Below are 72,089 nucleotides of genomic sequence, written 5' to 3'. Positions count from 1 at the left end.
CTTACGAGGTGTTCCTCTCACAAAGCCTCCACTGTCAATATCATGGAGATGATCACTAGCAGAGCACTATTAACCTTTCCAGTGACCCTTCTTCTTTACTCTTATTAGGCTTGCCCTCTTCTCTGTGCACATACAGTACACAAGTTTCTCGCTACAACACCCCTAGATTCCCTTCCCTACACCTGAATGCTCAAATTCCTTAACTGGCACACAATCATCTCAAAGGGATCTACCCCAATCTACGCAATCTTTGTCAGAGGCAGTCCTTGCTAACTAGCCCCTCTATCTCTTTCTCCTAGAGTGACCTCACTACTAGACACTTACGACTTCTGAAGGAAACATCCTCCCACCTGGTCTGGCCACACCAGTCTTCAGTTCTGTCTGCTTGATGTTCCTAGGCCAAGGAGGAAGTGCACCGCTCCTGCACTTCTTTATATAAGCTCCTGTACTGGAATTCCCCCAACACATGAATTTTGTTGTGTAGTTTGGCAGATTTCTGTCTGACATGTACGTTCATGTTAAACTTACCATAGACGCAGGGGCGCTCCGCCAATGAGGCGAGTTGAGGCACTCGCCTCAGGCGGGAGCGCCCCCCTGGTTGCCAGGGGCTGGCAAAAATGCTGCTCCTGGTAACTAAGAGCCGAATTTCTGTTTTTCCACCTGGAAATTCAGCTCTTCTAATGCAGAGAGCACAATTGCACTCTCTGCACTAGCTATATGAACCCCCCTGACCCTCGTCCAGTGCTGAAGGTGAGTGCAGTGGGGGAGACGGCAAAAACAAAGGCCAAATTGGGCAGGATCGCCCCTGCATAGACGTTAAGATTTCTCTATCCTGAACGACTGATTTCGGTGCAATCCGACAAATCCATCAAATTATTGTGAGGTTAGTGAACACCGAATGATCGTGCAGCTAATGATTTTTCATCCGACATTGGTCAGAAAATCTGGCAGGTTGGAAAATTGTATCCATTGTCCAATTGTTTGCAGGGCCACACAGGCAGTTACCCAGAGTTTCCTAGCTTCAACTAGACTATATCACTTGAAATTGTATTTTTACTTGATGGACAAATGGTACATTTACACAATCATTTCAAGATAAGCTTGGTCTTATGATAATTAAAAGATCTTTTAAAAATCTTAACATCTATGGCCATCTTTAAGGTGCAGATTTGACATGGGCTGCTTACTCAGAATACATGCATATTAGCCATGTATAATCACAAAGCTGATGTTTTAGCTTAATAATAATTGCATGATTGATCTCACACAATAGATATGCAGATATAACATGATTCTTCGCTGTGCTCTTTCCTTTTGATATGGCTTTAAGCAACGTTATTTTTTACTGTTGCTTTTTATTACTCATCTTATATTCAGGCCCTCTTCTTTTATTTTTCTCTTATCCAAACTGTATCCTGGTTGCTAGGCTAAAACTGCATCCTAGCAACTGGATAGCTGCTAAAAACCTAAACTCGAGAAATGCATAAAATATAAAATATAAGGGCAAATTAATCAACTTTTCAGTTTCAAAGGAGAGGAAAGTCGTTTACCACTTGGAGGTGCCAAATGTTAGGTACCCCCAAGTGAATGTATTTACTTACCTGAAACCTTCCAGTGAGCACCACGGACGGAGTGATCCTCTTCCATCTTCCTCTTTCTTCTTGCAGCTGCGTTAACTAAAAAATTGGCTTTTTCATTCTACTGCGCATGTGTCTGCCCCGGGAAATTTGAAGAAAGAAGAGGATCACTCCGTGGTGCTCACCGGTATAACCCTAGGCTGGTGCAGTTTTCTGTTGATAAGAGCACCGGCCCGGGGTTTCAGGTAAGTAAATACATTCACTAGGGGGTGCCTAAAATTTGGCACCCCCAAGTGGTAAACAACTTTCCTTCTCCTTTAATAAACCATTTTTTAAACTTCATCTTTTTAAAATTCTCTAACGTTTCTAAATGAATCAAGTTAATCTTCAGTATCCCCTCTCAACACTTTCCACCTGTAGGAGTCTGGTGTAGTGATGGGCGAATTTGTCTCGTTTTGCGAAATTCGTGAAATGGCGAAAAGTTTGCGAAACTTAAATTTTGACACCCGTGACTGTTTTGACACCCGCGTCTATTTGATCCAAATGCATTAAAGCCAATGGGCGTCAGAATAATTTAGATGAGTGTCAGAATAGTCGCGGGCATAACATTTTTTGACGCATCTAATTTTCGCCGCAGTTATGCGCATTTATTCACCATCGGCGAAACACGGCAAAGTCACCGCAAATTCACACCTGGCGAATTTATTCGCCCATCACTAGTCGGATGCTCTTTTTGCATAGACATTAGTGCAAATGTGAAATGAATGCAGATTTATCAAATTTCCCTTTTAACTTTCCTCCAATAGCATACATGGCATATTCCCTTTGGCATTTAGTTTAGAATCATCTGAATCCCACCATACCGCCTCTCATTTATGTTAATGGAAACTGCTGGTAACATTCAGATTTTGGCTTAAAACCTCTCATGCTGACAGAGGAGAATACACTGCATATACCATCAGACTTAAAATAGCTTGTGCTCCTGTATCTGAATAACATCCTGTTATCTCTTTTGTCTATTCTCTGTTCATGCATTTGCCGCTATTTTTCTCCTATCTCTCTCTGTTTTTTGAGTTTTGTTAACACCAAGTGCCCCAAACAATAATTAGGAAAAGAAAGAGCTAGTAAATCTAGTACAGGTATGGGATCCATTATCCAGAAACCCATTATCCAGAAAGCTCAGAATAATGGAAAGGCCATCTCCCATAGACTCCATTATAATCAATTAGTCCAAAGTTCTAAAAATGATTTCCTTTTTCTTTGTAATAATAAAACAGTACCTTGTACCCAACTAAGATATAAATAATCCTTATTGAAATAAAATTCATGTTTACATGATTTTCTAGTAGAAGATCCTAGAATGAAGATCCAAATTACAAAAAACATCTGTTATCTGGAAAACCCCAGGTCCTGAGCATTCTGGATAACAGATCCTATACCTGTACTGCTATTGCACTTCATTCATATATTGTCACATTATGCTTATATGGGCAGACTGATATCTCTGGGAGACCTGCCCAAGAGATGAACACTGCTGTTAAAACCACTTTCCTCCTTCTGATCTTGGGGCCACACTTGATGGAAGTGTTTTTAACAGCATCCACCACTTCATATCTACTATTAGTTACACTGAAAATGAAGGATCAACAATGGCGGGAATCAGTTAATTTTTTAACTGTAGATCCAAGGTTAAGGAAGAATACATTTTTTCTTCCTTAGAGGCAAATAAATTCCCAATTAGACAAAAATCTGAGGGTGAACACTAATTTTCTGCCCCAGATATTTTTCAGACTATGACTGAATGACTGAAACAGTGCTGCATATGACTGTAACCATGTAATGAGGTACGGCAGTCCCCACTCAAAGTTTCCGTCTCAAACGGTGGCTTGACCCAGATATATTGAATTATGTGACTGCTGTGTGATTTGGCCTGTGGAGATATGACATATCCATTCTTCAGCCTTCCAAGAAGCTTGAAAAATCATGTATATATTTCCTCTCTAGTAAACAAAGACCTAGTGCTGATACAGATTCCTGGTAGGACTTCCAGTACTATCCTATGTCTTGTCTGACTGATAGGGAAGTTTTAGCATATTGACAAATTCATCAAATGTGAGTTGCCTTTGATTTTAGATTAGCCTTAGGGGCAAATTCACTAAAGCGCAAAGTGGCTAACGCTAGCACAAATTCGCCAGCGTGACGTCATTTCGTTACTTCGCCGATTTACTAACGGGCGCTGGCGTAAATTCACTAGCGAAGTGGACCTACTCTAGCGCTACTTTGCACCCTTACGCCAGGCGAAGTTGCGCTATGGCGAAAGGACGTAACTACGCTAATTCACTAACTTGCGGATTTTCATGAACGTTAACTCTTGCGCCAGACTTGCCTTCGCCAACTGAGACCAGGCGAAGTGCAATAGAGTAGATAGGGATTGCTTCAAAAAAAGTTTAAATTTTTTCTAAGTCCCAAAAAACGCTGGCGTCTTTTCCTTTTTTAAGGGTGATAGGCTGAAAAAGACCGTACATTTTTGGGGGTACCCTCCTTCCCCCCTACATTTCCTAACATATGGCACCTAAACTATACAGTGGGCACATGTGTAGGGCAAAATAACAACTCTATTTTATTTTATGAAGCTTTCCCAGGCTTTTGTAGTGTGATGTATTTGCTGCTACATATACGTCCATTCAACTTTAACTTGGCACCGTATGCAAATTAGGCTTCGCTAGAGTAACTTTGCTTTGCTTGATGAATTAACGCTAGCTCAAATTCGCTACCGTTCGCCTCCCTGAGCGCAACTTTGGATTTTAGTGAATTAGCGGTGCCCTGGTGAAGTGCGGCGAAGGCGTCGCTAGCGCATTTTCGCTGCTTAGTGAATTTGCCCCTTAGTGTTTGCATTCCCTCTGTTTTATTGATACAACTCTACAGCATATTTTATGATATGTAAGTACCTGGTTAATGTAATAAAAGGTGCAAAGATTGCTCCAGGTCTAATTGCTTAACAGCAGGTATCATTTACTGGTCACCTGTTTAAAAGTTGTTGGTTATTGCACCTGGGCAAACCAAGTGCCTCTTATATCATATGGTGAAACTGATATAATATGGTGAGTGTGTATATATTCAGATAACATTAACATGCTTTTCTGCTGTGCTAAAAAGCCTTTTTTACAAACAGGAGCACAACATTTGGAGAGGAAATAGAAAGTGAACAGGATCAATGTTCAGAAAGATGACTTGAATTTGGCTCAGAATTTTCAGTTGGTTGAAAATAAAAACATTAGTTATGTATGGCATTATATCTGACTAATGGATGTGTACAGCGGCATGCATACTGTACTATATCTGCATAATAAGCATTTATTTTTTGGATTACTTTTCTGGTACAGAAACATACATTTGCTATAAGAAATACTAAAACCTTTCTAGTTCTTCCACCTCCATCTAAAATTTGATCTGTTTTTCTTTCATATTACAATTAAACACAGTCCTTTTTATACTTCTGTACTTTTTACCCAGTCATAAATATTTTCACTCGCTGGGTGAGATTAAATATAGTTGCTACATTTCTGGAAAACTTCCAAATCAGACCACAGGCTATTGCCAGAATAATGCAAGTTCTCCTTTTTAGAACAATATAAGAGGAACAGTGAAACGCAGCACCTTCCGGTTCTCCAGACTATGAGTAACTTATACATTTCAACTTCTCAATGTCATGCCGCAGCTTACCTTAAGATGTATAGACCCAACACTTGTCTACATTCTCATGCAAATGTTTCTAAAAGGACAACACTTCAAAATTAATTCATTTCTTATCCCCTTTTTTTTTATTTTACTGCGAGGTATCACATTGATAAGCTGGGGTTCTGAACTCCAGTACTTAGCAAGACACGGATACTTATTCTGCAGTTGTGGAGCAGGCCAGTCAGAGGTAATATGGGCCCCATTGAACTCCCAGTGTCTGGACTGGAGGACTGAAGGTTTTTCTACAGAAGCAGTAGATAGGTTTGTATCCACTCTGATACAGATACATACAACCAATGGAAAATTCAGTCATTTAATACTTGCATTGTGGTTTATACTGATACTTTATTTTCCCCTAACTCTGAGCTAAAGCACTCTTGCTGGTTTAAGACTCCAATGATGTGATCCATTGCATATTTGTGAGTAAAACCATTAGAATTATAGCAGGTACATGGACCTGCAAGCCAGTTGATACCACTAGTCAAGTTTGCCCATCCTTCCTGCCATTACTGAGCTGGTCTCTGTCAACTACTTGTATAAAACAGGTGGCAAAATGTTCATTTTTTGAATATGAGCTAAAAGTACATGATTATATAGTCTTGTGTGTTTTTTTTCCAACAATCCTGATACATTTGCATTCATTTGATTTAAAGGAATACATCCCCTTTAAATAAATGCTTTTTATATTTCCCTTTTCTTTGAATCAGTCACTCTGATAGTAATTCCTGGGGTTTCTAGGTTTCAAATCACCCTATTTTTTTATTTTGTAAGATGTCCCATGGGCAGGGCTACATAGTTATTAGTCCATGAGTCAACTAGACCCCTGGCCAATGAAAATAAAGTGTGCATGGTCATGTCCTGATGCACCCCAGGCATGTCCATTTGTGAATCTCCACCTATTATCTACCAAACCCAGCTGCTTATTGCCTCACCCCTTCACAATCAATGACTTGCTCCTTTGTATACCCTGGGACACCCTCTGCCACAAGGCCCTGACTGGGGTACCCCCCTTTACCCCCTGTCTCTGCCATTGGTTCTGTCCTTGAATGAAGGGCCAAGGGCTGCATTTCACTTTGAATTTGGCACTGACTGCATTTGGTAGAGAAGGTTGGTTGTGGGTGGCATGTGGATGTCCCTTTGGCTACCTCCTATCATAAGCATCATTCTAATGTGCAGGCTAGGGGGTGACAGGGGCTACACAATGCAGAAGAGCCCTGTTTATGGCAGTCATTAAGTACAGGACTTCCAAATAACTAACTCGTAGGCTTGTACATCATTGCATGCACAGACCATTGCCATAGTAGCAAATGCTTGCCCCTAAAGGGGTACATATTGCACCATTACAGCTCATGCGCTTACACCTGGGATAATGGTAAATTAATCTTAATATGTTTTACATTAGGATGTTTTGTGATACTTTGTTACACTTTAGGGTTTATGTACAATGCCCCATGCAGTGGGCAAAGTGCAAAATTATAAATAGCATGTAAAGAGAAAGTTATGATAAATGAAAAAAAGCTTTAACATCTGGTATCTGTATTTCTTTAAAGCAGTTACTATGTTATCATAGTATCATTTATTTGATACAAATATACCAGTTATTCTTAACATCTGGGTCAGGCTGTTGGCAGCTGTCCTCCTAATTGTATAAATAAAGTGAAAATGTCTTCCTTCAACAGTCAATCATTTAAAAATGGGGTTTAGTTAATTCTGAACCAATTCTTTGGCCATGAATCTGAATCCTTAGGCTTCCTCAAAAAGACAGTTTTAGAAACCTTGTAGCGGCTGCTGCAATACGTTTCACAGTGATAATGGATAATTAACTTCATTGACAGCTGTTGCCTCTTTTTTCATGGAAAATGTCTTGGTGATTTTGGTTCTAAATGTCTTAGAAAAGTAAAAGTAGAGTATTGGGTCAAAACACAAGTTAGAAACTGAAAGCAAGAGAGTAGATTCCTTTGCATGGAAAAGCACTTGCTTCAGGCCACAGTCCATTATAATGTTGCTTTGGCTCAAAGTGTATGGGATGCGAACAATATGATATGGGACAAAACAGATCACATATCCAGCTGTCACAAGCAGGATCTGTACCAAAGCTTGTTTGATGTTGTGAAATTCCTCACAATCCTTGTTCCTGTAAAGTCGTTTTATGGTGAGAAAATTTGAGATTAAAACAATGCAGGAGCAGTTAAAAAATATTGCAAGGCTTATGAAGTTTGAAAGAACATGCCAGTGCTTTCCGATTTCTTGTTTAAAGTCAATGCAGCCAACAATCTCCCTTTCCGGGATGTCTTTAATAGGTATCAGCATATTTGGTAACATTATAAAAAGTACTAGTGTCCAAACAACTGCAGATATCATCTTGGCGAACCCCCTCTTTTGCACTTGGTACAGCTTAGAACTGTTAATTGTTTGTAGGCATCGGTCCATACTTACAAATCCCAGGAAGATAATAGATAGGTACATATTGATGTAGATGATAACCGCTGTGACCTGGCAGTGAAATATTTTCAGTTTCCATGTTGCAATGCCCAGGTCTACAACAATCTTAAATGGCAAGGCAAGGGTCAGCAAGAAGTCTGCTATGAGTAGGTTGATGAGGTATATGCTTGTGCACTTCTGACTGCTTTCACTTCTAGTGAAGGCCCACAATGCAAAGCAGCTTCCAAAAAATCCAACCATGAACACCAGGTAATAGAAGTAGGTAAATGGGTGCATATCTCTGTACACATCACAGTCCATATTAGAGCTATTGGACTCTCCTGCCATTATATATAACGTATAGATGTACTTTCACCACCTTCAATGGCCTGAAAGAAGGCAACAAAAATAAATGTGATTTAGAAGTGGCTACACACTGCAGTTATGTGAAGGTATGGCCTATATCTCCTGTACATTTGCAATATACATATTAACTATGCCATTAAATAAAACAAAGCTTTGCATAACATTTCCTGTTAGTAGGAAAATAGTGTTAAGTGTGTTGAAAAAATGGAGATCAGACCCAACCCTAACTGGTCTGAATTACAACCAGTGCTCAGACTCACCATCAGCAAGTAGCCATTTTGTCCTAGACCATATGATAAGCCAGTAGTAATGGCACAGTAAAGAGGAAAAAGTAATTTATGCTATGGTCCTTAAGCACTTTGTTGACCATTTCTCCTGATAATTTGATCACAAGAGCCTCTGTTTAGTTGGACTAGAGGTGTGTTTTAGGGGATAGCTTTGATGAAAAACTGAATACTATTTATTCTAACTAAAACTAATAAATAATTAATCATCATTGTATTTTATGTTGGGATCTAGAGAAGACTGTATGATCATCATCAGGCAAAGGTATATACTTGGAAAATATTGCATATAGTACCCTAATGTGTTTCTTTCAAATGTGCACTAAAGACACCTACCATATGAAATAATGATGGGTAACCATGCCAGGCAGTATTCAGCTGCTGTGCTGGGAGCTGTACATTTTTTTGCATTTGCATGGCAGAAATATATGAAAATATGAAGGGGAAAAGCTAAGCCAGACTCACAGTTGATCACACATTACCAATCATTGCCTGTTTACATTGCTGCAATATACAACTTCTGCATTTTACACTTTTTATACCTCCCTATTTATCTTAGTGCATCTTTTCCTTGCCAATGTCAGCATGAACACAAGCATTTCTTGTAGTTCCAGTTATTGTAACTGTGAATTTTATTAATATTATCAGCCTGTGATCATACAGTGTGAAAACATGCTGATGTAAGTGTGACTCTGTGGTCATAATATCACTTATTCCATTGTGTAAGCTGATTGTTGGATGACTTTATATAACTTTCTCAAATGTTTAGCATTCTAATTTACGTGTAACCATACGTTAAAGATACCTCCCCATGTCCTGAAGTTTTTGTTTAAATGTAGACTGTGACCGTTTATAGTTGTTGTTTTTTTGTCTTTGTGGGTTTTTTTTAAAATTTATTTCCTCTCTATCTGGTTGCTGGGGTTATTAACCAACCAGGAAACAGGTGCAACCCAAATCTAATGACTGGTCTTTGTATTTACTTTTTCCTACTCATTTTCCATGTCAAAGTCTGGTAGCAATGAGATGTAAATAAAATAAATTTTAATTGAAAAACCACCAAAAAAAAAAAAAAAAAAGATAGTTAGAACTTGCAAATCGTCTTAGAATCTTAGAAACTTTGTAAGGTGCGCAGGTGTAATATTGCCAGATCACTTGGAGAATCTTGGGCATATTTCCGAAGTGCAAGTTATTAGGCTATGCGTTTATAACTACTAATACACAATATTGTCCTGACAATTCTGCAGTTGAATAAATTATTCATAGGTGTGATCTTTAGTTTGGTATTTTACCCCTTTCTGTAATTCATTGCTTGTTTTCCTGCTCTTGGATTCACTTTGACAACCTAATTAGATATATATCCACTGCTTACTACTTTTTTCTTTTCCTTATCATAACTATGAATAGACATTCATATGTGGATTTTATTTTCAAGCATGGGCAGATGAACCAAGTGAAGACTCCAATGTTATGGAAATGTTCTGTTAGGACTATGGTCATATTGGAAGCTCAGGATGATTGTTCATTGTACTGCAGCTGAGCAAGTGGGGAGCTATCACTTTTGGGTTCCATTCAACTTCATAATGACTTATAATACACAAAAGCCATGAATATCCTGTAAATTATATCCTTATAAACGGTGAGTTCTGATGTCATCAGTTATAAACGGTGAGTTCTGATGTCATTTCTGTCACATGACTCACTGAAATTTGTGTATTATAATAAATAAAGTACCCCCAGTTGCAAAATATGAGGATATTAGAAGTAACCTCGGAGTTCCATGACCTGTATAAAAACACTCGGCCTCGTGTTTTTATATGGTCATGAAACTCCTCAGTAACTTATAATATCCTTATATTTTACAAAAGGGAGTACTTTATTCACTATATTATAAGGGGGTTATTTATCAAAGTCCAAATTTATCTCAATATTTTCTGTTACAAACAGTTTTTTTGCTCATTTTAAAAACTTTGCAGAAAAAATCACATTTTCACAATTTTTTCATCGGATTTCCAAGACTTTCGCATTTTTTTCCAGAATTTTCACACGAAAACTTCGGGGTATTGAACGAAACCCAGCTCACATCAAAAAATCATTGGGACTTCTCCCAATGCTGGATTTTCAGATTCTGAGTTTTCCATCCTCTGCGTATAATAAATTCCAAAAAATTCATGATTTTTTAAAAGATGGTTTTATAAAAAAAAAAAATCTAAATTTTTTTGTGATTTTTGCATTCGGAGTTTAGTAAATAACCCCCTTTAATAAAAATTACAACCACTGGCCTACAAAAATGTAGGTTTTGTGCCTTACTTGGCAGAGGAGCTCCTTGGACAGCCACTTTTTATTAAACATTTTTATAATTTTTATACATTCTTCTAGCATAGCATTTTTTGACGGCCGCTGTTTTCTGTGGGAAGACTGTGGTGGCTAAAATGCCCTTGCCTTTTCGACAGTTGGTTCCAATTTATTCAATGTACTCAATGTTTAAAGGAGAACTAAACCCTAAAAATAGGGATAAAAATACCATGTTATATTTCCTGAACTTATTGCACCAGCCTAAAATTTCAGCTTGTCAATGATCCAGGACTTCAAACTTGTCACAGGGGGTCACCATCTTGGAAAGTGTCTGTGACACTCACATGCTCAGTGTCTCTGAGCAGCTGTTGAAAAGCTAAGCTTAGGGGTCGTCACAAATTATCCAGCAGAAAATGAGGTTGGTCTGTAATATAAGCTGATGTTACTGGGCTGATTATTAAATTCTGATGCTAGTTGCACTGGTTTCTGTGCTGCCATGTAGTAATTATCTGTATTAATTACTTATCAGCCTTATATTGTGACATTTCTATTCTATGTGTACTGTATATTGTGAGTGGGTCCCTAAGCTCAGTAAGTGACAGCAGCACAGAGCATGTGCAGTGAATCAGCAGAAAAGAAGATGGGGAGCTACTGGAGCATTTTTGGAGACACAGATCTTTACTGCTAAAGGACTGTGGTTGCCTTGGGCTGGTACAGAAGCACAAAACAAAATGTACAGCATTTCTAGTTCAGTTTAATTTTCCTTGTCCTTTTAAATGTTGTTTTTCCTAAGATGATTGTGATGATCAAAGCGTGTGCCATAAGGTTTAAGGCAGAGACACATGCTGTAACTCGGGAAGATTATTCGTCCGGCGACTCCTCTTCTTCGGGGGCGACTAATCTCCCAGAACTGCCTTCCTTGCCTTAAATGGCTAAAATGAAAATCGCTGGCACTCAGAGCGATTTGTTTTCCGAAGTTGCCCGAAGTTTCCTAGTAAACACTTAGAGTGCCATCCTGCTGGTGATTTTCATTATAGGTGGCAGGAATGCACAGGCGACTAATCTCCCTGAATTGCAGCGTGTGTCTCTACCCTAAAACACTACAATATGCTCTGTGTCCACCGTCACTGATAAAAATTATTTTACAATAATTTTATATGAATGGTATCAGTAAACAACTGCAGAGTAAAATAATATTGCATTATAATGGACATAAGTTAACAATATGTCTAAACAGCTATTCTAGTTTGCTTATTAAGGCTTGGATTAAACATTACTATGGATCAAGATCAAAGCAGACAAAAACAGATATTGTAGATAGGTAGATAATGTAGATAGACATGGGTCGATGCTGTAAATAGAGAAGGTGAGATAACAGAGAAGTGGATAATAAGGGGAATGGACAAAGAAAGATATTGTAGACAGTAAAGTCTTTTTTTTGTAAAGATTAAAAAACTGTATTTGATTTTTTACACCTTTCTGGTGGTGGTGTATACCTGTACAGATAGATACACAGATAAAAATAGACAGAATAGAAAGTTATTTAAATAAAGAATGATACTATAGATAGCAGCATAAAGATAGACACGAGGGGATGAAAAGCTGTTTTTTCCCCCTAAATTCAGCTTGTGATGGAATATTTTACTCTGTTTTAATGTTAATTCCCACAATCACTGTTAGTAGCACAAATAATGTAATATGTCAAATGTTATTTTCAAGCTCTAGAATAACCAAAACCAAAATGTCCTTAGGTCTTTTTTTATGGCCTTCTATTTTTGTTGGCTGCTCCATCTACTCAGTCTTTTTAATTAGGCTAGGAGGCACAGAGAGGGGCCAAGCACTTGTCCTCCATGTAAACAAGCTATATAAGGAGCACTGTGACTTCCATCCAGTTCTCATTAAAGATCACACACAGTGTTGGTGTCCAGCTGCAGGTCAATAGGACACACAGCCATTCATTTGTGTGGTCCCAGCCTACCTCTGCCAAGATATATTTATATAAAACTGCCATTTTAAAACAATTTGACCCATGGATATGTGATAGGTTGCACAATTCGCTGTGTTGGATAGCACAAGAATAGATCTGTCTGTAGTTGATTTAGGTATATATTTACATCAGTTCACATTTTGCCAATTTTCAGAGGTTTACCCAGCCCAGATGATTTTTAAAACTGACTTTATCTAACATGAAATCAAAATGAAAATTTTTAAATCATCACAAATGATCACAGTACATCAGCTTTATACCAAATGTAAGCAGACACAGAAATGAAGTCAGATGAGGACACTACAACTGTTGGATAATCAAAAATCCTATAGCTGAAATAGGCTTCTAGAGGTAAAGCATAATTATACCAGATACACCCCTGCTGTTATATGTGCAGTGTCAATCATAATAATTTAGAACAGAGTAGACTGTACCTTCTTTATTGTCTTCTATGGGCTTCTCTAAACATTACATTGAAGCTGTCATGCTGCAGTTAGAGCTTCAGATGAAATGCTGCTTCGTTTCTTTCTTGGAAGCAAACATCTCTGTGGTGTTTGAGGTTTTCATTCACGTCATGTGACGTAGCTGAAACCAAAACTTTTTTTGAACCTTTATTTCCTTTTTGCTCAGTTTTGCCTACGAAGATTTACATATTATCTCTCAGTAAAATTTCAAAGGGACCATTTTTCCTAAACGTCACCTGTTTTAGACCTGAACTCTAAAGAGGCATCTTACTGACAAGGCAAATCATTTGCAGGGTTTTCCACCTAAAGTGACCATAAACCATCAGTCTTCTGTTGCCAGTTTCAGTGTAATGTCACTTACAATACAGTTTTTATTAGCAAATCAGCACTTTAAAACTTCACAATTACTGTACTTGGCAAAGCTCTGGGGCAGTGGTCCCTAAAGGGGGGCTTGGAACAGTTACAGGGAGGCTAAGCATGAAAACCATCTAGGGTCAGAATTGGGGTGAGTGCCTATTTGCAATCCTACATACACTTTGACGTCTAGCTTTATAAGAGATATTAGTTGAAAACATTTGCTGTCTTGGATATCCTTGGAACTATAGCTGAACGACTGATACACAATTGTTTTTCTATATCTGTAATCTTGATATAAGCTGGCGAGGTGCACAAAAAATACTATTACTTGATAAAAAAAATGTCTGCCAGCCTTTATGGTTTGAAACATTTTATTTGGTTTTCACAATAAACCATAAAAATCAATATGATAACAAATAGCATGCAGAATAAGAAGATTAATACAATGACATATTATACAGAATGTATAATGTACAATGAAGTAATATGTAAAATAAAATAGAAACTAACAAGAACTAACTATCAATAACTAAGCCAGTGGACGCATAGACATTCTTAAAAGAAAAAGAAGAAAGAAAAAGCCCATTGTCTTGGGAATGTCAGATAACCCCCCCCCCCCCCCCTATGAACATTTTACAACTGAAGAAACTGAGATATTTGACTTCTGGTATTGGAGTCACAGAACTCAAAGTAAGGAGACCATATAAGTCTAAAGGATTCTTTGGAATTATTTCCTTTAGTTTTTACTAATAAAGCTTCCTGCCATATAAGTCATTGTGTCTGTCAATGAGGGAGACTCATTTTGTAGCCAACAGATAAATAAAGCCTTTCTGGAGGCAGCCAAAAATAAAATTGTCAATATTTTATTCTATATTAAAATTTGAAGAGAGCCTACTATCGTCTAGAAGCAGCAAAGCAAAACCTGGAGATAATTAAATTTTTATTTTCAGATTAATGTTTAGAAAACTGGTAACTTCCTTCCAAAATATACTGATCTTTGGACAAGTCCATAGATAGTGAAAAGTCTGCCAGCCTTGACTATTCTTGGGACTTTGATTTGTAAAGAGGAAGCAGGCTTTAATACTGCAATAAGTTGAACAGCAAGAGCATTTATGTTGGACGAAGCGCCTAACGCTAGTGTTAATTCACTAGTGTAGCGCATTTTTGTTAATTCGCAGATTCACTAACGGACACTGGCGTAAATTCGCTAGTGTTACTTCGCACCCTTACGCCTGGCGAAATTGCGCAACGGACGTAACTACGCAAATTCACTGACGCGCGCATTTTTCTGAACGCTACCTTTTACGCCAGACTTCCTTCGCCACCTCAGACCAGGCGAAGTGCAATAGAGTAGATAGGGATTGCTTCAAAAAAAGTTAAAAAAGTTAAAAAAATTTCTAAGTCCCAAAAAACGCTGGCGTTTTTCTTTTTTTATGGGTGATAGGCTGAAAAAGATCGAAAAAATTTTTGGGGCTACCCTCCTTCCCCCCCTACATTTCCTAACTCATGGCACCTTAACTATACAGTGAGCACATGTGTAGGGCAAAATAAAAATTTTATTTGCTGTTTTGAAGGTTTCCCAGGCTTGTGTAGTGATGCTACATATACCTCCATTGTAACTTCAATTTGGCGCCGTATGCAAATTAAGCATCGCTAGCGTAACTTCGCTTTGCTTGGCAAATTAATGCTAGCGCAACTTCGCAACCTTATGCTTCCCCTGAGCGCAACTTCGGATTTTAGTGAATTTGTGTAGCGCTGGCGAAAATATGTCTGGCGAAGTGCGGCGAAGCGGACGCTGGCGCAACTATGAATCTTAGTGAATTTCCCCCAAAGAGAGCCCACTATTATAAGGGCAATGGCAGTGTAATGCTTCACTGTAAATACAGGTATTGGGTCCTTTATCCGGAAACCTGTTATCCAGAAAGCTCCGAATTATGGAATGGCCGTCTCCCATAGACTCCATTTTATCCAAATAATCCAAATAACTGTACCTTGTACTTGATCTCAACTAAGATATAATTAATCCTTATTGGAAGCAAAACCAGCCAATTGGGTTTATTTGATGTTTACATGATTTTCTAGTAGACTTAAGGTATGACAATGCAAATTACGGAAAGATCATTTATCCAGAAAAACCCAGGTCCCGAGGATTAGGTCCCATACCTGTATGCAGAAAGTCTTTATTTGTCACCTTCCCCCTAAACTGTATATTTACTAGGGATGTAGCGAACGTCGGAAAAAAAGTTCGCGAACATATTCGCGAACTTGCGCAAAAATGCGAGCGGTTCGCGAACGGTTCGCGAACCCCATAGACTTCAATGGGAAGGCGAACTTTAACATCTAGAAAAGACATTTCTGGCCAGAAAAATGATTTTAAAGTTGTTTAAAGGGTGCAACGACCTGGACAGTGGCATGCCAGAGGGGGATCAAGGGCAAAAATGTATCTGAAAAATCTGCCTGTGTGTGCTTGGAAGAGATAGTGTAGGGGGAGAGCTGTTAGTGATTTCAGGGACAGATGATAGTAAGTTTGCTGGCTAGTAATCTGCTTGATACTGCTCTGTATTGGAGGGACAGAAGTCTGCAGGGATTTGAGGGACATTTTAGCTTAGGTAGCTTTGCTGGCTAGTAATCTACTGTTCTCTTTAAACAACTGCCATACGTTGACCTTGTAGGCATTGTTTGCCCAGTTTTTTTGGACGCAGCCACTGAAGCACAGTTGCCAGAAAAAATATGCCACATAAATGCTGAAAATAGTCATTTTTTTGGTCGCAGCCACTGAAGCACAGTTGCCAGAAAAATTATGCCATATAAATGCTGAAAATATAAATTTTTTTGGTTGCAGCCACTGAAGCACAGAGGCCAGAAAAATTATGCCATATAAATGCAGAAAATATGCATTTTTTTGGTCGCAGCCACTGAAGCACAGTTGACAGAAAAATTATGCCATATAAATGCTGAAAATATAAATTTTTTTGGTTGCAGCCACTGAAGCACAGAGGCCAGAAAAATTATGCCATATAAATGCAGAAAATATGCATTTTTTTGGTCGCAGCCACTGAAGCACAGTTGCCAGAAAAATTATGCCATATAAATGCTGAAAATAGTCATTTTTTTGGTTGCAGCCACTGAAGCACAGAGGCCAGAAAAATTATGCCATATAAATGCTGAAAATATGCATTTGTTTGGTCGCAGCCACTGAAGCACAGTTGACAGAAAAATTATGCCATATAAATGCTGAAAATATGCATTTTTTTGGTTGCAGCCACTGAAGCACAGAGGCCAGAAAAATTATGTCATATAAATGCAGAAAATAGGCATTTTTTTGGTCGCAGCCACTGAAGCACAGAGGCCAGAAAAAATTAAACCAGTAGGGTTTGCACCCTAGTTTGTAACGGTGGCGGAGGGAGGAGGAGGACGCTAAAGGACAGCTGTGTGTGGAGTCATGAGGCTTGAAGAGAAGGACAGCTGCATAGAAGTCAGAACAAGTCTTCCGGCGTGCAGTAACCCTCCGAGATCCACCCCTCATTCATTTTAATAAAGGTCAGGTAATCGACACTTTTGTGACCTAGGCGAGTTCTCTTCTCAGTTACAATCCCTCCTGCTGCACTGAAGGTCCTTTCTGAGAGCACACTTGAGGCTGGGCAAGACAAGAGGTTCATGGCAAATTGTGACAGCTCTGGCCACAGATCAAGCCTGCGCACCCAGTAGTCCAGGGGTTCATCGCTCCTCAGAGTGTCGATATCTGCAGTTAATGCCAGGTAGTCCGCTACCTGCCGGTCGAGGCGTTCTTTGAGGGTGGATCCAGAAGGGTTGTGGCGCTGCCTTGGACAGAAAAACATTTGCATGTCTGACGTTACAGACTGGCCAAAGGGCTTTGTCCTTGCAGGTGTGCTCGTGGCAGGATTACTGGCACCTCTGCCCCTGGAATGTTGATGAGTTCCTGAAGTGACATCACCCTTAAAAGCATTGTACAACATGTTTTGCAGGCTGGTTTGTAAATGCCGCATCTTTTCGGACTTGTGGTATGTTGGTAACATTTCTGACACTTTATGCTTGTACCGAGGGTCTAGTAGCGTTGCGACCCAGTACAGGTCCTTCTCCTTAAGCCTCTTGATACGGGGGTCCTTCAACAGGCATGACAGCATGAAAGACCCCATTCTCACAAGGTTGGATGCAGAGCTATCCATCTCCGCTTCCTCATTATCAAGGACTGCATCATCCACGGTCTCCTCCCCCCAGCCACGTACAAGACCAGGGGTCCCCAAAAGGTCACCACTAGCCCCCTGGGAAGCCTGCTCCTGTTGGTCCTCCTCCTCCTCCTCCACAAAGCCACCTTCCTCCTCTGACTCCACTTCTGGCACCTCTCCCTGCGTTGCAGCAGGTGCCTGGGTTCGTTCTGGTGATTCCGACCAGAAATCGTGCGCTTCCAGCTCCTCGTCACGCTGGTCTACAGCCTCATCTGTCACTCGTCGCACGGCACGCTCCAGGAAGAAAGCGAAGGGTATTAGGTCGCTGATGGTGCCTTCGGTGCGACTGACCATATTTGTCACCTCTTCAAAAGGTCGCATGAGCCTGCAGGCATCGCGCATAAGCACCCAGTAACGGGGGAAAAAAATCCCCAGCTGTGCAGATCCAGTCCTACCACCCAGTTCAAAAAGGTACTCGTTGACGGCCCTTTGTTGTTGCAGCAGACGTTCCAACATAAGGAGCGTTGAATTCCAGCGAGTCTGGCTGTCAGAAATCAAACGCCTGACTGGCATGTTGTAGCGCTGCTGAATGTCAGCAAGGCGTGCCATGGCTGTGTAGGAACGTCTGAAATGGGCCGACACCTTTCTGGACTGGGTGAGAACGTCCTGGAATCCTGGGTACTTGGAGACAAAACGTTGGACTATTAAATTTAACACATGTGCCATGCAGGGCACATGTGTTAAATTGCCTAGTCTCAACGCTGCCAACAGATTGCTTCCATTGTCACACACCACTTTTCCGATCTGCAGTTGGTGTGGGGTCAGCCACCGATCGGCCTGTGACTGCAGAGATGACAGGAGTACAGATCCGGTATGGTTTTTGCTTTCCAGGCACGTCATCCCCAAGACAGCGTGATAACGGCGTACCTGGCACGTCGAATAGCCTAGGGGGAGCTGGGGGTGCACAGGTGTGGAGGAGGAGAAGGAGGACCCAGCAGCAGAGTAAGAAGAAGAAGAAGACGAGGTAGAGAGCGATGGAGGAGTAGAGGTGGTGGCAGAACCGCGTGCAATCCGTGGCGGTGACACCAACTCCACTGTTGTTGTTGAGCTACCCATTCCCTGCTTCCCAGCCATTACCAAGTTCACCCAGTGGGCAGTGTAGGTGACATACCTGCCCTGACCATGCTTGGAGGACCATGCGTCAGTAGTCATATGGACCTTTGGCCCAACACTAAGTGACAGAGATGCGGTAACTTGGCTCTGCACATGTTGGTACAGGTGTGGTATTCCCTTTTTAGAAAAAAAATTCCACTGCGGTGTCCCAATTGCTACAAATTTGCGGAAGGCCTCAGAGTCCACCAGCTGGTATGGTAAAAGCTGGCGGGCTAAGAGTGCAGACAAGCCAGCTGTCAGACGCCGGGCAAGGGGGTGACAGTCAGACATTGGCTTCTTACGCTCAAACATGGCCTTCACAGAAACTTGGCTGGTGGCAGATGACTGGGAATGGGAACAGGTGGTCAAGGTGGAAGGCGGAGTGGAGGGTGGTTCAGACGGGTCAAGGAGAGCAGAGGTAGAGCAGTAAGATGCTGGACCAGAAGGAGTGTGGCTTTTAGTTTGCCTGTTGCCTTTGAGGTGTTGCTCCCAAAGTGCTTTGTGCTTGCCGCTCATGTGCCTTCGCATAGAAGTTGTACCTATGTGGCTGTTGGGCTTACCAAGGCTCAGTTTCTGACTGCACTCATTGCAAATTACAATGCTTTTGTCAGAGGCACACACATTAAAAAAATCCCACACTGCTGACTTTTTGGAAGTGTGCGATCTGGCGGTAACAGTAGAAGTTGGCGGAGTTGGCGGTATTGGCGGCAATGGCGGGTGCGTTGGCCGGCTGAACACAGGTGCCGATACATGTTGTTGCCCTACTGATCCCTGCGGGCTGTCCTCCCTGCTTCTTCTAAGTCTTATTCTCCTACTGCCTCTCTGACTCTCCGTCTCTCCATCTGAACTACCCTCCTCTTGCTCTCTTCTACTAGGCACCCACAAAACATCAATCTCCTCATCATCATTCTCCTCAGATGCATCAATTTCTTCTGACACATCACAGAAGGAAGCAGCAGCGGGGACCTCCTCCTCATCACTCATTATGTCCATCTCTATCGTGTTCTCTGCCAGAATTAAATCTGGTGTAAGGTCCTCATCTCCTTCATCTTCTTCTGGCAATAATGGTTGCGCATTACTCAGTTCAAGAAACTCATTGGAAAATAACTCCTCTGACCCCAGTGAAGAAGGGGCACCGGTGGTGGAGGAAGTGTTACGTGGGGTGGCCATAGCAGTGGAGGATGAGGAGGATGTTGTGGTAAAGTTAGAAACGGTAGAGGATGGGGTGTGCTGTGTAAGCCAGTCAACTACCTCTTCAGCATTTTGGGAGTTCAGGGTCATTGGCTTTTTAAAACTGGGCAATTTGCTAGGGCCACAGGATTGCATAGCAGCACGGCCCCTAGCACGGCCTCTGCGTGGCGGCCTGCCTTTGCCTGGCATTATTTTTAAAAAAACAACAACAACAACAAAAACTCAGTTGGTTTTTCTGGAAACGATAATACACACAGCTAGATGGCGGGTTGAAGAAAACACTGTGCAAATAATGCCTACAAAGTCAACGTATACACTACTACAGCGGTGGATACGGATTACGTAAAATATATGAATGCTGCTTGAAAAAAAGTAACTCAAGTGGTTTTTCTAGAGACGATAATATTATCAATATTTAGACAAAATGTGAACAAGGTCACACAGCTCGATGGCGGGTTGAAGAAAACAGTGTGCAAATAATGCCTACAAGGTCAACGTATACACTACTACAGCGGTGGATACGGATTACGTAAAATATATGAATGCTGCTTGAAAAAAAGTAACTCAAGTGGTTTTTCTAGAGACGATAATATTATCAATATTTAGACAAAATGTGAACAAGGTCACACAGCTCGATGGCGGGTTGAAGAAAACAGTGTGCAAATAATGCCTACAAGGCCAACGTATACACTACTACAGCGGTGGATACGGATTACGTAAAATATATTATGGCTGCTTGAAAAAAGTGACTCCGGTGTTTTTTCTGGAGACGGTAATATTATGGATATTTAGACAGAATGGGAACAAGGTCACACAGCTCGATGGCGGGTTGAAGAAAACAGTGTGCAAATAATGCCTACAAGGCCAACGTATACACTACTACAGCGGTGGATACGGATTACGTAAAATATATTATGGCTGCTTGAAAAAAGTGACTCCGGTGTTTTTTCTGGAGACGGTAATATTATGGATATTTAGACAGAATGGGAACAAGGTCACACAGCTCGATGGCGGGTTGAAGAAAACAGTGTGCAAATAATGCCTACAAGGCCAACGTATACACTACTACAGCGGTGGATACGGATTACGTAAAATATATGAATGCTGCTTGAAAAAAGTGACTCCGGTGTTTTTTCTGGAGACGGTAATATTATGGATATTTAGACAGAATGGGAACAAGGTCACACAGCTCGATGGCGGGTTGAAGAAAACAGTGTGCAAATAATGCCTACAAGGCCAACGTATACACTACTACAGCGGTGGATACGGATTACGTAAAATATATGAATGCTGCTTGAAAAAAGTGACTCCGGTGTTTTTTCTGGAGACGGTAATATTATGGATATTTAGACAGAATGGGAACAAGGTCACACAGCTCGATGGCGGGTTGAAGAAAACAGTGTGCAAATAATGCCTACAAGGCCAACGTATACACTACTACAGCGGTGGATACGGATTACGTAAAATATATGAATGCTGCTTGAAAAAAGTGACTCCGGTGTTTTTTCTGGAGACGGTAATATTATGGATATTTAGACAGAATGGGAACAAGGTCACACAGCTCGATGGCGGGTTGAAGAAAACAGTGTGCAAATAATGCCTACAAGGCCAACGTATACACTACTACAGCGGTGGATACGGATTACGTAAAATATATTATGGCTGCTTGAAAAAAGTGACTCCGGTGTTTTTTCTGGAGACGGTAATATTATGGATATTTAGACAGAATGTGAACAAGGTCACACAGCTCGATGGCGGGTTGAAGAAAACAGTGTGCAAATAATGCCTACAGGGCAAATAATGCCTAAAAGGTCAACTTATACACTACTACAGCGGTAGTAAAATAAAAAAAAGTAAAAAAAAAAAAAAATGAATATTAAAAAAAAAAAATTAAAGTTGGTGCTGCTGAACTACTAGGAGCAGCAGATTAGCACACCAGTCCCACTCCCCAACACTGCTAGACTAATAGCACTGGGCTCTTATAGTAGTAGTAGTAGTAGTAGTAGTAAAACAACAAAAAAATAAATAAAAGCAGTCCTTACAAGGACTACTGTTATTGCAGCAGTCAGCAGATGAGATCAGAAGCAGGACAGCTGCCCACTGCAGCTACATACAGAGCACTGCAGTAGAAGGTAGATTACTAGCCAGCAAAGCTACCTAAGCTAAAATGTCCCTCAAACCCCTGCAGACTTCTGTCCCTCCAATAACAGAGCAGTATCAAAACGATTACTAGCCAGCAAACTTTCAACTGTCCCTGAAATCACTAACAGGCAGCAGCTCTCTCCCTACACTATCTCTTCAGCACACACAGGCAGAGTGAAAAAACGCTGCAGGGCTTCGGTTTTTATAGGGAAGGGGAGTGGTCCAGGGGAGAGCTTCCTGATTGGCTGCCATGTACCTGCTGGTCTGGGGTGAGAGGGCAAAAAAAAGCGCCAACAATGGCGAACCCAAAATGGCGAACGTCGCGCGACGTTCGCGAACTTCCGGCGAGCGCGAACACCCGATGTTCGCGCGAACAAGTTCGCCGGCGAACAGTTCGCGACATCTCTAATATTTACTTGTGCCCTATGCTGCACAAGAATTCCTCTATAATTTGGTACAAATAAATTCCTGCTTGACTTGACATGACTTTTAGTATCCCTCCTTTTAATTTAATACTGTATCCCCTGGTTCTACACTTTTTCATTCTTGAACTATGCCAATTTCCTTGCTATGTTTAGGCATTTGTTCAGGCATAATGCCCCTTGTTTTAGAATGAGGCAAGGGGAGAACCTTTTATTAGGTGGCACTTTACCAGGGTCAGCAGACATCCAAACTTGAGTTCCCTTGTTTTAGCTAAAAAACTCTTTTTTCAGAGCGACGCACAACTGTATGTACTCAGTTAAATGCTTTGTCTCAGGGGGAAGACAAACAGGGGAATGTATTAAAAGTCGATAACGGAAAAATATTTGCAATGCGAAAAGTTATGCCTTTGCGTGAACAAATTTTACTTTGCATGAATTTAATATAACTTTTGCGAACCCGAAAATTGTTTAGTGACCACTTCCTACAGTGGAAGACCGTTTGCAAATTTTATAGTTGCGCCAATGTAAATGTAATAAAATGTAATAAAACTTCTTGCTGAAAAAGTTATGTTTGCTCCAAAAGATTACGACACCTTCAAGCACTTCTTAAGAGTGCGCAATTAAAATTCGCAATGCACAATTAAAATTCGCAATGCAATAACAGCTTAAGGAACAATATTACATTGCGAGATGTGGATTTTTATTCTTTTTGGTGTAAATTGTTTTGCTCTTTGCGACTTTTATTACATTCCCCCTTATAGTGCATTAAGTAATGGTGCAAAATGCAACAAAGTGGAGCTTTGAACCTTTTTTTGGAACTATGCACCTTAAACCATTTTTGGTAAATGAGCCCTAATATATTCAACATAAGAATGAGGAAAAAAATATAATGCACCCAATAAAGTAGTGTTAACTAATTAACTAATAAGCATGCCAATAATGAATAGTCATGAAACACTATCAAGTGCAGCATAATGTAATGTGTACAATTATAAAATGTGAGAAATGGCTAGTTTTTTACATGGTCTATTATATATATCTATTATATAAAGACATATTTATATATATATGTGTCAATACATAGTCATAATAAAAAGCATATGGTAACTAAAAGCTTTCTACTAATGACAGCTGTTAGATGAAACTTTAATTAACACTGGAACAGTGCTCTATCTAGTGTCTCTATAGAAGTATTGCAATTGATAAACATTGAATTTCTGCCAGCACTTGGTCTTGCAAGTGGAGAGCATTTTCTGGTTTTTGTGCACTGGAGAATTGCAAAACCATTTTAAAATGTTCTATATTTTTAATCGGAAGTTCTTTCATTAAAGCCAACAAATAATGGAAGCTCTAGAAGCTGCACAGTGTTTATCGCATTGGGTTTTCAATGGATGAAGAAACATGGAAGATATGTTTTCCTTCTCTAATTGTAGATTGGGGCAAATTAAAGGTAATATTTTATTAAATATACTAAAGATAAATCTCAGCTTCAAATTTCTGCATTTTTACTAGAAATGTGGAGTTTATAGATCAGAGTACATTTGTGTTCCTCTGAATATGCTCAGTGCAAAAGAGAAGTTAGTAAAAGGAGTGACATTATATAAGGTAGAAACTGAAGGAACCACATTTTCTGCACTCTAACAGGTAACTGATACAAAAACTTTGGGTCAAATATACATGCACCACAAGTGCAGTGAGCAAAGTGCAATGCCAAGTGCATTGCCATGGCTTTTTCTGCACAATGAAGCATTTTTTCCCAGAATTCTAATGTCAGTGTGGTTGCAAAGGGGGTGATGCTTTTGACACGCTGACCGCAATGGCATCCATTTAGCCAAATTTAGTGCAATTGTGCAGTTTCATTGCAAAATTGGGCACAGCTGCACCATATATTTTGAAGTCTGCTTGGCACGCGGTGTGCGAGTGACATGTGTGCCCTATTTTTTTGATTAAAGCAGGGTGATGAGGGAACCCTGGTGTTACTGTCTGGTCCGAAGAGGAATGTAGCTCCAGGGTTCCACTGCATCAATAGGTGCAGCAGCATTCAGTTCAAAACAGAATGCATGAAGGACTGAGCAGAGACAACACCCATGAAAGGGCAAGAAGCGCATATTAAAGCAAGTACCTTTAAAAAAAACTGAATTTATGCACCACTGACTGTGGAGAAACTGCAGGGACCGAACGCATACAGTATGTGAAAGTACTTGAGCAAGTAAGTTGCAGGTAAAACTTAGTCCCTTTGTAAAATGTATAATGAAGCAATAGAATTCTTAATGAATCCGATGCAATTTAGAGTAGGACTGGCCATAGCCGGGGATGGCTTTGACGTAGTTGGCCAGCTTAAATATATTGCAATATATGGACAAACAATCCCTATTTTGTTTAAAGGTTAAGGTATTTTTAGTAGCTTAAGGCACAAAATGTCTCAATGTCTTACATATATTGATAATGGGTTGAGTGCAGAGGATCTCTTGTATTTGTCAACGTACATGAGCACTCTTACTGTATATCTCAATACTGTCCTGCTGAGACATTAAAGGACATGTTTAGTGACTATTTACTTGTGCCTGGAAAGTAAGGATGATGAATGCACATAGAGCAACAAGCTTCACCTTGTCCAATAACACCAGAAGCACGAGACCTAGGGTGAGATAGATTTCTTCCTTATTATGTCTGACCACAGGCACAGAGAGGTTTTATTACTGTAGGTGAAGATTTTATATCTTACCACATGTAAAAATAGCTAGCTAAATGAATTACATGTTATATTTGGAATATTTTCCCAGAAATACTGTCCAAGATATTAATTGGTTTAATATGTGATTAGCTTGGACTGGCTGCTTCCATAAATACAGTATGAACATCAGCAGTTCTGACGATGGTGCTGATATTTAACACAAATGGGGGATAATGCTGCATGAAATGGGAAAGAACTCCATGTATAAAGTATGGGGTCTGAGAAATTACTTTTTTTTTTGTTGGCTCAGCATCGTTCCAGGGATTTGTGAATGGATATTTTGTGCAAAATTCTATGTTCTGTGTTTGTTATTTTTTTCTGTATTGTTGATATAAGTATGACCAAAGAAATTACTTATGGTCTGTTCAATTTAGAACATCTTTAAGTGCAGCACCATAACCAGTGTTTGCCGGGCCCCACTGCAAATAAAAAATCTACTGTACCCATCTCGCCCACTCGCTGACTTTCTTCCCTCCTGCCCACTCCCTGCCTCCCGCTGGCATCTTCTGCTCACTGTGTCTTCTCGTCCGGCTCGCAGGTAGGTGAGTGAGTTTCTGGTAACTACAGTCATGCCACTGTTTATGGGATAGGATGAAAACAAAGAGGCATTGATGGAAATAAAATACTTTCAGATCAGGAAGCAGACCAATATGCGAAGAAGGGGAGAGGGTATGGTGGTTATAGTTCTCATTGTGGAGCATTATTATCTTGAATAAAAGAATATTATAAAGGTACCACCATGAACACCAATAATCAGACCTAATATCTTCCACAATATGGCTGCCCAGGGGCGTAACGACAGAGTAAGCAGACCCTGTGGCTGCAGGGGGGCCCAGGAGGTATAGGGGCCCCATGAGGCCCTAATTTATATACATTTTTAATAAATATTGGTAAAACAGATCAACCTCTAGACATTTTGGGGGCATGAAAAATAATTTGCTGTGGGGCCAAGTGCTATCTAGTTACGCCACCCACCAATCATATGTAACCCCTTAGTACATGCTGAAGCAGCACCAATGTACTCTGCACCTCACGCTGGTTAAGAAAACTGGCATAGGTGCTGAGCACACCATTGACGGGTTCAGGCTGGCACTGTTATGTGTTTTGAAAGGAAAATGTTATTTGATGAAGACAGTGCTTCTCTAAAAAACATTTCTGTTTTAGTGTTGTTTGAATTATTTCACATTATTTTGCTTCACCCCACATCGCCCGAAAAGTCCAAATATTTTGTGAAATAGGCAGAAAAGCCTGAAATGTCAGGATTATCATACGAAACCCAGTGCAGACAAAAATATCTTCAAATTGGACCTCTGCCATTGACTTCAACAGGACCTCGACAGGTTGAAGATGGAGTATTTTCAGATTCAGATTTTTTGCATCCTTGGGGACTTTTTTTTCCACTAAAAATTCATATTATATACAGAAGATATATGTGTATGTATATATAAATATATATATATATATATATATATATATATATATTTTTAGCATTCAGACTTTAATTAATAACCCCCATAATATCAGGTTTGAAAACAACCCAACACATACACTGAGGCAGGATGCTGCCCTAAGCACTGGCATCCAGAAAGCTCAGAATTACGGAATGTCTCCCATAGACTTCATATTATCCAAATAATCCAAGTTTAAAAATGGTTTTTCTCTGTAGTAATAAAACAGAAGCTTGTAATTGATCCAAACTACGATATAATTAAATCTTATTGGAAGAAAAGTCAGCCTTTTGGGTTTATTTCATGTTTAAATGATTTTCTAGTAGACTTAAGGTATGAAGATCCAAATTATGTAAATATACATTATCCAGAAGAACCCAGGTCCCAAGCATTTTGGATAACAGGTCCCATACCTGTGTGTGTGTGTGTGTGCATATATATGTCTGCCCTATTGTTTTTTTGTACTGTAGATGAGTATAAAAAATGTGCAAATATGCTAATATTTTTGGTTCCTGACACATACTGTAGATCAAATACCCCTGACATAAACAAAGTCAATTGTTGTGTCATTAGTTTATAGGTTAAAAAACACAGCTGCTTTCTATTTTGCAAACAGAGGAGGGCATGTAGCCTTGCACAACTTAGAAACAGAACCAGCCCTTATCATTGCCGCTTGCTCTATCAGAATTAGAAGCTGTAGATTGTTAGTGTTCTTTAGTTTCACTGCCTTTATTTAGGGTACAACAGAGTTCTGTCCTGGTGCTTTTCATTTGTCTCACTCATTGCTTGAGAATGTACAAGGTTGTCGCAAGGAATAAAACTGGCATGGGGTTGTAGAGAGCTCAGCATGCCACACACTTTTTATTAACATATGTTTTCAAGTTGAAAGGTATGATGAGTTACATTTAGTTCCTAGCTACTATGTAAAGCAGCAGTTGTTGAAAACCTTTGGGCTATGCAGCCCTACGAAGGATCTTGTAAAGCTCTATGTGGGATTCCATGCGGCCCTATGCAGGATTGTATTCATCCTTGTGTATGATCCCAGACCATGTAGACCTAAATTACCTGCAGTAGTGTATCTTGTGCAGCTCCATGTAATGTCATAGCCAATCATTTACATTTACATAGTAGCATAGTGAAATAGTAACATAGTAAATTAGGTTGAAAAAAACCCACACGTCCATCGAGTTCAACCTTTTAAGTCTATATAAAACCTGTCTAGCTGCTGGCTGATCCAGAGGAAGGCAAAAAACCTTGTTTGAAATCTCTCCAATTTGCATCAGAGGGGGGAAAAAAATCCTTCCTGACTCCAAAATGGCAGACCAGTCCCTGGATCAACTTACATAACAATGTACGACAGCACAACTGATTCCCAGAGAATTCCACTTCACAGCTCTCACTGTAAAAAAACCCTTCTGAATATTTATCCGGAACCTCCTTTCTTCTTAACATAATGGGTGCCCACGTGTCAGATGGAAGGATCTACTGGTAAATAAATCATTAGGGAGATTGTTATATGATCCCCTTATATATTTATACATAGTTATCATATTACCCCTCTTTTGTAGTGTAAACAACTCCAACTTGGCCATTCTTTCCTCATAGCTGAGATTTTCCATACCTTTTACCAGCTTAGTTGCCCTTCTCTGTACCCTCTCTAATTCAATAATATCCCGTTTGATCACTGGAGACCAAAACTGTACGGCATATTTTAGATGGGGCCTTACCAGTGCTCTATACAGTGGAAAATGACCCCCTCCTCCTGCATATCTATGCCCCTTTTAATACAGCTCAAGACCTTATTTGCCCTTGATGCTGCTGACTGGCATTGCTTGCTACAGTCAAGTTTATTATCTACAAGGACTCCAAGATCCTTTTCATTATGGATTTGCCTAGTTCAGTCCCATTAAGGGTCCCAGGTGCATGACTTTACATATATCAACAATGAATCTCATCTGCCACTTAGCAGCTCAGATTGTCAGTTTGTCAAGATCCTGCTGCAAGGATGCCACATCCTGGATGAGCTGCATAGTCACTAAGCAAATATACTGTATTTAATGAGAACATTAAATTATTGGTTTATAGTGCGCATATGTGTTAGTTTATTGAAAGTTGCCCAAAGTGTGTCCACTTGTCCCAAATGGAGAAAGGCACATGCATATGTTCAATTAAATACGTCTTCTCAGGCATATTGGTTCACAAGCTTTATTGGTACATATGACACACATACTGTAGCTCAGAGACTAACCTGTCATAGTGAGTCTCCTGGAAAGTAGTAGGCACTTACAGTACATGCACAACATCTATTGTCTGGAAAATGCCATAAGGAAAAGTGTAAGCAAACAATTTTTTAATAATTTTTCACTGTAATAATAATACCTTACCTTGAACTTAGTTACCAGTAACCAAGCTACATAAATCCATATTAATTGCAACATTCCTATTTCTTTTTTTAATTTTTGTTTACGTTTGTTTGTTTACATGTTTTTAGTACACTTAAGGTATGGTGATCCAAATTATGGTCGAAGACCCCAGAAAACGTAGGCCCCAAATATTCTTGACAATAAATCTCCAAATCTCTATCTGCATTCTAGCTGCCTCAAGCTATGACTCCAAACAATACTACTATCCAAGCACCTTGCTGCTATGAGTGAGTGCTGCAAATGGCATCAGAAGACCAACGTGGCCATTATTCACACTATTATATGATTTATAAACACTAAAAATAAACAGATTGCACTGGGTTGGAGTGATATGCTATATATTTGATTTACAAATGTCTCGTATGCTAGTTTGCTAATATGCTATGCAGTAAGCCTGAAGACCAAAGAGCAATATAAATAAAACATTTAAGAAAAATAAAGCTGGTCATGCACAGTTTGGAACATTTTAAACAAAACTGGACACTCATTGAACAGTGCATGTATCAGACATTTATCAATCAGACATTAATTAATCAATTAAATTGAACATATTATAACCTTTGCTTACAGTATATCTACTGTCACTTGCCAACTGGCATTTGGCTCTCTAGTGGCCCGATCATCATTCTCAAATGATCAGATCTGTACATATTGAGAGAATATTGTGCAGTACTACAGTGGTGTATGAGTGTTTGGGGAACCTTTGGGAGAATTCTGAGTACCTCCAAACAATTATTAATGCCCCCATGTCTGGAAAAGACACAAAACTATTTCCAAATAGTTTGAGATCCTCCACTGTCAGGCAGATTTTGTACAAATACCGGCAGTTCAGCACCATAGTTATCCTACCAATAAGTGTGGCCAGCTAACGTAGATCACACCAAGAGCAATGTGTGTAATACCCTGGGAGATCTAAAAAAAACCCTAATAGCTAAGTCACTATGGCATCTCTTGCATTGGTGGTTGCCAGTGTTCATGAGCCCATTATCAGGAGGAGAACAACAATAGACTTCATGGCAGGGTTGCAACAAAAAATGCCACTACTATCTAAAAAGAACATTGCTGCCCTCTTACAGTTTGCAAAACTCCACAATAATAATCCAGACTGCTGTTGGAAAAATGCTGTGTGGACAGTTAAGACCAAAATAGAACTTTATGAATGAAAAGCCTTATGATTGCCAAAATGGAAATATTGTATTCCGTGCTGGTAGTATCATGGTTTGGGCCGTCTTTGCTGCGTCTGAACCAGGATGGCTTGCCATCAGTGATGGACCTATGAATTCAAAATGTTGTCTGCATATTCTGCTGGAAAATGTCAGGGTATCCATTTGTGGATAAGGCAGAAGACAGAAGAAGTTTATGTTTTAGAATGGCAAAAGTAAAATTCCTCCTAGCTGATGTGCAGGACTGATGGACAGTTACTGAAAATGTTTAGTTGCAGTTATTGCTGCTCAAGAGGGTCACACCAGTTAATAAAGGCAAAGATTTGCCACAGACATATATGTGACTTTGGATCATTCTTCTTAACAAATAAATGATCAACAATCATTATATATTTGTCTCATTTGTTTAATTGGGTTCTCATTTTTTAGTTTTAGGACTTGAAACAGATCACGTTTTAGGTCATATTTATGCAGAAATATTGATAATTCAAAAGGGATCACAGTTCACACCATTCATTGCAGGTATTTGGGCACACTGAAACAATGCAGAACTGCAGTTTAACACTTTATAGGAAAAATAAGCAATATCGTGAAAATCATTTTGTCATTTTAATACAATATTTGCAGATTATATCACAAATCATATACAATTATTTTAGGATTTGTATTGTCATTTTAATTACTTAGAGATTCCATTAAAATTACACTTATTTTACACCATATACACTCTGCAGGTAAATTGCAAATAATGCTGATCCCATGTGAACCTGAATAAGTACAGTATCCTTGAAAATAACATATTCTATTCACTGTCTAATGAAGATACAGCATGGCTTCCTTTATTTCCTTTGTGTATTTAATGCAGGTATTAAAGGTGAGAGGAGTTTTCATAATGTGTATTGACATAGCTGGCAGTGTAGCCTCTGGCCTGCTTTATCCTAATTACTGTTGTACTGGTAACTCAGTCAAAGGCATCAAACCATGACCGTCATTGTGTATATGTGTGTGTTTTTTTAATCTAAGCAATTCCCTTTGCAGCTATTACACAGCTGTGTTTACTAAGTGTTGTCTTGGGATGCAGAGATTTTACAAATATTCCCTTTTGAAATCTGACATGGATAAAAAAAGTGGTTTGTAGAAACATTTTTTGTTGTTGAGTGTACATGCAGAAACCTTTTGTCTAGTAATGCTCATCAGTTCGCTTCTTTAGCTCTTGACCTTGCCTGATTTTTTTTACTACATCTATTTAGTCCCAGAAAGACTAAGTTGGATGCATGGGATGCAAGGTTTCAAACTTTCAGAGGTTCTTAAAGGGGACCCGTCACCCAAAAAAAACTATTCAAAATCCTATTTTATCACATTAGTCAAGCGAAATGAACTTTAATTACACTATATAAATTATTTGAATCGTGCTTCCTTCAGTCTGGAATTTCAAAATTATAGCAAGCAGGCAGCAGCCATTTTGTGCACACTGTTATTAAGACAAGCCTTGGATCATCTCAGAATCTTGTTTCTACACCAGAATGGGGGACCCGATGTCCATCCCCATGCCCTGGCTACACAATTAAATGGTGAAGAGAACGGGGGAATGTGGGGAGTGCAGTAACATTTAGGAAGTGCTGAATGGAAAGTGAAAGTAATTGTCTGCACCGCCTCTATGCCCATGGCATAGAGGAGTGGCAGATAATATTTGATTGACAGCTGAGATTTTTAAAAGAGTTTACAACAGCTATGAATACTTTAATAAAAAATAGAAATTGGATTTCATGTTTAATTTGAAAAGGACTTTTATTATACACATTTTTATGTCTGGGTGACAGGTCCACTTTAAAACATAAATATATTTACACATATATATATATATATGTTATATGTGTGTATTTACATATTTGGGTACAGCTTATATAGCTGTTGGTGACCCCATCATTGTCTGGCCCTCAATACCTAGATTTATTGGGTATGTATTTTATGCTAGAGGATGTGATACTATGTTCATATAGGTAGTTATGTTTAAATGTGAAATACATTAGATTTATCCGCTTTAGCCATCACGGAATTAAACATTTTCCACAATAGCGTACTCTGTATTTATCTTTTAGAATTAGGTGCAGTGCATAGTCTTTGTCTGCAATTCTATAATCTGAGCATGTTTGTAAAATGGACAGTTATTGGCTCTACAAAAACAAAAAAAAAGAAAAGAACACATTTATTTTGAAAAAACAGTTAAATTGGGGCATATACAAAAATTAAGTTTTCTATATTGTCACCTTGTCTATGACTGTCATGTTTGCCTTAGAACTCACTGTGATATCCCAGGCATAGTAGAAGACACTCTACATGTCTTATTTTGCTCCTTCTCTCCCAACCTCAAGTGCAGTTTCTTAAATAACATTTTTCGAAATGGTTGACACATGAAAAAATATATGATGGGGTCCAGGCAGACATTGGAAGCTGCTAGCAGCAATGTCACTTCTTTTACAGAATACAAGATATTTTTTAATGAACAACTATAATCATCCCCAACCTGACTTAATGTATATGGAATACGGAAAGCATGATAGGGGACAAAACACACAAAGAAAACAAACAGAACGCTGTATATATTTCGATTGGATTTGGTCTTCATGTTGGAACCGTTTTTAAACCTTTGATGGGATTTGTATATTGTCCTGGAAATGGAAACATAGAATATAACCAATAGGACAAACACAAGCACAAATATACTTACACAAATATAATTAGAGGCTTGGTGCCACTGTATTCCAAGTCGACTTTTAAGCTGAGCGCAATTGGTATAGTTATCAGAATGAAAAGGTCTATCAGTTAAAATTGTGTTAGGGACTGAAACAAAAGCCATAAACATCCACACAATAGCCGATAGAGCCTTACTGTATCTGACATTTTGGACAGAAGAAGAATACATTGGCCTCACCACCTTATAGTACCTATCCAAACCAAGAATGCCCAGAAACATAATTCCTATGTACATATTTAAGTAGAAAAGGACAGCCGTGTAGCGACAGACTATCATGTTCAACATGGGGGATCCCAGGTCCACATCACTAAGGATTTTCAGTGGAAGTGTCAGTGTCATCAGAAGATCAGCAACAACAATGTTTTTCAAGTAAACAATGAAACTCCTGTTACTGGGGACGTAAAAGAAAATCCAAAAATTCAGTCCATTTAAAACGAGGCTTACAATAAAAGCCAAGCTGTAGAAAACGGGGAGGACTCGGCTGGTTAAAGTTGAATTGAAAAGGCAATGGCTGTGTGATGTATTTTCAGAGGAATTTCGGAACGGATACATTTTTTAAAAGAATGGTTGAAAACAAATGAGTAAGCTTGTCTTGCATGTAGGGAGTTTTTATGGGTTTGTTTATAAAACGTGGTTGAGGAAATAATATTTACATAATTACGGGAGTTCAGATTTTATAAAGTCCGTCAAGTTCAACCTACTATTTTTTTTATGCTTACACTGATAAACTAATCATTTGTTACTAATGATCCTTGCATTTTACTCAACAGGTGACGTGTCATTGTACGTTGGTTGCACAGAATTTCCATATGAAAACATCTCAAAAAAGATTTGAGAAACCAGATCGAACTTGATATGAGATGTTTTTTTCACCCAGTTTCCAAGGGTTCTTGATTTTGTCCTCTTAGCTGTCTAAGTTTCAGTGTCCTATTTCCCCCTGGAAAGACTGATTGAAAAAAGAATATATTAGATTCTGATTATATTTTCAGATGCATATAGACAAGCACTTAATGATAGGAAGGTTTTTTCCTCTGTCTTTGGGGCAGATGTATCAAGGGTCGAATTACGAAGTACAAAAAACTTTGACATACGACCATTGAATTGAAAAACTTTGAATATCAAATATCGAATTTCGACTTTTTTTTCACCGAATTTGGCAATCCTACGATCGAATAAAAATCGTTCGATCAAACGATTCGAATGATTTTAGTGTACGATCGAAGGATTTTTATTCGATGTGTAAAGACTTTGAAAAAGTTTGTAGAAGGTCCCCATAGGCTAACATAGCAATTCGGCAGGTTTAATTTGGCGAAGTATTGAAGTCGAAGTTTTTTTAAAGAGACAGTACCGCTATTATGGAATGGTCGCAAATATGAACGATTTTTACTTTGAATTGAAGTAAAATCAAAGTCGTAGTAGCCTATTCGATGGTCGAAATATCCAAAAAATTACTTCGAAATTCAAACTTTTTGTACTTCAAAAATTCACTCGAACCTTAGTAAATCTGCCCCTTTGTGTCTTGTTTACTCACTTCTGAATCACTATTATTGGAGCCCCTTTTTACTTTGCAGGGCACCCCTGTTCAGCAGCATTAGATCTTGATTCTTTGATGAGTACTTACTGTTCTAAACAATTGTGTAATCAGCCTTGTGGTTTAATTAATGTTGACCATCTAACATAAATAACTTTTTTAACTGCAGCATAAATAGACTTTTCAACAATTTACATTAGGCATCTATTAAACAAAATATTTCTACTCGCAGAAAATATTTATAATGGAGCTTTTAGTTAAATGTCCCACACAGCCGGTTGCTGATGGAGTCCATTGCAGTCTCTGATATTTATGACCATAAATAAGGAACATTTTATTACCCTCTATTACATGTATGACCAGTTAAATCATTACATGTAATACCAGCTGCATTATTGTGTACAAAGTTAAAACAGAACATTAAACCAGGAGAGAGGTTGTGCAAAAGTCAAAGAGGAAACTCTGGCAGCAATTTGCACTACACGACACAGGAATTATTTTATAAAACTAGGCAAGATGGAAAGACAAAATAGGGCCTGATGCAAATACATGGCCTGAGAAACTACAGCCAGTGAATATGATTATTTGCATATGGACAAGCTTAAGGCTACGGGCATACTGGTTCAGTGCCCCTGCTCCATTGATTTGAATCCAATCAGCCTGTGCACACGCACACACACACAGCGGAGATGAAGCTGAGGTCAGTCCAAATATGTGAAAGGAGGCATCTCTGTGCTGACCTCAGCTCCGCTGTGTGTGACACAGGCTGATTGGATTCAAATCAATGGAGCAGGGGTACTGAGCAGATTTGGCCTTTCAGATCCTTAGAAGCTTTAAAGCCAATATGAATCTCCTTGACTGGAGGGAGCCCACCAAGTACATACAGTTACAAGAAGTAAACAATGGGGGGTCAGCCAGTGAAGGAACATCCTCCAAGAGCTCAGTGCTTAAATGAAGCAAGTCAGAAGTAGGGGTATCCATCTATATCTCAATAAAACAGGTGAAGTGTACAGAGAGTAGCTGCACTAAGAATAAACAGTGCTCAGAGGCCCGAATCCTGAACGATTACTGCTCCAAGTGAAGGACAGGGACATACCCCTGGAAAGAGAGGGACTGTTGATTTTCTATTTATCATCAATGTTCACAAAATGTATGTGACACAGAAGACATTGCAATCACACATTGTATGTGTTCTGCAAGGCAATAAGTGGGATTTGCTCTACAGGTATGTACTTTGTGATTTTGTGCAACTGTCACCAGGCTGGGTTAGAGATCATAAATCAACTCTAGTTGAAAAATCCTAATGTTATGGATCCATGCACTTTATTTCAAAGCACAAAACAGTGAAGTTTAAAAAGTTGCAGTACTTTAAAATGGCAGTGTGGGGGTTGTTAGCAGTTGCATCATAATACAGACATGTTTTTACTGGAAGTCTGTACTACTGCTGTTGATGTTCTGGAACAAAACGTCAGGCGCTTCATGAGATGCATAAGGTGATTTTAAACGCCACCGTTTATTTTAGCATTTGCATTTACTGTAATAATTAATAAATTGCTCAGTAAACTAACACCATAAATACAGTTTATGCTGCTGTCCTTTCCAAGTTCATTTAATTGATTCAATATGTGGCCAAAATGTTCCATAAAAAGTCACACGGGACCGAGTGTACGCATCAGTTAAGTTCCATATGACAAGATAAATTTGGAATGGCCAGCCTCTGGATTTGGTTGCAGCCTATTTATATAATTTTATTGTTTCACTGGCTTATTTATGTGAGGACTGTAATGGATAGGGCAGTGCACGTACAGAGTGCACATTAGTGTTCTGTCCAGGATATTATATGCTTTGCAGATCAAACCTGGAACTGTTATGCACAAAAGGAAATTGTAGTGATCTAGTTGCAATAAAGCAAGCATGCATGTGGGTAGAGGCTGTCTTCACACTGTCACTTTGGTTTAATTTTGGATTACAAGAAAACTTTTCTGGTTGGGTTGCGGACAATTATCTGGAAATGTTTTCTTCCCTTATGGATATTTTATTCCTTATATATTTTGGAATATTTTTTTGCTAATTTTATTCTTTGGATCTCTTGTCAAAGAATCTTACAATGGATGGACATTTTACACATATACTTGAATTGGATCGAATTGTATGGTAATGATTATGCAATTAAGTGGGTTTCAATGTTCACAATTGGTGTGGGTTTGCTTGTCTTGTCCGAAACGTTACTCTGTAATAAACGCGCAGGGCTTGGCCCCCTTGCATTAAGTCACGAGTGCCGGTAATTTTCTTCACACTTTGTCACACAGTGTGGTTAGTTGTGTGCAAACATTAAGTTGCTATGGCAAGGCTGGAAGGTCCTGAGTGTTCTTAAATGCAAATTTTTCAGCCTAAATGGCACCAGCCTTGGTAATTCCTAACACGTGAGGGCTGACAAATCACATCGGGGAACTGAACTGATGAGAAGAACATCATCCTCAAGGAATCCTCACACAGGATGATTAGGGTGTGACAATTTTGTATAAAATATATAAGCAGCAAACTGCTCAGCTAGACAGTACTGCCCCTGAAAAATTCCTTGCCTATAAACACACAGTTGGGTTTGTTTACTATTGCTGTGTTATGGAAGTTTAAAGTCTATATTTCCTAAAAGCAGCATATAACCCCAGGATTAAATAAGGCTACTGTCCCGCGGGGAGGCTTCCCTTGGGAACAGAAAAGCTGAGAAGAGACACTAAACCAGAACTTCTCAAGTCCTGTACTTACTGTTCTGCCATGCTTCAGTCCGTATTGCGGTGAGCCTATAAACCACAATGAAAAGGAAGAGATAATCCATTGAGATCCACATGAGTATGTGAACTGACAGTCACTTGGGTGGGGCTTATTCTTACATATCAGCCAATTTTCCTTCTGCATTTAAACAGAAATCAAAGACTGATCTGATGAATATTTTTATGGAGCAACTTATCCATATAACACATTCTCTTACTGGGGGTTCCAGCCCACCTATCTCTGTTTTTCTTTTCTTTCTAATTAATATAATATTAGGATCAGGAATTATTTTAGCAGCCGAGGCAATACATCACCAGCCAAGTGGTAAACTTACTTCCTAATGTTATAATTAAAAGAGGAAGTGGCTTATTTATGGTTACAGAACATTTCTTTCCTTCTTGCAGACAGTATTTGGGTGCTTTTGTAAGGCAATCTTTAAGGAGGGCATTTTTCATAGACATTACAAGGCAAAATACACAGTGGTGCTAATTGTAGCACTGCTTGCTGCTGGGATCCTTGGTTTGATCGCAGGGCACACACAGTTGTATGTTCTCCCTGTGGAGGTTAATTGGTTCCTGAGAATATTGACCATAGTGTGTGTCAATGTGATAGGGACTTTAGATTGTAAGCTCCTCGGGGGCAGGGAGTGATATGGAATAGATCAGTGCTATAGAAAGAACATTGATTAAGAATTGTTATATGATTCAGTTGGATTACAGTGTATTCACAGTATGAACCCCGACTCAAATGAAGATTTAGGAAGCATAGGATACAGCCTTTTCTGTGCAGTTATAGATATACAGTATAAAAAAGAAGAATGTTATACTCAAAGGGAATACATGCAGACACGTATGCTCAAACAAGAGTTTTCCATTGTTATTGTTAAAGATCACTTATATTGTATAATAAATCCATCCCATTACTTATGCTTTAGCTCACAGCTACTCAATATTATCATCTCTTAAAAAGAAAATTTAAGAAAATCCATCCCATTACTTATACTTTAGCTCACAGCTACTCAATTTCCCCCATTTTGCAACATATTTAAAGTATGTTAAAAGTATGTTAAATGAAGTATCTGCTGGGCTTCTCTCTCTCTGCCTATATATTCTGTCCATCCTGTCTGCCTAGCTATACACCAAACTGCTGTGAATCTGTTACTTACCAGTGCACCCCAGATATGTTGCTCCTGCTGTGGATGCAGCAGCCGCAGAGACTCTCTTATCACAGGTCCATAAGGCTCGACTTAGCCAGTAGTTTATTCTCGGCAAATCTGTTCCAATCCTGGAAATGAGTTATTGAAATAGTGTTTTGGGAAACTCTGCCAATACAGCTGCATACGGTACATGTCAGTTTTTACAGATGGTCAGAAGTAGCAGAATATATAGGTCATGCTGCGCTCGCAGGGAGGAAGTAGCATGAACTGGGATGTCTCTGCACGACTTCTAAAGAACTTCTTTTTTCCCTCATCGTTTTTTTCTCTATATCTCACCCTGCCTTTGTATTCTGGTCTTTGCTGCCTTACTAATTTTTAAAGCTCTTTGCCCAGAATGCAATGATTTTTCACAGAATTCCAGCTTCATCGTGGGTGCGTGGCAATTAGTGTCCTTTGGCCAAATTGCAGATTCCACAGGATTTGTGTTAGAGTGGTGTTACTTCTGGTGCAGTGTTAATAATGACATTTTGCAATTTAATGATTTGCTGTTGTGCTGACCTAGTGTTATCATCTCTTTAAAATAAAATTTAAGAGCCTAGTGAATTGAGTGATAATATCAGTTGGGGGGGGCTTGTTTCCTCCCCAAGACTAAGGGACAGATTCACTAAAGGGCAAATTTTTGCCCGCGTCAGCTTCGCACCCCTCACACCACTTAGCCAGGCACAAATGCTATACAAATATGCTAATTCACTAAAATGCTAAAAGGTGTGCCATGGGGAAGGTAGAAAAAGAGAGGATCCAGGATGGTTTCTGTTTATGACACAGACACATGCCTGCCACGTGGGAGCCAGTACCTAACCGGAGGGAAAGGTATCTTGGGCTGCTATTGCTACTTGGGACCTATTGTACTCATTTGGGATGAGGAACTGAGACTTTAATTTGCAAATGAGTGGTGCGGGACTTTGCCTGGCATGGAGGGCCAGGAAATGGACTGCCATAGGTTCCCATGGGAGTGGGTTATATTTTGATGTGATGTAAATGTGTTTTACTTCCCCTTTAAATTACACTTTCCTTATATAAAGTTGTGGTTTTTTTATATAATAAAGTGTGTGTTTCATGTTATTCCTAATGGGACTATCCTCAGGTGTATTCCGGGATCCCATTAGGTGGAGGCACTGCCAGAGAAGAAGAATTCCCAGTACCCTTTCACCTAGCAAAGGGGACTCAGGACCTGTAAGTCAGTGAATATTGTGATGCACCACTTTGGCACCAGGGGGTGGCCAAAAATGGGTTATACTTAATAAAGACAAAAGAATTAATATAATGCCCTACACATGAGCCCACTGTAAAATTAATGTTTCATATGTCAAGAAATGTCTGGAGAAAACCGGATACCTGAAAAAAGTTTCTTAGGACTTTTGCAGCTTAAAAGTGAGTCAGGTGAGCATAAAAAGCTGTTTTATTTAATAAGTAAACTTTTGGCAATAATTTTTAGGAACAGTCTGCATATCGGCTTTGCAGATAAGAGAATACCTGCCTATAAAAAATATTTCATTTTGTGTGGGTAGAACATTCCTGCTCTGTGCATTTAACGTTAACCCTTTAGATGCCCAAACCCAAAAGTTAAAAAAACCCTACCCCGTTACCCTACATAGACCGCCCTCCCTCCAGCCTATGTGTTACCCCAGGCAAATGCCCCTAAGTCTTTACTTACTCCTCCATGCAGATTCTGTCCACAGGCGACATCTTCTTCTCTTCGGTAATCTTTGGAATGAGACTGGCGGAGAAGCGCATGCACAGTTGGAGCAATTGTCTGTTTCGCGACAACTGAAGATTACCGAAGCGGCTGAAGATTGCGCCTGTGAACTTCGATGCCTGAATCTGCACTGAGGGTTAAGTAAAAAGTTAGGGGAATTTGCCCAGGGTAACACTTAGGCTGGGGGGAGGAGGGAGGGGGTTACATAGTTACATAGTTAAATTGGGTTGAAAAAAGACAAAGTCCATCAGTTCAGCATCCATACACACACCCCTCCCTACTTTCACATAAGTTATATATACCCATATCTATACTAACTATAGAATTTAATATCACAATAGCCTTTGATATTATGTCTGTCCAAAAAATCATCCAAGCCTCTTAAAGGCATTAACTGAATCAGCCATCACAAAATCACCCGACAGTGCATTCCACAACCTCACTGTCCTGACTGTGAAGAACCACCTACGTTGCTTCAAATGAAATTTATTTTCCTCTAGTCTGAAGAGGTGGCTTCTGGTATGGTGATCCTCTTTATGGGATCAAATTCGATTTAAAGGCCATTTTAGCTCTGGCCTCGGAAGTACTTAAAGAAGGCATGGGTACTTTAAAATACATTAAGGCTAATATGTGCCTTGAGGAAAATGCACAACACAAATTTCACAATGTTCGCCCAGTGCCTTTTAGTATTTGTCCAAAAGTGGAAGCTGAATTGGATCATCTAGAGCAAGACGGAGTACTTTCAAAAGTTTCTTGGAGTGATTGGGGAATTGTGTTTGTTATTAAGAGGGATGGTTCAATTAGAATTAGAATATAAGGGAATTTTAAAGTTCCCATTAACCCAGTTCTACAGTCTGATCCCTTACTTTTGATTGAGGACATCTTTTCCTCTCTTTCAGGTGGACTAAAATTCAGCAAAATTGATCTTGCACAAGTCTACTTACAGGTAGAGGTAGTGGAAAATACCAAACATTTCCTTGCAATCAACACACCAAAAAACTATACCAATAGAACAGATTAGTATTTGGCGTAGCCTTGGCACCTGCCATATGGCAAAGAGCCGTGGATCAAGTACTACAAGATATTCCACATGCTAAATGTTATCTGGATTATATAATTGTGACGTGACAGGCACAGATGATGCAGAACATGTGGAAAACTTAAAGAGGTTTGTGACACGGCTGGAAGAATATGGGCTAAGAGCCAAAAAAGAAAAATGTGCCTTCTTTAAGGAATCTATACAATATTGTGGACATGTTAGTGGCTCACACAAGTCTCTAGAGAAAATCCAAGCAACATTACAAGCACCACAGCCCAAGGATGTAATGCAGCTCAGATTTGGGGTTTATTAATTATTACAGCCGGTTTGTTCCAAATCCTGCAACTGTGCTATACCCATTAAATCAATTGCTGCAGAAAGGTCAAAACATTGGAATGGTGTGTACAGTGTGACAAAGCCTTCAAGGAAGCAAAGATATTGGTGATGTTGGATGAAGTCCTTGTACATTTCAATACTTCTTTGCCAGTAAAATTGGCATGTGATACTTCCTCATATGGCATTGGAACTGTGATATCTCATTGTCTCCCAGACAAAAGTGAAAGGCTGATAGTATTTGCTCCAAGGTCACGCACAAGAGCAGAACACAACTATGCACAGACAAGGAAACAGCCTTATCTGGGGAGTGAAATGATTAAATCAATTCTTATATTGCTGGATGTTCACAGTTATAACAGGCCATCAACCATTGGTTGCAATACATCCAAAGAAAGGAACTTCTGCAACAGCTGCTGCATGTGTGCAGTGCTGGTCTTTATTTCTTGCTGGTTATAAATATGATATTGAGTTCAAGTGGACAGCTGATTACGCCAATTCAAATGGACTGTCACGTCTGCCATTACCAGCTCAAGACACTTCTGAATTCTTAATATGTTAATGTACATTAGATTGATTGTTTTCCTCTAACCTGTAAGACCAAAAGAGATGCCACTCTAGCACAGTCTATGAGGTGATTTGGGGAGATTAGTCGCCCGACGACAAATCTCCTCTTCTTCAGGTCAACTAATCTTCCCGAACTGCCTCCCCTGCCTTCTTGCTAGCTAGAATTTAAATTGCCGGCGGGATGGAACTCGGAGCGATTTGTTTTCCGAAGTTGCCCAAAGTTTCCTAATCAGGCGACTTCGGAAAATGAAGCACTCCGAGTGCCATCCCGCTGGAGATTTACATTTTAGCCGACGGGAAGGCAGGTGAGGCAGTTCTGGGACATTAGTCACCCCGAAGAAGAGGAGATTTGTCGCTGGTGACTAATCTCCCCGAATCGCAGCGGCTGGAAGTACACAGACAATGCCACACTTACTATTTTCGCAGACATAAATTGACCATACATGAAGGATGTGTAATGTGGGGAGTTTATGTTATTATTCCCACAAAGTTGCAATCAAGAGTATTGAATGAGCTGCATGAAGGCCATCTGGGCATAGTAAAAATGAAGTCACTTGCAAGGAGTTTTGTGTAGAATCGTGGAATTGATTGGCAAGTAGAGCACCTGGCAAACAAGTGCCATGGATGTCAACAGGTGCTGTCTATGTCACAACCAGCTCCAGTTCACCTGTAGGAATGTAATACAAATGTGACATGGCAGGCCATGTATGAATGTGAGTGTGATCAAGTGCATTCAATATGGCTCCTTAGTTGTAAAATGGATGTACTGATATTAGCAGGAGACCAGGGAACAACAGGAGTAGTATTAATAGGAGACCAGGGAACAACTGGAGTTGAGTTATTCAATCATTAGCAGGAGAACAGGGAATAGTAGGAGTTAAGGTAATAGACTCATAAACATATAAATATGTTTATTAAGAAGGAAGCTCATATCTTATTCACATAGTTATAATCAAAATACACAGCAATTATACACAGCAATTATTTTCATTCACATGGTTATTTCCATTTTCATGGTCATTCTCATGGCCATGTCCTGGGCATGTAGCCATTATTTTATTATATATGTCTATGTGTAATGATCTATTACTTTGTTATTGTACCAATATAAAAAGGAGCTCAGCTGGGGGGGCTTCGGGACTTCATCTACAAGCAGACGTGTTGTGTAGAACAGTTGGTCTTGTAAGGACCATTGGCCGATTGATGTGCTCTGGGAGTCGTTGTATTTGATTTGGGCCTGTGGTCCCCCAGCTGATGTTCCTCTCAGAAGTCTGCCAAGGGAAGCTCGGCTAGACGTTGCGTTGTCTTCAATCGGTATTGTATTACTTTTCTTACAATATATTATTCTTCTCTAATGATGATCAATGTGTGTGTGTTTTATTTCCACCCCTATATTTGATAAGTCTGCTGGGGGAAGTGCTCAGTTAGACATTTAGTTTGTGATAAATCTGCCAAGGGAACTTATAGCAAGACACCTCTCCATCCACACAACAGTGGATCCATGCAGCATAAACTGGCAACGTTTTTTTTTTTATCATATTGGAATTTAATTCATGCAACTACAAGCTGCCCCCCGGCAATGTTATTCAAGGGCTGCAATTTTAGGTCTCGGTTAGACTTGCTGAAATCAGATCTCAGTCACCATGTGAGAAACCACCAGTAGGTTCCAGGCTCCAAGACCTTTATAAGGGGTCTGGGAATCAAGCTTGTGAGCAACATGTTGCTTTCCAACCCCTTGGATGTTGCTCTCAGTGTCATCAAAGCAGGTGCTTATTTTTAAATTCCAGACTTGGAAGCAAGTTTTAATTGCACACAAACTAAGTATAGTGCTAAGTAGAGCCTCTTGTTGGCTGTCAGTCCACATAGGGGCTACCATATATCACAGCCCTTATTTGGTACCCCAATGGACTTTTTCATGCTTGTATTCCTCCCCAACTCTTTTAACATTTGAATGTGGCTCACAGGTAAAAATGGTTGGGGAACCCCCGATCTAGTGGCAAGTGGTTGAAGCCCCTTTTTGGGATGTAGTTAGAGCCTAGTCAGGCTAGTAGATCTTGCCTCAGAAGGAAGAGACCACTAGCAAGGGAAGTTGTAGCCTTGACAATGAGTTTAGTGTATAAACCCTGGAAATTATTTTTTTTTGCCAGTTAGGCATAGATACCCTTTTGAACAAAGTGCTGCTTTATAGATCACAATCCTGAAGATGCCTTCTACAGTATCTCAACTAGAATACTTTAGTCTCGTTATAACTTTTTTCTGGAATTTGGATAGCCATACTTACTAAATATGATTTAAACATTAAATAAACCCAATTGGATTGTTTTGGTGCCAATCTGGATTAATGCAACATAGTTATCATCAAGTACAAGATAAAGGAAATATTTTTTTTTAAAATGGCCTCTATAGGCGATGACCTTCATGTAACTCTGAGCTTTGTGGATAGCGGGTTTCTGGTTAATGGATCCAAGTATGTATAATAGCAATTCTTGTGTACATTTCCCACAGGACAAACTGATTGTTCAATTACAAAAGTACTTAAACCATAATCTTACCAGGTCTAATCAGCTGTATATGTTCTGTTGCTACGTGCATAAAAGTATGTAAAAAAGAGGAAACTTGAGGTTGGTTTTCTGACAGATTCTTAATGGCTGGCTGCCATGGTTAGCACATCACTGACATTACTAAACTTTCTGCTGAAATCTTTTTCTGCTTTAAAAAAAAATCTAGATGCTGAAATCTAATACTGGTTATACACCTAAAGAAATAATCCCATGAAACAAGGTGACTTACTATTATCTATGCGTTATGGTGACCCTTCAATCTCATCTGAAATACATGTACTATAAGCTGGATCAATAGAGCTGCAGCTCCTCTTCACTTACTGCTGTTTCCGTCATTCATGATCCATATGTGGCCCCTTGTACACTCTCAGTCTGTTTAAATTATTTATGATTGGGCGGGGGAAGCATACGTGGTGGGACTGTGTATGGCTTAATGTTTTAAGATAATAATTCTAAAGGGGGGGTCTCCAAATAGTAAATGGTAACTCACCACATCAAGCAAGAGGCCCAGGTGCACCACCCTGAGCCCTCAGCATGGGGAGTGGACAAACCGAAAATTCTTTGGAGCAGGCACTCAATAAAGACAATTTTCCACCAGGCAGTTGAATCAAAGTCTATGACTAAGGGGGTTATTTACTAAACTCCGAATGCAAAAATCACTAAAAAATTTTGATTTTTGTATATAAAATCAGACTTTTAAAAAATCACACATTTTTCGGAATTTATTAAACTAAGAGGATGGAAAAGTCCGAATCAGATAATCCAGCATCTCAGACCTGTCGAGGTTGCATATAAGTAAATGGGAGTTGTCCCAATGATTTTTTGATGTGCGCTGGGTTTCATGCAATACCCCGAAGTTTTCTGTGTTTTCGGGCAAAATTCTGAGTTTTCGGGTGAAAATTCCAAAAAAATAGTGAAAATCTGATTTTTTCAATTTTTTTTCAGCAAACAAATTTTCGTGAAAGTGTATTAATAAATAATCCAATAAACCTGTGTGGATTTGTTCACAGTTTTTTTTAGAAAATATTGACATAAATTCGGACTTTGATAAATAACCCCCTAACGTGTAAGACTGTGGACACAATAAACTATTTCACTTTGATTCATCTGCCTGGTGGAATATTTCCTTTTTTAATGTCTTAAGACCCTTAGGACATACAGCATAAATATTGTACTGATATAACTGATATTCATCCAATATCCATTTCAGATATGATTCAGAAAAACTCTATTGAAGTCTATAAGAAAAAAATGGAACTGAATTTGGAGAAAAGTTTTTACTCCTTGAATGGAATCTCGTCCATGAGTTTTCACGTGATAAACCGGGAGATAACTATGAGACTGCAGATTATGGTCTTGACTAATGTCCTTGTGTAAAACAGTGGAACAAAACCAACTCCCTTATGTTCTCCCTTGTGTCTGCCATACTTTATGGGGGTAGCGTTATTTTTGTATATGCTTGGTAAAACATATCTGCATAGGAAAGGTAACCCTGTTTAAAAAAAAAGAGCCTGGATCTACCTTTTGTATATTTGTAGTATTGGGATTTGCTATAGTCTTCTATGGGGGGGTTGTGGATGCACACCTGAGGCCAATTTCAAAAAGTATAAAGCCCTGTCTAAGTAATTAAAGTAAATATGCAAGTGCATATAATTTTGAAACAGGGTTTTTTTGTTACAAAGTTATGATCATAATATTGATAAGCCACCAAACCACGTCAAGGTAAAACTTACTCCCTAACTTATTTATCTTTAGTCATAGTAAAAAAGGAATATTACCTCTCTGTAGTAACAATTCTTTATGTAAACATCTCCTGTGCTTTGGTTTCAAACTCTGTGCTAAATCCTCCCCCGCCAACTGCTGAGCGGCTTTTAAGAGGGAGAGACTGCCTTAACCAATGCTCATTTTAGAAAAGTAGAAGCAAGGTGTTGTAATTAAAAACAAAGTAGAGTGATATGTGCAGTTGCACAATAGTGTGTATACATGTGTAAGTGAAATGTGAAGGTGTGTATACTAGTGATAAGGGAAAGTGTATGTGTATTTGGGAGTATGTATGTAAGTAAACATAGAATGAAGAGTGTAAAGGAGAACTAAATGAATGACACAATAAGTGTGTGTGTACATAGAGAAGTGTCTAATGGGACGTTGGTTTTTTCACGGCTAGCTCCTCCCATGCCGCTAGCATTTATGGCTTTTAAGAGAGAGCGATTACACAAACCAAGGCACAACAAGTGAGGGGGACCACCAAAAATATAAAGGGGTGGGTATGAGGGTGCAATAACCACATGAGCTTAGCCAAAGCTTCCGGCAAATACATAACTATGGGGGGGTTGTGGATGCACACCTGAGGCCAATTTCAAAAAGTATAAAGCAACCCCCCCATAGTTATGTATTTGCCGGAAGCTTTGGCTAAGCTCATGTGGTTATTGCACATTTTCAACAATGATTTCCTAATTCTCTGCTATAATAAACCAGTTACTTATACTCAATGGGAGCCAAGTTACATGAATCCATATTGGTGGCAAAACAATCCTATTGCCATTTAATGTTTAAAGCATATTTAGCATATTTAGCAAATTATGGCGATCTAAATTATAGATAGATCTGTTATCTGGATAACATGTACTACCCAAGCATTCCACATACTAAATTCCATACCTGTTCTACAACTGTACTAAAGAATGCTGGTGGGATATTAAGAAGGAAGGTCTCTTCAGGATTCTAATATATAAAGCAGCATTCTGTTCAAAAAGAAATCCCTGCAGTAGTGTTGGGCAAATAAATTGGCAGGCGTAAAAAAAACAGGACAGTTGGGAGGTATGCCTAAAGACTGCAACTGTAGACTGGATTGAATGTGTGCTAAAAGCTCCTTCAGCAGAAACTTCACAAAAACCAACACTACCAACAGATTCACTAGTGGTAATGCTGTTAAACAAAATTGTTGTATTCATTGTTCTACCTGCAGCTGGCTGAAAAAAAGCTAACCACTGATTGGTTACTATGAGTTATTGCGATAGTAAATTGCCCAGTGTTGATAAATTGGCCCCACTGTTATTTCATAATAATGTTTATTGCTGGCAAATTTATTCACCAGGCGCAAATTTGCGGTGAATTTGCCCATTCAGGCGTCCGATGCCGGTGCCCATTTAGATGCCAACTTTGATATCCATTTTGACACCGGGGAATTGTCGTTGACACCAAAATTGCCACTTCGCTAATTTTTCGCCAGTTTTGCGAATTTCACTGGAAATTCACGAAATTCGTGGTGAAGCGAAACGGGACAAATTCTCCCATCACTATTAATCGTTGTTATAATCAAATCTTCACCTTTGGGAGTGAAAAAATATATAAATATACTGTAAATATGCATACATATACTGTAAACACACACACACATATACCTGTATAAGTATTTCTTATTCACAGTGTGTGGTAATAATGATACATTACAGATAAGATGGTTTGCATCCCTTGACTTTTTGCCTGATACAGCCTAAGCCTAAGAAATTTGACTTATTTCTATGGTATCATTATAGTGTAATCCAGTCTGCACCATTGTGTTATCAAATTATCAGTCAAATTATCAAATTATCAGTCATCTAGTGATTGAAACGTATGATATCAATTAAACAAAATAACTTTATTTTACCCCCTGAATGATCTCCTCATTCTGTGCTTCTTGCTGGAAAATAAACAAGCTGAACCTCACAACAAGTGGTGGATTTACATGCAGCACCAGCATTACACATGGATTTATTGTAAAATTAAATGTTATACTCAGTGTGTTCCCTGTAAATCCACAGGTTAATTTGAACAGGTACAGAAATGCAGTGCCATGGAAATCTCTGGCTTTGCTTGTGAGAATAAGAAACACAAAGCTTTCATCACATGGTACAACACCAGCTCTTTTTTGTTATCTTGCAAAAACAACCACAAACCACTAACAAAACTTCTAAACCATTAACTACTAAATTAACAATTTTATACAGCAGTGAACAAATGGTGTATTAATGAAAGAATAAAGGCGACATATACTGTAATAAAAACAATAATCATAACTGGCCAGCATGACCGTTATCGGTATGATTTAATGTGTACATTCTGTACTCTCCATGGGGAAGTGAAAATGAGTTGGACATCTGAGCCAGCACGTTACACTCACATCAAGTGGCAGGCATGCTGACAGCTCATGATACGGAATGTAACGAAAGTCGGTAACAAAAAAATATTCGCAATGCGAAAAGTTATGCCTTTGTGCAAACAAATTTGCCTTTGTGCGGATTTAATATAGTTTTTGCAAACCCGTTAACCATTTAGCGACGACTTCTGACAGGTGAATGTAATAAAACTTCTTACTGAAAAAGTTATGTTTGCTCCAAAAAATTATGACACCTTCAAGCTCTTCTTAAAAGTGGGAAAAGTGGGCAATGCGCAAGAAAAATTCACAATGCGCAATTCAAATTCACAAATCAATAGCATTTTAAGGAAGAGTATTACATTGCGAAATGTTCATTTTTATTCTTATTTGTGCAAATTGTTTTGCTCTTTGCGACTTTTATTACATCCCCCCATATCTGGTAATGCTAAACAATTTATAACAGCCTATATTATATATATTTATACAGGTATGGGATCTGTTAAACCCAAATCCCTGATCCAGAAAGATCCAAATTACTGAAAGGCCATCTCCCATAGACTCCATTTTATCCAAATAATCCAACTTTTTAAAAATGATTTCCTTTTTCTCTTTAATAAAAAAAAACAGCTGCTTGTACTTGATCCAAACTAAGATATAATGAATAATTATTGGAAGCAAAACCAGCCTATTGGGTTTATTTAATGTTTAAATGATTTTCTAGTAGATTTAAGGTTTGACAATCCAAATTGATCCATTATATGGAAAGTCCAAAGTCCCAAGCATTCTGAATAACAGGTTCCATCCCTGTAGTAAATTGTGAATCTCCTAAAGTATCCCTTATTGTGAAATATAAATATATAAACAATGCCTAGTGATGAGTTCTATTCTTATATTTTCATTATTCCATCTCTCTCTCTCTCTCTCTCTCTCTCTCTCTCTCTCTCTCTCTCTCTCTCTCTCTCTCTCTCTCTCTCTCTCTCTCTCTCTCTCTCTCCCCCTCCCTCTCTCCCTCCCTCTCTCTCTCTCTCCCTCCCTCCCTCCCTCTCTCTCTTTACATTGATGTACTTCTTTAGAGGTTGATGGCCATAATGGTTTATCACATATATCACCCTAAGTCCAAGTTATGCTCAGCAGCTTACGAGAGGTTACGAGAGCTGTAGCAAACTTTGCACCTTTTTTATTACCCTAATTGCCTACTCATCAAGATATTTTGCGGTAAATTGAACAAGTTAGTGAATTATCACAAATTGTTGTAAGGACTTTAGCACACAGGCAGATACAGGGAGATTTAGTCGCCTGGCGACTAATCGCCTCTTCTTTGGGGCGAACTGCCTTCCCCCTGCCTTCCACCTGCTAAAATGAAAAATCGCCTGCGGCAATGCACTCACAACGATTTGATTTCCGAAGTCGCCCGAAGTTTCCTCGTCAGGAAACATTGGATGGTTGGGTCTGGTTCCAAACTGGAGCTGTTTGTATGGAGTTTGTATGATGCCCTCTTTGTTTGTGTAGGTTTCCTTTTATTGCTCTGTATTCCGCCCACAATCCAAAAATATACTGTTGGCTTCTGATAAAACAGCAGATAAAACAGTGCACGCGATGCTAAAACTGTATAAATAGAGTATTAAAGCTAAGTAGGCCGTTTAATGTCAAATTTACACCATGAATACCAGTGATAATGATTCAGGACATCTCACTGGTCACATTTCCAGAATATTCTCATATAAGGGTAAGTCGTTCAGTGTTCTCATTTGCTTGTACAAAACCAGGATATATCAGCCAGTATTGGGACCTGGGGTTTAATGGACAATTGAACTTTCTGTACCCCTTTTGCTAAAAATCATTTAAATGTTAAATAAAACCAAAGGGATTGTTTTGCCACCAAAATGGATTCACGCAGGTTAGTTACCATCAAGTACAAGGTGCTGGTTTTTTTCTTATTACAGAGAAAAGGATAATTTATAAAAAAAATTTAATTACTTGCTTAAAATGGACTCTATGGGAGATAGTCTTAGGGGCAAAAATTAGAATTTTCAAGCTATTTTTTGTGTACAGATGCAGCCACTTTGGTTTGTCTGTTTGACACAGAATAACTAAACACAGATATCCCATTTATCTCATTTAACACAGAAAACTGTGACATAACATCCCATCTAATTAAAGCATTCACCATTGTGAACAATGGTGCTTTGGTATGCTAATGAAAAAGTTAAATGCATTAAATGAGTTAAGATAACTTTAGATAACACAGTTTCTTCAATTAACTCTGAGTCATGACGCATTTAACTCACAAATCCAAGTGGCTTCATCTGTACTTCGACTAGGGTTTAGTCCAAATTCGATTCGAATTTTAAAAAAATTTTGAAAATTCGCATATCAAAATTTATCATGTAGTGTCTCTTTAAAAATTGTCTCTTCGAAAACTCTCTCTTCAACTTAGAAATTCGAATTCAAAAAGACCAACCGAAATTAAGTTGAAGTTTTGTTTGGTCGAATAGGGTTTTTGATTGAATAGGTCCGTATTCGGGCGAATTGTACGTATTGAAAGAATAGCGCATTCGATCAAAATTGGATTCAAAGTTTTTCCCAAAAAAAACTTTGATTTTTCAAAGTCCACCAATTGACTCCAAATAGGTGCTAGCAGGTCCCCCATAGGATATAACAACAATTCGGCAGGTTTTAGATGGCGAATGGTCGAAGTCGAATTTTTAAAGAGACAGTACATGATCAATTTTGATATTTGAACTTTCGAATTATAAAAAAATAGCTAGAAAATTCTAATTGTTTTCATTTGAAAATTCACCTCGACCTTTGATAAATCTGCCCCTTAATTTTGGTTGGTCTTTTTGAATTCGAATTTTGAAGTTTTTCAAATTCGAAATCCGACCCTTGATAAATATGCCCCTTAATGTAATTTGTAGTTTTTGCATAATGGGTTTTCACATAAGGGACCCCATATGGGTCCCCATACCTGTACCAATAACAAAGACCAATGGCTATTTTAAGATTATGTAAAAGCGCATGGACTGTGGTTGTGGCTTCCTGTAAAAAAATACTCCCCTGTTGTCTAAGCAAATTAGCAATATGTAGCGACTGAAAAAAACTATTACAGTGTTGCCTTTCTAGCACAGCATCTCCCCATATCTATGTACAAATATATACAGAGATCTCAACTCAGTATATGATTTTATTGTGCTCACTGCTTCTAAAAGCCTCTCCAAGCTAAACTCCATTGCAGCACACAGTTACAAAACAAGACAGAGGCAACCGAATCCCTTTTTGGTGGCCAAACTGAGCCACAACCATTTTGTTACAACGTAGCTGAGTGCAAGGAAAATGACAAACTCTTCATGCTGAATGGGATCATCTCCACATTCTCTATTTAGTGTAGGTCTGTTCTTTATTCAGTGCATTTGTAGTTATTTATCTCTAGGGCCATTTTATTCCATTTATCTTTGTAATGCCTGCAATAAAGTAATAAATAGCATAAATAGAGTAAAGAGGAGAGCATCACCACAAGGAGGCAATATAGAATTTCTTTTAAAACAGTTTCTGCTTTGAGGTGGTTTTCGTTTTTTAATGTTTTAATGAAATTAGTGTGCCTATTGTAAGGGACAATTTTCTCATATTAAGATAAATAAATGGCTTATTATATGAAATTGCCTTTAAAAACAATTAAATCCTTACCTGTTCCAGAGCAAAATTCCAGTCTGTAATCCTGAATATGGCAGGTTTTCAAAGTGTTTGCCAGTCATTTGAGCAGATTGATGTGTGTTGCTCAGTTCCTCTGTTAGACCAAATACAGGTTCCTCCCCTTTTTGCACGGATAATAATACAGCTTGGTTGGTCATATAATGCGTATATTATCTGAAACATTTAACACAGCACCCACGTGGCTGAAAATTCCCTATTAATACAGTGTCATGATTTGCTGGTAAACTTGAAGCTAATCCTTGGCACATGATAAATGTGCTTACTTATTCCTTGCCATGTGGGATGTTACAGGGGTCGCCAACCTTTTTTGGCCCGGGGACCAAAAAAGAGCAAATTTTTTTCTAAGGACTGGGGGGGGGGGGGGTCGGAAGGGGTCAGGGAGGGGGGTCCGGATGGGTTGAGAGGGGGTCGGGGGGGTCAGAGAGGGGGGTCGGGAGGGGTCGGAGGGGAGAGGGGGGTTTGGAGGGGTCAGATGGGGTCGGGAGGGGTCGGAGGGGTCGGCGTCAAATTCGGTGCACCGCGTTCTTTGTTCGGCAGCCCAGTTCAGGACTGTCCCCCGCCCGGTTCTGGGCTGCAGCCCGGTGGTTGGGGACCCCTGGGATGTTAGATATCAGCTGACGATGAACATCACATGACATCTGCTTAATCAGTTTTACCCAGTTGATTAATTTGCAGATCAGACATGTCTATCTTCTACAATGTACCCATTCCTTCACCAAACTACTCAGACTACTGAAGCATTGCATGGGTTGTCAGCTCTCCAGTCAGGATTCCATTTCCCAAAATGCCTAGCATACTCAATGATGAAGAGACTTGAAGAAAGCGAATAACAAAAGTGTGCAAGGCATTGTAGGAAAGGGAGTCTTGGCTAAAGGAGCTGACTTATGGCCCACTGTGTCAGTAGGGTTGCCATCTGGCCGGTATTTCACCAGCCTAACCGGTAAAATACCAACCAAGACCGGGGCTGGTATTACAAATTTACCGTCAATGTAGCTGCTGGTAAATTTGTGATCACCAGTCAAACTGCTTCCAGCCTGCCTCTCATTCACCCCCAGCCCAGCCCTTTCTAGCTAAAATACTTACCGATTCTAAGCTTCTCAGCTCGGCCCGCCCCCATGTGACATCACTGTTCTGCTCATTTACGTCGCATCTCTCCCCCTCATGGACCCGCCCCCACCTTGGCCGGTAAAGTTTTCCAAAAAAGGTGGCAACCCTATGTGTCAGTAGTCTGGCAAACTGAAAAGCAATAGCAAGGATAAACAGAAAATGCTTTCCATTGCCATGTAATTTACAAATAACATTTAAATCAATGAAAAGGTTTAATATATACTGAAAACTGGCTTAGAATTACATTTTCTTTCATTATGCAAAAGAGAAACATTTTTGGGTGGACTTCCCCTTTAAGTCTTACGTTTGTGATGTAATGGCCAGAAGTCATATTCTCTTTCAGACTCTGTCATCAATTCCACTAACTATGGAATTTCCCCTATTAGTGTGCAGTTTTTATCTCATGTATATCATACATAAAAAAAAAGCTGACTTCTAATATTCTCATATTTTATCATAGAGGGTATATTATTTTTTTCTAATACACAGGCTTCAGATATTTGTGTGACACAAATTACATCACTATGCACTGATTATACTGATGACATCATTAAGCACCATTTATAAAGATATTTATAGGATATTCATGGCTCTTGTGCATTACACACTGATAATTTTATGTTTGAAATCAGTCAACAAAATACATTAGACTATTCATTGGCTGATGTACCCTAGAATTGATGCCTTTAGTTTGTGTGTGAACACAGCAGCTCAGCATTGATAGTTTACTTTCTGCACTGGAAATATTTGAAATGAATTGTCTGTCGCAGGCGATTTGCAAAGTTTCTCTTATGTACAATATGAGACTTGATTCCTGAATTTTCAATAAATTTTGCAGATGTCAGCATATACAGGTATTGGATCCGTTATGCAGATCCGTTATCCAGAAAGATCCAAATTATGGAAAGGGCCTCTCCCATAGATTCCATTTTATCTAAATAATCTAAATTTGTAAAAATGATTTCCTTTTTCTCTGTAATAATAAAACAGTACCTTGTACTTGACCCAAACTGAAATATTAGTAATTCTTATTGGAAGCAAAACCAGCCTATTGGGTTTATTTAATGCTTACATGATTTTATAGAAGCCTTAAGGGGGCAAATTCACTAAGATTCATAGTTGCGCCAGCGTCCGCTTCGCCGCACTTCGCTAGGCGTATTTTTGCCAGCGCTACGCAAATTAACTAAAATCAGAAGTTCGCTCAGGGGAAGCGTAAGGTTGCGAAGTTGCGCTAGCGTTAATTCGCCAAGCAAAGCGAAGTTACGCTAGCGATGCTTAATTTGCATACGGCGCCAAATTGAAGTTACAATGGAGGTATATGTAGCATCACTACACAAGCCTGGGAAACCTTCAAAACAGCAAATACAATTTTTATTTTGCCCTACACATGTGCCCACTGTATAGTTAAGGTGCCATGAGTTAGGAAATGTAGGGGGGAAGGAGGGTAGCCCCAAAAAATTTTTTCAATCTTTTTCAGCCTATCACCCATAAAAAAAAAAATGCCAGCGTTTTTTGGGACTTAGAAAATTTTTTAGCTTTTTTTTTTAAGCAATCCCTATCTACTCTATTGAACTTCGCCTGGTCTGAGGTGGTGACGGAAGTCTGGCGTAAAAGGTAGCGTTCAGAAAAATGTGCGCGTCAGTGAATTTGCGTAGTTACGTCCGTTGCGCAAATTCACCAGGCGTAAGGGAGCGAAGTAACACTAGCGAATTTATGCCAGTCTCCGTTAGTGAATCTGCGAATTAACTAAAATGCGCTACGCTAGCAAATTTACGCTAGCGAATTAACGCTAGCATTAGGCGCTTTGTCCTTTAGTGAATTTGCCCCACGGTATGAAGATCCAGATCTGTTATCCAGAAAACCCCAGGCCCCCGAAAATTCTGTATAACAGGTCCTATACCTGTGTTTAACCAGTGGCTGCCATGGATTTGAAATTCTTTCAGTTTTATCTGAATTGCACAGTTCACTAAGGATGATGAAAATAAGCCTTATTTACAGTTTTTTTTAATTATTTATTGAACAAGGAGTAATGAGTTAAGATGAAAATTTATATGAGGAGGGCACTTACAATACTCACATTCAGTTGCTCATAATAAATACAATTGAAGTTGCAAATTTCTGAATGGATTTAGAGGTGCTACCTGAGAATTCTTGAGTATGTCCATTAATAGGGAAGAACATTTCACTGTTTGCTTTGACTGTAGCAGTGTTTATTACATGGGAAACCAGCATCACGTTTTCTCTAAATGTGTATGAAAAAAGTCACATCTGTAGAAAACACTGCGTTTTCAACCCGACAGTCGGATAAATGTAGTTGTTACCTGCGATATCTCCTTCACTTCTGTTTTCTTTAAAACATCCGGCACGTCGCATGCGTTTAGTCGCATTGCGACGAGTCGGCTCCAATCACATCGTCAAGTCCTGCCCTGAAATATATAGATAGTCGGATGTAAACACATGAACTAAAGATTCCATCCAACTTATCTGATCCGACTTACATTCTAGCCTAGGGGCATCAGATTTTGCAGCATCCTACAAAAGCTTGTGCTGTTGCGTGATGTTGTGGGGCGTAGCGTGGTGTTGCATGAAGGATCAGATAAAATCTGACCCACAAAATCTGATGGAAAAACGATTGTGTAGTTCTACCCTAAGGGTAGAACTACACAGACGATTTCCCTGCGATTGTGCCGGATTCAACGTGACAAAACGCAGGCGTCAAGTCAGATGTGACGGAAAACAAGGTAAGAAATACAAATGTCGGATGGTGTCGAAGAGTTCATCTGATGCGACATGCGTCGGACGAACGCTGTGACGCCATCCAACGTTGCTGTAACTTACCTTGTTTTCCGTCGCATCCCACTTGACGTCTGCATTTTGGCGGAGCACGTCAGATTCCGCACAATCACAGGGAAATCGTCCGTGTAGTTTTACGCTTAAGCCTCCACTTATGGGGGAAGGAATTTACATAATTTATTGATTTTAACAGATCCCGTTAGATGTTATCAGAAACCACAATCAAAAATGCCCACATTGTATTTCATATAGAAACATGTTTTAAAAACATTTAAATTAAATAACATATGACATGCACTACTACACACATAATTCATATGATAACTTGCCCATGGGGATTGTCATATGTTTGTATGTTTATTAAAGGAATGTGTTCTTGATGTATGATGTATTAAAAGTTTATTATTTTTAAAAAAGTCCCAGTAAAAAAAAAAACAGGTAAAAAAAAAAAATCGTAATTTTTAGAGAAATCAAAAACTTGAAAAACGAAAAAGTTGTACAATTCTAATTGCTGCTTGATTTTGTTTAGACTTTTACCCCTCTATGTAATATAAGGCACCAAGTTTGCCCAGGAGCAGTGACCCAGGGCAACCAATAAGATGCTTGCATTTAAACAGATGACTAGTTAATTACTGTATATCTGCTGATTGGTTTCTGTGGATAATTGCCCACTGGGCAAACTTAGTACCTTTTATTACATTACCCCATTAGACATTTAAAAAAGTATGATTATTTAGATTAAATGGAGCCTATGGAAAATGGCCTTTCTGTAATTTGGAGCTTTCTGCATAACGGATTTCTGGATATAGAATCCCATACCTGTTTATATGGGAAAAATAAGTATTGAACACATAAAATTTTTTCTCAATAAATATATTTCTAATGGGGCTATTGACATGAAATTTACACCAGGTTTTGGTAATAACCAAGTAATGCACACATACAAAGAACTCAAAACAAATAAGTCTATAAATTAAATTATGTGTAATAAAGTGGAATGAAAGAGAGAATTGGATTTTCGAATGATTTTTTTGGCTACTTCGACCATCAGATTGGCTACTTCAACCTCGACGACTTCGAATCAAACGTTTCGAACTAAAAATTGTTTGACTATTTGACCATTCGATAGCTGAAGTACTGTCTCTGTAAAAAAAACTTTGACCCCCTAGTTCGCCACCTAAAACCTACCGAGGTGCCATGTTAGCCTATGGGGAAGGTCCCCATAGGCTTTGTAACAATTTTTAGGTCGAAGAAAAATCGTTCGTTTGATGGATTAAAATCCTTCGAATCGAACGATTGAACTTTTTGCGGTAAATCCTTCGACTTCGATATTCGAAGTCGAAGGATTTACATTCGGCAGTCGAATATCGAGGGTAAATTAACCCTCGATATTCAATCCTTTGTAAATCTGCCCCTAAATATTGAACACATGAAGAAAAGGAGGTGCCATGGAAAGCCAAGAAACCTGCTGAAATTTGTCTCAAAGCATCCTGTGCAAATTAATTTTTTGCACTTAGAGTACTGTCTATCTTAAAGTAAATGATTGTGAATTTCATATATGATTTTTGACAATTAAAGTGCTAGATAAACCTTATTCATGTTTCTTCCTGGCAGTAACCACAGGGCATTTCCTACACTGATTTGACCAATAACCCTTTTAAACTTGATTGTGCATTTCATTTATTTCTTACTTCTGTAGTGTTGTGTGCAGAGCCGAGCATGACTGATTGTACAGCTAACCTTAAAGGGCATGTAAAGTCTAAAATAGAATAAGGCTAGAAATGCTGTATTTTGTATACTAAATATAAACATGAACTTACTGCACCACAAGCCTAATCAAACAAATAATTTATGCTTTCAAAGTTGGCTACAGGGGGTCACCATCTTGTAACTTTGTTAAACATCTTTGCAAGACACATGCTGTGCACATGCTCAGTGTGGTCTGGGCTGCTTAGGGATCGTCATAAACAAAGCTGCTTGAGTTCTGCATGGCTGGGAAGTAAGGCGGGGGCTCCCCCTGCTGTTCATAAGTATGATTGTTTCCCTGCTCAGCAGTTAGGGACCATCTGACAATTCCTATCCACAGCAGTAAATGAAGGGAGAATTTCACTGCATACAGTCAGGTTTCTTATAAAAACGGTACACATTTTTTAATTAAAGTATATTGGAGATAGGCTTCTTTTTCATTAAAGAAAGTAAAAATTTTTTTTGACTTCACATGCCCTTTAAGTGCAGGGAAACAAGGCTTGCTCACAATCTAGCACAATATATCAGACAGGTTATTGTATAATTACTTTTGAACATGTTTACGTGTGTTACATTGAAGAGCAAATGAAACCTTAAAGCAAAGAGCAAATGAAACCTTAAAGCAAAAATCGAATTTAGAATTGTCTGGAGTACAGCAAAGCCCATTATTAAAATTGTCATAAAAAAGTTTAGTGTGTTACCTTTTTTTTCCATGTAGGGATTGCAATTCTGATGTATGTTGTCATGCAAATAAATGAATATACTGTGCGTCCTGAAGGCTTTAACATTGTCTTTGGCAGACATATTTGGGCTGGAGGAGATCCCTTATATAAAGAAAGCATTATTTCACATTGTTTGGTATTAACACCGTTGCATATACTCTGTATAATTTGAGTGAATCCTGCTCATCCCCATTTTAAACACACACAATATGAAAATAAAATTGTTTTATTGAAACATATTTACATGTGATATTTACCTCCCCGGCTTTATTTACACTTCTGCATATTCACAGTATATACGCACTTCAGATTTTTTTACACTTTGCAGAGATCTGACGCTCTCACTTCTTGATCTCAAACCGGATCGGTTAAACAGCCTCTGTGAGAAGGATCGGCACATAAAGAAATATATTATAGGATCCAAACACACGTTGCAGGCTGAGAGAAAGAGAGTGAATTCCTTGCAGTAAAGTAAAACGGTGTATACTCCCTTATCCAGAATTTTGTTCAAGCCACTGAAGATAAAGGGCAATCCACACAAGTGATAGGGCAGAAAGCAAATAAAAAACACGGCCACTACTACCCGAATGCTTTGGTTGTGCCTCCGAGTCCGGCTTGAACAACTGACAAAGGGCTTGCTGGATTTTTGGATGTGTCTGGATATTGAAATGTAACATACAATTAAAACTATCGTCACAATGAAAAATAGGCAAGTATCAATATAAGCCACTGCTTCATGCCACTTGGCCCCAAAAGAACTTTTTAGGTATATGCAGTCATCAATGTTGTCTGTGGTTGGTTGTTCATTCGTGAATATGACATTGGGAATGGCCATTAAGGACATCACCAACCAAACCATCAAAGACACGACCTTTGTAAACTTAATGCTGTACATTTTGGAACTCCCAAACGGTTTTACCACTTTGAGGTATCGGTCAGTACTGATAAGTCCAAGGAATATAATGCTGATGTACATGCTTGTGTAGAACAAAATGCTGCTGTATCGGCAGTGGTAGACATTGAAATTCCAGGGTCCAATTCCAGAGGTTTGTATCATCTTAAATGGAAATGAGACTGTCATTAAAAGATCAGCTACCACAATATTCTTTAGATAGACAATAAAACTGGTTTTGTTCCTGATGTGGAAAAAAATCCATACAGCAAGGCCGTTCAACATGACGCTTCCCAGAAATATCACAAGGTATAACACGGGAAAGATGATTGTCATAAGTTCACTGAAAGCTGTAGAGTTTCCTCTCGGCCTTGTTAGGTTCATGTGATGTTCATCTGGCTTTTCCTCTGCAAAAAATGTAATAAGAATTTATCACATTGCTGGTTTTTACTGCTGAGAATATTTAATATGGAACGTTTGACGCTTACACTGAACTGCACTGAAATTATAAATTGAATGTCCCACCCTGCTTTATTGTCCCTTAGTTTCACACCTAATAGATACCGATCTGTTTGTTGCAATACACACCCAAATACATTTTACTTTATTAGTTTAAAGGTCTACTACATATGTTCAGTTTACTTTTCCTGTGCTGTATTATTTTCATAAATGCCATGCCAATAAAGCCTGTTTACATGCTTGAACTGGTTACATGAACCAATGGAGCTTTCTGAAACTGAGCTGCTTCCAAACCAGTAATATCGGCATGACTTTTAAAAGGGATTGTTTGCCTTTAAATTTAGGTTTAGTACGTTATAGAATAGCTTATTTTTAATTTAATTTTTTATTCTACTTATTTTTTTTCATTATTTTTTTACTTTTTTTATTTTTATTACTTATCTTTCTATTTAGGCCCTCTCATATTCATCTTCCTTAAAACCATTGCCTGGTTACTATGGTAAATCGGACACTAGCAACCATTGCTGAATTGCCAATTTGGGGAGCTGCTAAACAAAAAGCTAAATACATAAAAAACTATAAAAAAATGAAGACCAATTGCTTATAGAAGCAATCTCATTGCTTGTGTCTTATACATCGTAGCACTCAGAGAGTGGTTTGAATGACAGATGGGAATATGAATAGCAGAAGGCCTGCATAGAAAGAAAAGTAATAAATGTAACAATGGCAATACAATTTTAGCCTCACAGAGCAATAATTTTTGACTGTTGGGGTCAGTGACCCCCATTTAAAAGCTGGTCAGAATCAGAAGAGAAACTATACAAAATAAATAATGAAAGTGAATTGCAAAGTTGCTTGGTATAGGGAAGTGAATTGAGTTAATATCTAGACTCGAGCAACTATAAATCCACATCAACGAACTATCCCTGTAAGAAATGCTTTTTTGACTATAGCAATCAAATGAAGTTAAATGGAATATGTTTAATAGTATGTCTGGTTACCATCTCTAGCTAAACCATAGATACTGTAAGTCCATTCTTGCCCCATCATTCTAACAGTTTCAGTAGAGAAATGTACATGCAAGGCTCTGTCCACAAAGAGGAAACCTTAGATGGGGGCTTACCCAATTGCTTGTTAAGACATTTTATAGTGATTTTCCCATGGGGGATGGTAACTAATTGGCTACAACCTATTAAATCATATTATTTTCTTCTAAAACACAATAGGACAGATTTACTAAAGGGCAAATTGTCACCAGCGACCACTTAGCACACTTCACACCATTTCGCCAGGCACAAATTTATTACCACTACGCTAATTCACTAAAAAGAAAAGTGGTGTCCTGGGCACCAAACGCTTGCAAATTTTTGCTAGCGATACTTCTTCAGAGCAAGCATTTCATAGTGAAGATTTGCTAGCGTTTGTTTATGCCTAGCGAAAAGTCGCTAGTGATCTTACGCTTAGGTCAATAGAGATGTTGGTGCAAATGCTTGAAGTGGCCACTTTTTATTACAAATGTCCAAGGAACCTTAATAAAGACAAAAGAGATGAGATAATGTCCTAGACATGAGCCCACTGTAAAATGAATGTTCCATGGCCCTCAAATGTCTGGGGAAAATGTTAACCCAAAAAAATTCAAGTTAGGACTTTTGCATGCAAAAGGAAAAGTCGCCAGCGTTTTTATAAACTTTAATGCATTTTCGGCAGACAGGATATGATGTAAGTGACAGAAGATTGAGGAAGCTCTAGCTTCATTTTGCAGTTTGCCTGGTCTAAGGTGGCAAAGTCAACTCTGGCGAAAGAGGTAATGTAAAGTAAAATCCGCACTTTAGTGAATTTGCGGAGCAACGACTATTTGCCTGAGCGAAAAGTCATCTGGCGATCGCGAACGCTAGCGACGGTCTCTTTCCCTAGCGAATTGTCATCTACGCTTGTTAGTGAATTTGCAATGTCCCTGCAGATGTGATTTCTGGCGAAAAGTTGCTAGTGTTAGCCACTTCGCCCTTTAGTAAATCTGCCCCAATGTGTTGTGTGTTGTGTATACATACACACACACACACACTGACCAAGCATTCTGCAGTTTTATGTCAATAAATACTCAATACGATTAATCTCATGCCTTAGTGTAGTTATAAAAAGTGCTTATAATCAGCATCAAACATTGATATTTGTCTATGGGAAAGACAATACCAGTATAATGATTCTACATTCTCTGTTAAGAACCAGCAGTAGATGATACACCAGGTGCAACATGGCTGTGTTCTAGACTCTATGGGAAAAATTACCAAGACTACAGCAGTAATAGGCTTTTTAGTGCAACTTTTGTTTTTAGTTCTAGTTATACTATGCTGACTTTGAGATACAATTGCCCAGCACCCAGGATTATTTGCGATGTTGTTTGATACAGTATTTCCCCGCTAGACAGGAAATATTGCAGCATTTGTCTAGTTATGGCAGGCCTCAAGTTTATTTCATTTCAAAAGGTAGTTACCATAATATCTGGTCAGATGAAGAAATAACTCCTACTGTCTGGATTTTGAAATTCACGGTATTGTGTCTATAAAGGTTTAAATTTTCCAGGTTATGATCTATGTAGTAGTAAACCCTTCATAAATGGTTAAGGAGCACTCCAAATATTTTTACTCTCTATTCTAACTGGAGGTGGTGCAACTCCCAAATGCCTGGTCACGTTACTCCAGAAAGAAGGGGGAAAAGCTTTTTGGTGTGTGTTGGGCCCCTTCTTTCTATAATTATTTAACATACATAGTAACATTGTAAGTTAGGTTGAAAAAATACATACATCCATTAAAGTGGACCTGTCACCCAGACACAAAAATCTGTATAATAAAAGTCCTTTTCAAATTAAACATGAAATCAAATTTCTATTTTTTAATAAAGCATTCATAGCTTTTGTAAGCTCATTTAAAAATCTCAGCTGTCAATCAAATATTGAATTCCCAGACTGAAGGAAACAAGATTCAAATAATTTATATAGTGTAATTAAAGTTCATTTTGCCTGACTAATGTGATAAAATAGGATTTTGAATAATTTTTTTGGGTGACTGCAGGGGTGCTTTGCCAATGAGGCGAGTTGAGGCTGTCGCCTCAGGCGGCAGCGTCCCACTAGGTACCAGGGGCAGCAAAAATGCTGCTCCTGGTACTTTAAGAGCGAATTTCCGGGGGCGGCGGAGTGGCCAGGATCGCCCCTGGGTGACTGGTCCGCTTTAAGTCTATATCTAACCTGCCTAACTGCTAGTTGATCCAGAGGAAGGAAAAAAAAACCATTTGAAGCCCAATTGAAGGGGAAAAAATTAATTCCTGACTCCATGTTGGCAATCAGACCAGTTCCTGGATCAACTTGAAGTATGAGCTATCTTCCATAGCCCCGTATTCCCTCACTTGCTAAAAAAACATCTAACCCCTTCTTAAAGCTATCTGATGTATCAGGCTGTACAACTGATTCAGGGAGAGAATTCCACATCTTCACAGCTCTCAGTGTAAAAAAAACCCTTCTGAATAATGACATGGGATACATAACGGGATTATTATATGATCCCGTTATGTATTTTTACAAAGTTATCATTTCACCCCTTAACCGCCTCTTCTCCAGCATGAACATCCCCAACTTAGCTAAGGTTTTCCATACCTTCTCTGGACCATCTCTAATTAAATAATTTCCTGTTTGAGTGATGGAGACCAAAACGGTACAGCATATTCTAGATTGGGCCTTACCAATGCTCTATACAGTGGAAAAATGATCCCCTCCTCCCGTGAATCAATGCCCCTTTTAATACAGCTCAAGACCTTACTTGCCCTTGATGCTGCTGACTGGCATTGCTTGCTACAGCCAAGTTTATCATCTACAAGGACTCCAAGGTCCTTTTCCATAATGTATGTGTCTAAAGCAGTCCCATTAAGGGTATAAGTGGCTTGGATATTTTTACATCCCAGGTGCATAAAATTTACATTTATCAACATTGAATCTCATTTGCCACTTAGCTGCCCAGATTGCCAGTTTGTCAAGATCCTGTTGCAAGGATGCCACATCCTGGATGGAATTAATTGAGCTGGATAGTTTTTTGTCATCTGCAAACACTGATACATTACTTACAATGCCCTCCCCTAAGTCATGTAGTAGTAAGTCAAAAGCAACTAGACTTTTTACCACACCTCCAAGCAACTACTTAAGTTCAGTAGTGTTAAGTGACAAAAAAAAGGTTCATGATTTTTTCTCGATAATAAGTTGATTTAAAAAAAAAACTCAGTTGTAGATAAAAGGCAAAAACAAAGGCTGCTCCTATTCTGCTTCACTGCCTGGGCCCAGAATCATTCTCTCCGCTCAGATGAAGACAGGCGCGGTGGATTTTGGAGTGAAATGTTAAATCTCGGCTCAATTATCCAATCTATCTGCTTGCACCGAGAGGAGGTAATGGTTCCGGGTGCAGAAAGCACAGCAGAATAGCAGCTTCAGATTTTTTCCCAGGCCAAGATCCGTGTAGTATGGCCTTAGCATAGGGAAATGCCAGACAAAACAATCCAGAATTCTTTGTCACCTAAGCAATTTCCAGCTATTAACTTTAACTATAATCCAGTCACCATCAGAGAAGACAAGTTGTATGTAAGTGGGAATGCAATTAACATAATCAATCACCATAGTGCCACACAGCCCAATGATACTGGTGTTAATTGTTCCACCAATTCCAGATGTTTAAGACTGGCCACTAACAGACAAGAAAGAATGGCCAGTAAATTTGGGTATTAAAGTAACCATGTGAAATTGGGGCTCACACCTTGCATCTTACATCTGTGTTCCACAGTAAAAAAATCATAAGGCCAAGAATATCATGCAGAAGGACCAAGAACAACCGATGAAGGAACATGTTAGGCATATCCACTTCACGATTGATATTGTAATATTGAAAGATATCTAAGCAATACAGAGTTTGGCATTATCATTTCTGTAGAATTGCTGAATTAACAGAGAACTTCACCAACACAGAAAAGGAAAGGAAATGAACATGTTCACCACTTTACTGTCATGAACCAGCATGGTCAAAAGAACAAAAAAACGAACCAAAAAGTTGATCACAAAACACTCCAGAACAATTAAAATAAGTAGATGAACTCTTAGCCAAGGAATTCAACTTTGCTGTTGAATCCCAACATGTCCCAGTGGTACACTTCATCAAACTCACACAATTTCCCATCCTTAGTTAAAACATAATGAAGGTGAAGGCTGAAAAACAAAGTCTTAGCTACTCGGATTCTGCACCTCTTCCCAACCTTCCCAACCTACCCAACTTACCTTAGCAAGGACCCAAGCATGACCATTCTTCTGACAGATAAAAGGAGGCCCAATTTTACTCACTTTGATATTCTTATAGTCTTTAGTCTGCTCTTTCATTTTTTCCTCATGTGTTTCATCTTATTTTTCCAGTTCCCTGACACTTTCTCATTTCACTCTTTTCTCAATATCAATACTACCTTTCTATTTTTTACCTCTATCTCCTTTTCTTATTTGTACATTTGTTGAGGAGGCACTTTATAGTTGACGTTTCTAACCTAAAAGGCCACACTGTAAGTAAAACTAGCTATAGCAAACAGGGTTTCAGTTAGTAATGTAGTAATGTAAAAGCTGGGTCAGCAGCCTGTATGACTCTGGAAATTTGTGTCTGAGGCTCTGACTTGTGCAACATATTTATCATTTCAGTGCATATATCTCAATAGGTCAGACTGAAGAGCCTGGTGAAGGAGGAAGGATCAAGCAGAAGAAGGCAAGTTTATTGGATACTCTGGGGTGTGGGCAAAGGACAGCATCTTAATCAAGCACTTGTTTTCTGCCTGCCTTTTACTATTTTTCCTGTTTGTCCCTTTGTTAACACATCTTTTCATGCTAGATAGCCTTGTTTCCCATGCCCTCTGTCACTCTGTAGAACATTTGCTTTACTCATTTTGCACTAACATTTCCTTCTCATCATATTTCCTTCTTTCGTTTACTGACTCTGTCTCCTATGTTTCCACAGTGGTAGGTTATCCCATACACATCTCACATGGCACACACAATTTAGTTTGGCCAAATCCAATAAATCCATTTGGAAATCATTACTATTATTAATATTTTTTACCAACACCACAGCAATTTCAACAATTCTGTAAAGTAAGCTGTTTTATTGCCCCGACAATTTCCAGCTCAGTGGCTAACAAACACTTGGAATTGCCCTTTATTCAATTCAAGGGCAATAACCTAGTAATGTAATGTATTAACTTGGGGGTGCATTCACAGGTCAGACAAAGTCATTCATTAAATGGTGAGCAATCCAGAGAATTTTGCTGCATGTCAACTTAGAAATCACTAAGTTGACACAGATCACACAAATTTTGTTCTCCGTATATGTACGTTGTCTGTTTTTTCTCCTGCCTCTCCATATAGTCATCTTCCATTCTGTGAACCTGAATTATGAAATGGCCTAACCTATTTGAACTTGAGATACATTACAGCCTGCACTTATCTCTGCAAGCCTTTACTTGAAGTTAAAGTCTAAGTTTTAGTGTTCATTTGTGGGTGGTGTTCATATAGTAGGTATTTAATCTATAGCTGCAAATGCGACCCATTGAGCTATAGTTTTTGTCGTAGTCCCATCTATAGATTATACCTTTTAAGAAATAAAAAAAGATTCATCTGTAGATGTGACTGTGAGAACTATTTACATTATTTCTACCCCATTCCATAGATTTCCATGGTACAGTATGTACTGTAGTTTAAGGAGAGGGATACCATTTAAAAATGCTTTTATTTAGAAGCCTCCCTGCATAGGCTTCTCATTGTGCTGGCTGTAAAGGGAAGGAGGCTTTTGCGAACATTCGCTGTGTATGTAATAAAATGTTGCCATTGCAAAGCGTTTTTATGCAATGAAATATTTAACAAAACTCCAGAGCAGGTGTTAACTCTAACCTTTGCTTAGCGATGTAATATTTGCCTGCGAGTGATTTTACAATGCCACATTCGCAGTTTAAATAAAACTTGCGATTTTGAATTACATTCCCCCTAATGTGATTATTATTTTATTGTTTCTGAGGGTATTGCATTCCTTTGAAATTATGTGTTGTTAATGACTATGTTCGCTTCTGTAGTTATTCCTTTATGTCTGCCACCCAATTGATAGCATTCATATAGCACATTAGACTCAGAAAAGGCAAATGCATTATTCCATGCAAAGTAATTCTCTCAGATCTATGATCAAATACAAACTGAAATAATATATGAAAGCAGGAAGTGTTTAAGGGCAAGTGGATTAACATTAACAAGTGGATTAATATTTGATTTAAGGAAGTTGGTGCACAGAAGGAACAGCTACATTTCAAGTCATTCAGGCTGTCGTAATCTTTCATTCAGATGAAATAGTTCTGGTCATGTTGCAACCCATATGGGTGTTTCTGTGTTAGACTAATAGGGAGTGTAGGTGGCACATTTGCTAGTTAGCAAATTAAATGTGAAAATGGCTGGATTTCATTGCAATGCCTACATGGGAAAAACTGAACTGAAATCATATATACAGTGGAGTAACTAGATGTCACTGGGCCCCACAGCAAATTTAATTTAGGGCCCCAAAATATTGATAGGGTGACCTTTTCTACTAAAATAAGTTAATATTGCTCATTCTTTAAGACCTCACAGGGCCCCTTACACTCCTGAGCACCCCCCCCTGTATCAACAGGGTCAGCTTCCTCTGTGGTTTACACCCCTGCATATATAGTGATACAGTGGGGCTCATTTATCAGCACTGGGCATATTTGCCCATGGGCAGTTACCCATATCAACCAATCAGAGATTAGCTTTTTAAAGCCAGCTGCAAGTAGAACAATGAATTGGTTGCCATGGGTTATTGCCCATTGGCAAATTTGCCCAGTGTTGATAAATAACCCTATTCCTTCATCTCAATTCCACTGATTAATCTTTATTAGAAAAAGTTATGTACTAGCATGTTTTGAAGTTTAACGTTTGTTAGCTTTTAGTCAAGTATTATAGTGAACATAATAAAGGGCAACATTTATTTACAGAGTTTTATCAATGCCAGTTTATAATCTGTTCCCAGTTCTACTAAACAGAGAAATGTATACTAAATTGCGTGATTTACCTGGTGATTTCACCTGCAGGGCTAACTCCATGTCTCTTGTCTGCAGTTCCTGCTTGAGCATGCAGAACTAAGAACTTTCTTGAACTCTGTCTATATTTTTCAGCCCTGGAAAATATATATAAATAAGAAGAAGAAAAATAAGCCATTACATGCTTGAAGTTCAGTCATTTTTAGCTATCATCATTCATCCCAGGCATATTATTCCTTTGCCCATTGACAGTGATTATGGACCCAAGAGCTGTTGCAAGTTTTGTTAATGGTAATAGCGGAATATCAATCTGCTGTTATGGTATTGTTTTATTTCAGTTAAATACTATTAGTGTCTGTTTGGGGATTATTTCCCCCATCCTGCTTTTTCATTAGGTTTTGTCTTGACCACAAAAAAAAAATGCAAAAATATCAATTTGATTTCTTAAGCAGTAGACACTGTCTGTACCACAAGAACATAAAAAACATACAGCAATTGAAATTATCAAAAGAAAAACATAAAAATGATTAATTAATTGATATTATGGAGAATCCTTGCAGTGTTTTTCCTTTAACAATTGCTTTGGATCACATTATGTAAATGTTTTTCTGCCTTTTTCTTTTCTGAAACTAGTGATAAAAATGTGTTGGGACTTTCTAAAGCTGACCATACAGGGTCAAGGGTTATTATAAGCTTTAAGTTCTACACACACATATGTGGTTGCTTAAAATTGCATTGTTCTGACCACAGGGGCATGCACATTTCTCGGTCAGTTGAATTCAGATTTGTCTTATACATTTTGATGTGATCATACCATAAGGAGACCTACGAGGATGGGGGGGGGAGGGGCTGTAAATACACAAGATACCATAACCTTGAATTAAAGTTGATCAGATTTTATTAAAAATAAAACTGGTGCATGTGTAGCAATGACTAGTAGTAAACTAACCTCCATATGTGATGAAAGGCACTAAGTCTGCCCTGGAGCAGTAACCCATAGCAGCCAATAAAATATTTGCTTTTTAAAGAGCAGCTACCTCCTGATTGGTTGCTACAGGTTACTATACCCATGCAAACGTAGTGCCTTTATTACATAACACTCTGCATCTACAGATTAGAGCAGACAATGCAGTTAAATGCCATGTTGTAAAAAAACAGGAATGACAAGGAAGCAGCTTTAAAGCAATTGAAAATTAAGATTTGCATCTGACCCATCAAGATTGATTAGCCAATTAACTGGGTGGTGTTGTGGTGTTATATAATACATTGATCAACGATACTCCTGATTGTGACAAATGTTAAAAAGTACCATGGCCAAACAGAAACTTGGGGTTTGCAAGGGGCCCTGCAATGGGAACCTTTGTGTCACCCCATAACCATTCGTGATTACCGGCATTTCTCGCTGTCATCTAGTAGCAACAATCATAACAGCTATAGTACCTGTACTAAAAGATTATCATATGCACCCAAAAGTTCTCTCCAAATTAATATTATCTTTTCAAAAAAGTTTGCATTCATGTTTCTTCTAATTACTGGGCACAGTTTTATCTTCTACCTATGGGATTTTGTTTCCAATTGTAATAGTCAAGTGTTTCATTTTATAAGGGTTGTTTGTCTTGAAAAAATGCCCCGAGACCTGCTTTTACATGGCATTTCATGGTAGCAGCGATTGAAAACTTGTAGACTCAAAGGAACCAGAAAGTCTGGGTTCTCGATGTCTTCTATTGTACTGTTTTCAATGAGAAATGTGTAAGCAAGGATGAGAGTACACAGTGGACATTGTCAGCATTCTGCAATGGAATAGAGCAGGGGTAGCAGTGAGCAGCATTAGCACAACCTCTATGGCAATTACAAAATATTAATAGAATTTTGAAAATCAACACTTACCTTCACCTTTTGCATGGAGTCTCTCAGTGGTGATGTACCGATCATAGAAATAGCCTTTATGCTCTTGTAAGTTTTAAAACAGCATTGTGTATCGAGTGAAGCACATGTCTTACCTCTGTTGTTTGCAAGTAACGTGCCATTTGTGATTTCAGCAGGTTTAAAGCGACAGGTTTCAACATGAAGCCGGCAGGGTATGTTTAAATTAAGTACTCGCCTACAAGACTCGTCTCATGTATTTGAAAGATAATAGCTGGTTTAAACTACCACTACAGGATAATTACATTGTTGTCAGAGACATATAGTCGTTACTGAAGATTAAATCAAATATTATAAACAGCTCTACAGTTTGACAGCAATTTGCAGCGGAAGGCTGGTAATAGAGGCATTTTTTTTAAATACTATCCACTGCTACATGGTTGTTGTGCTTGTATTAAAACTAGTAGAGGTACAATATTTCTCATTCCTGCTTATCACTTTAAGAGGCAGAAAGGAATTAGGTACGGTGAAATTAATTTGCAGAAATCAGTGTGAATGATGCATTGTGCAAAGTTCCCACTGGTTAGTTATTTTCTGCAACAAAACAGCTCACTTTTGAGACACCAGAAGATTATAAAGAACTGTACATCATTTGGAATATATATAGTACTTTACTGACACTATAAGCAGTATGTTGCTATACAGTCACCATATGGTATAGAAATGCATTTTACCATACCTTCAAGGGAGTACCGATAGTTCATTTCTTACATTTCCAAAAGAGATCTTTCTCAAAGCAAACAGCTTTTCGACTCTGATGCCTCGGATGAAAACCCTAATGAAATATATCTGCTGTTATTGCTATGTGAGAAGATGTAGAATTAAACCACTCTGGGCACCTGCTGGGTGAGTTTCAGCTATTTCATCCATAAAGAATCTAGATCTCCTATTAATGACAGTGACTCACTGGGAACTGTAAAGGAGACCTGCACATTATTATTCACGTCAAGTCTGAACATCTCCTGTTGAATTAAGCACTAATAGGTAAGCCAAAAGGCTTTACATCAGAACGATGGGTGGGTATGAGTATGGTAGTGTGCTTGGAACTGAAAGTGGAAAGTCCTTGTCTTTTATTTTATATGTAATACATTTCTTTTCAGGGACATCAATATATGTTGGTTTAATTTTTAGTAGAATTATTGGTTTTGAAAAGTCATCTGAAGTTTCAGTCTATTGTAAATTTTAACTTTTTTTCTAGAAAGAAACCAGAAATTGATTCTAGAAAGAAACATTTTGGAATATATACACTTTATTATACTAAAAAAATCGAGTCAGTGCAATACCCTTTATTGACTATCTGATCTTTAGATGACCACCAACCTGAATAATATACTTCCTGTGATTGAGAAATAATTGGGCAATCATTTATCTGGCAACCTATAAATAAAACAACCTGAGTAAAGTAATTACTAGAGAGGTCAGATCAGGGTTGAGCTGTTGAGAACTGAGAAGTTAAATGGGCAGTAGACATGAATGGCACATAGTTAGTGAAATAGATCACTGAGCAAATTTGTACCTGGGCAGAAACCCATAGCAACCAATCAGTGATTAGCTTTTTGAAGCCAGCCTCAGGGAGAACAATGTAGGTGAACATCTGATTGGTGTCATGGGTTACTGTCCAGGTGCACATTTGCCATTGTCTGTAAAAGTGGCAAGAGTTTTGTGTATATTAATGAA

At 38.8% G+C, this 72,089-nt stretch overlaps 3 protein-coding genes across 5 annotated transcripts; all 3 read right to left on the bottom strand.

The window, feature by feature from the left end:
- Window positions 1-4,792: 4,792 nt before the first annotated feature.
- gpr171.S (G protein-coupled receptor 171 S homeolog) lies at window positions 4,793-13,192 on the bottom strand. Its single transcript, XM_018264803.2, has 2 exons — window positions 13,100-13,192; window positions 4,793-8,125 (listed from the first exon to the last, which is right to left on the bottom strand). Exon 2 carries the CDS (start codon window positions 8,082-8,084, stop codon window positions 7,116-7,118), a length of 969 nt encoding a protein of 322 aa, XP_018120292.1. The 5' UTR covers window positions 8,085-8,125; window positions 13,100-13,192; the 3' UTR covers window positions 4,793-7,115.
- Window positions 13,193-32,147: 18,955 nt separating this feature from the next.
- p2ry14.S (purinergic receptor P2Y14 S homeolog) lies at window positions 32,148-52,725 on the bottom strand. Of its 2 annotated transcripts, XM_041564945.1 has the most exons (3): window positions 52,641-52,725; window positions 38,572-38,690; window positions 32,148-34,049 (listed from the first exon to the last, which is right to left on the bottom strand). In XM_041564945.1, exon 3 carries the CDS (start codon window positions 33,653-33,655, stop codon window positions 32,648-32,650), a length of 1,008 nt encoding a protein of 335 aa, XP_041420879.1. In that variant the 5' UTR covers window positions 33,656-34,049; window positions 38,572-38,690; window positions 52,641-52,725; the 3' UTR covers window positions 32,148-32,647. The 2 variants fall into 2 exon arrangements, with proteins under 2 accessions (XP_041420879.1, XP_018120291.1); XM_018264802.2 differs by lacking the exon at window positions 52,641-52,725 and having other exon boundaries at window positions 38,572-39,159.
- A 6,520-nt stretch (window positions 52,726-59,245) lies between these two features.
- gpr87.S (G protein-coupled receptor 87 S homeolog) lies at window positions 59,246-71,339 on the bottom strand. Of its 2 annotated transcripts, none has more exons than XM_041564943.1 (3): window positions 71,092-71,339; window positions 68,522-68,626; window positions 59,246-60,334 (listed from the first exon to the last, which is right to left on the bottom strand). In XM_041564943.1, the coding sequence occupies exons 2-3, from the start codon at window positions 68,580-68,582 to the stop codon at window positions 59,307-59,309; spliced, it is 1,089 nt and encodes a 362-aa protein (XP_041420877.1). In that variant the 5' UTR covers window positions 68,583-68,626; window positions 71,092-71,339; the 3' UTR covers window positions 59,246-59,306. The 2 variants fall into 2 exon arrangements, with proteins under 2 accessions (XP_041420877.1, XP_018121254.1); XM_018265765.2 differs by lacking the exon at window positions 71,092-71,339 and adding an exon at window positions 70,377-71,082.
- Window positions 71,340-72,089: the final 750 nt, after the last annotated feature.

Source organism: Xenopus laevis, chromosome 5S, assembly GCF_017654675.1.
Source record: "Xenopus laevis strain J_2021 chromosome 5S, Xenopus_laevis_v10.1, whole genome shotgun sequence".
NCBI lineage: Eukaryota > Metazoa > Chordata > Amphibia > Anura > Pipidae > Xenopus > Xenopus laevis.
The sequence above is the reverse complement of the archived record's forward strand: the minus strand, read 5'-3'. Positions and strand labels throughout refer to the sequence as shown.

Excerpts from the sequence above, each read along its gene's own strand:
- gpr171.S (XM_018264803.2), bottom strand. The coding sequence starts at position 8,084 with ATGGCAGGAGAGTCCAATAGCTCTAATATGGACTGTGATGTGTACAGA.
- p2ry14.S (XM_041564945.1), bottom strand. The coding sequence starts at position 33,655 with ATGTATCCGTTCCGAAATTCCTCTGAAAATACATCACACAGCCATTGC.
- gpr87.S (XM_041564943.1), bottom strand. The coding sequence starts at position 68,582 with ATGCTCAAGCAGGAACTGCAGACAAGAGACATGGAGTTAGCCCTGCAG. Across the intron at positions 60,335-68,521 it reads CCTGCAGGTGAAATCACCAG|AGGAAAAGCCAGATGAACAT; the intron begins GTAAATCACGCA and ends CATTTTTTGCAG.